At 46.3% G+C, this 72089-nt stretch overlaps 2 protein-coding genes across 2 annotated transcripts; both read right to left on the bottom strand.

Moving 5' to 3' along the window:
* Window positions 1–16907: 16907 nt before the first annotated feature.
* LOC126440165 (cylicin-2-like) lies at window positions 16908–18329 on the bottom strand. The gene has a single exon (XM_050090607.1). The coding sequence runs from the start codon at window positions 18327–18329 to the stop codon at window positions 16908–16910; it is 1422 nt and encodes a 473-aa protein (XP_049946564.1).
* Window positions 18330–18479: 150 nt separating this feature from the next.
* LOC126440163 (eukaryotic translation initiation factor 3 subunit A-like) lies at window positions 18480–62186 on the bottom strand. Its single transcript, XM_050090606.1, has 2 exons — window positions 61685–62186; window positions 18480–20038 (listed from the first exon to the last, which is right to left on the bottom strand). The coding sequence occupies exons 1-2, from the start codon at window positions 62184–62186 to the stop codon at window positions 18480–18482; spliced, it is 2061 nt and encodes a 686-aa protein (XP_049946563.1).
* Between the last annotated feature and the right edge of the window lie 9903 nt (window positions 62187–72089).

Below are 72089 nucleotides of genomic sequence, written 5' to 3'. Positions count from 1 at the left end.
AGTAAAACTCCTGTTCTGACAAAGCTCTCGGAATTAAATACTGTTGTAATATACATTTCGACGTCCGAGGCGGACGAAACTTTAAGGACAAAGTTTTTAGTGAAATTCAAAGACTGCATATGTTTTCGCGACACATCGTGCGAGGAGTATAACAATAGAGATGCAAGAAATGATGCACTTTTTTCATTTTCTAACGAATCCATAGTGGTTTCTCTATGTGCAACACGTGATTAAGCCTGTCTATCTTCTTTATTTCTGTTTTTACATTTTAATTTCCCTGAAGTCCAAAGTGTGGGATCTTTCATTTTTATTTATTTATTTATTACAATTCTAACGCCAAGCGCAGGGGTTAGCACACTGGACTCGCATTCGGGAGGACGACGGTTCAATCCCACGTCCGTCCATCCTGATTTAGGTTTTCCGTGATTTCACTAAATCGCTCCAGGCAAATTCCGGGATGGTTCCTTTGAAAGGGCACGGCCGACTTCCTTCCCCGTCCTTCGCTAATCCGATGAGACCGATGACTTCGCTGTTTGGTCTCTTCCCCCAAACAACCCAACCCAACCAAACAATTTTAACAGTCACAAAATGTTTTATTTCTTATGTATCTGTACGGATGTAGATGTAGCAGATGTATTTACTAGATGATGCGCGCCGCCCTCATGTGTAGTCCTTCTTGTTCAAATATGAAATGAGATTCTGAAATTTGCAGGTCATCTTTTGTACTACATCCGTAAGTAAATTAATAACGTTTTCGTGATCGTCTTTTGTTTTATTTATTTTAATTTATCATGATTTATTACCTCTGTCAGCTATAAATCTCGTTGTACGTTTCCCGAATAATTTTAGTTAATAATTGTAGCGGTATGAAAGTACTGAATCTTAGGTCTGCCGCCAGTGGCGAGAAATCGTAATACAGCTAACAGTCTCTCCTCGAAGTTTAGCACCTCTCTCAGGACTGCATTATTTTTCCTTTAACAAACGTTTTATGATGTCCAGCAGCTTCGAAATGCATTATTCACCCTTCTAAAATAATCAGGAAAATTATAAGCTCCCAGCCTGAACATGGGTGTATTTCTTCCCTTGCATTGGCCACTTCTTCGCCCACAGCTTTCTTTCTGCATTTTTCCCTTCTTACCTTTAAAACAGCCAATGCAAACCCCGTTATTATTTTTTATGAAAAACCAGGCCGGATCTCTTAGAACAAAAACGCAGTGAACTGAAGATAAAACAAACAACAGGGCGGCACTATAATCGCCGAGTACAGTCGGTTCGGACGTGTGTAGGCTGCGATCAATTTGGTCATTCTGTCATCCGATAAATTAGTGTGTAAGTGCAGGAGCCTTGTATACTCAAATATTGTTCATTTAGACCCTAAACCGATGACAAATCCGTATTTCCTGCTTTCCGACGCTGAGCTGTCTCTGTTTCCTTTGCCTGGTCTTTGATGATAGCCAGCGCAGCTGCATAAATCTTTTCGTTCTGGTGCTAATTTTAATTACTTCCGGTTGAAAAGTGGACAATTGTTCCCAAAGTACGGAGCACAGGTTCTTAGTGACACCAATTTCGTGGACAAATTGTGGTTCCCTATATCTGGACCAAATTAATTCCAATTTCGTAGGGGGGGGGGGGTGTAGGTTAGAGTTTAACGTGCTGTCGACAGCGAGGCCATTAGAGACCGAAAAATGGCTCTGAGCTCTATGGGACTTAATATCTATGGTCATCAGTCCCCTAGAACTTAGAACTACTTAAACCTAACTAACCTAAGGACATCACACAACACCCAGTCATCACGAGGCAGAGAAAAACCCTGACCCCGCCGGGAATCGAACCCGGGAACCCGGGCGTGAGAAGCGAGAACGCTACCGCACGACCACGAGATGCGGATATTAGAGACCGAGCACAAGCTCGGACTATGTAAGGGTGGACTAGGAAGCCGGCCGTCCCCTTTCACAGGAACCATCCCGACATTTTCAGTACGAAATTTAGGGAAATCACGGAAATCCTATACCTAAATGGCCGGACGCAGGTTTGCACTGTCAACCTGCCGAATGTGAGTCCAGTGTGCTAACCACTGCGTTACCCCACTCGATAATTTCATAGTATCCAGAATGAGATTTTCACTCTGCAGCGGAGTGTGCGCTGATATGAAACTTCCTGGCAGATTAAAACTGTGTGCCCGACCGAGACTCGAACTCGGGACCTTTGCCTTTCGCGGGCAAGTGCTCTACCAACTGAGCTACCGAAGCACGACTCACGCCCGGTACTCACAGCTTTACTTCTGCCAGTACCTCGTCTCCTACCTTCCAAACTTTACAGAAGCTCTCCTGCGAACCTTGCAGAACTAGCACTCCTGAAAGAAAGGATATTGCGGAGACATGGCTTAGCCACAGCCTTGGGGGATGTTTCCAGAATGAGATTTTCACTCTGCAGCGGAGTGTGCGCTGATATGAAACTTCCTGGCAGATTAAAACTGTGTGCCCGACCGAGACTCGAACTCGGGACCTTTGCCTTTCGCGGGCAAGTGCTCTACCAACTGAGCTACCGAAGCACGACTCACGCCCGGTACTCACAGCTTTACTTCTGCCAGTACCTCGTCTCCTACCTTCCAAACTTTACAGAAGCTCTCCTGCGAACCTTGCAGAACTAGCACTCCTGAAAGAAAGGATATTGCGGAGACATGGCTTAGCCACAGCCTTGGGGGATGTTTCCAGAATGAGATTTTCACTCTGCAGCGGAGTGTGCGCTGATATGAAACTTCCTGGCAGATTAAAACTGTGTGCCCGACCGAGACTCGAACTCGGGACCTTTGCCTTTCGCGGGCAAGTGCTCTACCAACTGAGCTACCGAAGCACGACTCACGCCCGGTACTCACAGCTTTACTTCTGCCAGTACCTCGTCTCCTACCTTCCAAACTTTACAGAAGCTCTCCTGCGAACCTTGCAGAACTAGCACTCCTGAAAGAAAGGATATTGCGGAGACATGGCTTAGCCACAGCCTTGGGGGATGTTTCCAGAATGAGATTTTCACTCTGCAGCGGAGTGTGCGCTGATATGAAACTTCCTGGCAGATTAAAACTGTGTGCCCGACCGAGACTCGAACTCGGGACCTTTGCCTTTCGCGGGCAAGTGCTCTACCAACTGAGCTACCGAAGCACGACTCACGCCCGGTACTCACAGCTTTACTTCTGCCAGTACCTCGTCTCCTACCTTCCAAACTTTACAGAAGCTCTCCTGCGAACCTTGCAGAACTAGCACTCCTGAAAGAAAGGATATTGCGGAGACATGGCTTAGCCACAGCCTTGGGGGATGTTTCCAGAATGAGATTTTCACTCTGCAGCGGAGTGTGCGCTGATATGAAACTTCCTGGCAGATTAAAACTGTGTGCCCGACCGAGACTCGAACTCGGGACCTTTGCCTTTCGCGGGCAAGTGCTCTACCAACTGAGCTACCGAAACACGACTCACGCCCGGTACTCACAGCTTTACTTCTGCCAGTACCTCGTCTCCTACCTTCCAAACTTTACAGAAGCTCTCCTGCGAACCTTGCAGAACTAGCACTCCTGAAAGAAAGGATATTGCGGAGACATGGCTTAGCCACAGCCTTGGGGGATGTTTCCAGAATGAGATTTTCACTCTGCAGCGGAGTGTGCGCTGATATGAAACTTCCTGGCAGATTAAAACTGTGTGCCCGACCGAGACTCGAACTCGGGACCTTTGCCTTTCGCGGGCAAGTGCTCTACCAACTGAGCTACCGAAGCACGACTCACGCCCGGTACTCACAGCTTTACTTCTGCCAGTACCTCGTCTCCTACCTTCCAAACTTTACAGAAGCTCTCCTGCGAACCTTGCAGAACTAGCACTCCTGAAAGAAAGGATATTGCGGAGACATGGCTTAGCCACAGCCTTGGGGGATGTTTCCAGAATGAGATTTTCACTCTGCAGCGGAGTGTGCGCTGATATGAAACTTCCTGGCAGATTAAAACTGTGTGCCCGACCGAGACTCGAACTCGGGACCTTTGCCTTTCGCGGGCAAGTGCTCTACCAACTGAGCTACCGAAGCACGACTCACGCCCGGTACTCACAGCTTTACTTCTGCCAGTACCTCGTCTCCTACCTTCCAAACTTTCTGCAAGGTTCGCAGGAGAGCTTCTGTAAAGTTTGGAAGGTAGGAGACGAGGTACTGGCAGAAGTAAAGCTGTGAGTACCGGGCGTGAGTCGTGCTTCGGTAGCTCAGTTGGTAGAGCACTTGCCCGCGAAAGGCAAAGGTCCCGAGTTCGAGTCTCGGTCGGGCACACAGTTTTAATCTGCCAGGAAGTTTCATATCAGCGCACACTCCGCTGCAGAGTGAAAATCTCATTCTGGAAACATCCCCCAAGGCTGTGGCTAAGCCATGTCTCCGCAATATCCTTTCTTTCAGGAGTGCTAGTTCTGCAAGGTTCGCAGGAGAGCTTCTGTAAAGTTTGGAAGGTAGGAGACGAGGTACTGGCAGAAGTAAAGCTGTGAGTACCGGGCGTGAGTCGTGCTTCGGTAGCTCAGTTGGTAGAGCACTTGCCCGCGAAAGGCAAAGGTCCCGAGTTCGAGTCTCGGTCGGGCACACAGTTTTAATCTGCCAGGAAGTTTCAATTTCATAGTAGTTTGAAGGAACGATTCTGAGGTTACAAGCAAACCTCCGAGAGAAACCGTGGTCAGCCACCCAACCGAACTTTCCTCAAGCATTGCCAGTAACTCCCCATAGTGTGTTGCCAGTGATCTGTCGTAATGTTGCTTCGGTATACTACATACCTGGTAAGATATAGTATTGAAACCCTTCAACACTGAAGTCAGAAGCCTGTTAGGAGACATCGGAATCTGCTACTGCGAAATCTAGATTTTCGAGCTCTTTCTCTTATTCAGTTACTATCAGTGTCCCACTGTCAGTAAAGGACCCTATCCTACACATGCCCAGTTCACCGACCGACCGACCGATAAATTGTGCGTGTGTAGCTTGTTGACCAACCGACCAACTGTACGCCTGTAGGCTTGTTGGTCTAAAGAGCGATTTTTCTTTGCGGTTGGTTTGTTAGGTAAGACTAGCAGACAGCCGCACCCGCCTCCCCGCGGCCCCATTCACCGTACAAATTGTGTAGTCTGTCCTGCAAGCCGCCCCACAACAGTTCCTTTTCAGTCACCACGCGCGGGGTTCAGCGCACTCCGAATGTGGCTAACACGGTAGTGTGCGAGGCAGACGAAATTTTTATGACAGAGTTTCTGGAAAGTTTTCGAGTCTTCAGATGTCTGTGGGACGTGCCGCGCGAGCAGTATAGCAATAGAGGGGTAAGCAATGAAGTGCTTCTTTCATTTTTAACAAATCTGTAGTAGTTTCATGTGGCAAACAGAGAAAATAAAACATACACAGTTTTGTGAATAATGGTTAGTCGTCTGTCTGTTTCTCGGTTTTATTTCCAATACTCACCGGAAATGAAGTTAGATAACGTTAAATAGAGACAGATTGGATTTTTATTTCGTTTCAGATACGTATCGATAGTAGGAACTAAAAACCGAATTATAGACAGTACACGGACTTTCATTCATGAAATCCACTTGGTTCATTATTAGAAGTGTTACAAAAATCCAACCTATCGTCGCCTGTTCTGCTATGAAGAGCAAAGTGAAGTACTTTTCTTTTCTAACAACTGTTAAGTGCTTCACTTCTTATGAATATGTTGCTGAATTTATAATATGCGCCGCCGCCATTTGCAGTCGTCCGAATCTGAAAGGAGTTTCTTGAAATTACAGGGGATATTATTACTACATACGAACATAAATTCATAAAGTTTACATGAATATAATTTTCGTTTCGCTTCTGCTTTATCACGAATATTTCCTCAAGTAACTAAGAATCACCCTGCAGATTTCAAGAATCATTTTAGATAATAATTTTGTGGATTAACTGCGCTGAATCTGAGGTCCTCGTAAATTCTGCCAGTGGCTAGAAATCGTATGTGGCTATCGTTTGACGACGTTCAGGAGCTCCGAAAAGCATTTTTCATCCATTCTTAAATAATTCCGAAAATCTTCGGGTCTCTGCTCCGTAAGTAACAAAGCGTAGGTGCATTTGGTCCATTGCAATAGCCATTTCTTTACCTACAGCTTTATCACGGCTTTTTCTGGCTTTGTTAGTTCGAACAGCCAAGCCAAATCCCAATTCTTTTCCTGTGGAATACTAACAAGGGAACCTCCCCATCGCACCCCCCTCAGATTTAGTTATAAGTTGGCTCAGTGGATAGACCTTGAAAAACTGAACACAGATCAATGGAGAAAACAGGAAGAAGTTGTGTGGAACTAGGAAAAAATAGGCATAATATACAAACTGAGTAGTCCATGTGTAACATAGGCAGCATCACGGATAGTGTGAGCTCAGGAGCGCCGTGGTCTCGTGGTTAGCGTGAGCAGCTGCGAAACGACAGGGCCTTGGTTGAAGACTTGCCTAGAGTGAATATGTTAATTTTTTTATTTTCAGTTCAGGCACTCACACAAAATCAACTTCGATCTACAAAATTCCAGGACATGTTCAGATTTGCTTGGACATATGCAGGATTTGACTGTCTACACACGGAAAAATTTGAAAACGTTAAAAACATATGTTTTGACAGAGCACAGGGAAAACTTAGCGACTGTGAAACTGTTGCATTCATTTGTTGCAGTTTGTGACAAACTCTTATGTTTTCATCACTTTTTTTGGGAGTGATTATCACATCCACAAGAAAACCTAAATCGGGCAAGGTAGAAGAATCTTTTTACCCATTCGCCAAGTGTAAAAGTTAGGTGGGTCGACAACATATTCCTGTCATGTGACGCACATGCCGTCACCAGTGTCGTATAGAATATATCAGACGTGTTTTCCTGTGGAGGAATCGGTTGACCTATGACCTTGCGATCAAATGTTTTCGGTTCCCATTGGAGGGGCACACTAAACTTATTGCAGTGAACAGAAACGTCAATGAACGAACGGACAGATCATAACTTTGTGAAAATAAAGTAAAATTTTCCTTCAACGGAAGACTTGAACCAAGAACCTTTTGTGCCGCAGCAGCACACGCTAACAACTGGAACACAACGATCCTGAGCGTACACTATCATTTATGTTGCCTATTTTGCGGATGGACTAGTCAGTTTGTATATTTTGCTTATTTTTTTTCATAGTTCCATACAACTTCTTCCTGTTTCTCGAGTGATCTGTGTTCAGTGTTTCAAGGCCTATCCACTGTGCCAACTTATAACTAGATCTGAGGGGGGTGCGATGGGGAGGTTCCCTTCTAAGCGGTATCGCGTAGAACAGAACGTCATAACCAGCTCTAGGAGCAGGGCGGCCCTGAAATGAAGTCGGTCGGGACGTGCGTTGTGTAGACTGTTACGAAATTTGTCGGTCGGTCAATAAACTGTGTAGAAGAGCAGTTGATGTTCGGGCGGGCTAGTTTTGCATGACGGAGTAATCGAGCACAGACTGCCTGGACAGCCTGCCCGAACCAGTCAACAGTGGCCGAGCGTAGAGGCCATGGCCAAGTCATACGTAATGTTAGTTCCAAAAACGTTAAACGTACCTTCATCCCTGCGCAACTACATCCAGCACAGGATTCTCATTCGTGGTGTATTTGTAATCATGCAGAGTGAGGAAGTATTTGCAGTGACAAGTAAAACTGAAACCAATGCGTAAACGTAGAGGAAACGGGAGTGTCCAAAAAGAGAAGTAAGGAATAAATATTTGTTGTAAACTAAAGAAATTCTACAGCATATGTCACGCGTAAGCTGACCAACGTTTCTGTTTTTCCAGTCGCGAGCAACTCATTTAAAGAAATACAGTTGTATGAAACTCCACACTGACATCTCCTTCAGGAATGTAGGTTGTAATAAAAAAACAACGAAGTTTGTTGCAATGTGTGCTAAAGAGGTGACACGTTTTAGAGGTGAGAGGCGTTTCTGATGACAGTTCCAAAGAAATAGGCTAAGAATTAATTCATCAAGTTGCAAATTATCGAGAACTCAGCGTTTCAGATGTTACGTCAAATATTTCTACTGTAAGTGTGCATGTCAAAGAAGAGGCTTCTTGCAGTGTGAAACCGTACAAGATCTTCTGTTATTAAGTTATTAATAAAAAATTGTCTACGACAGTTGATATGCGTGGACTGATTGGTATAAAACAGGGCCGGCCATAAATTCTGCACGCGTGCGGTGCTCCTGCACATGTGCAACTTTCGGGTCACAGCGTGCACGCCGCAGCAGTCAGCGTTCATGTAGTGCATGTTTCTACGCACAGATGTCGCTTTATCCACTTGCTGGGATACTCTGTACCGGCGCATTCTAGTGCTCTTTCCACAGCTAGCAGGCCAACCATGGGAAGGTGTTTAGCGTATTAAACATTTAAAATACTGTCACAATCTACTCATTGAGACGTCTACTTTTATGTTAACAGTTTAACTCAGTAAGACAAGTAATACAGTTAACAACCGCGGATTTTTATTAAGGCAACTTGACTGACGGCACGTAAATACGCGTAATGCTTTTGATCTAGTATTTAAGAAAGAGAGTACTTAGACTCCCAAGAACCTTATTCATGATTTAAGATAACATTAAACTAATGCAAAGTTTCCTATAACTAATTCTCGGTGCCCTCAGTTACACCCACATAATTTGTCTCACTGACCTCTGAACAGAATAACAGCAGACCTCTCGATGATCACCTGTTATTTCAATACCATTATTGGTATATCTTTCATCAGTTACGTCTGAAATCTGCATAATAACCGACAATTAGATGAATGTTATGTTTTATCGACTTCAGCTGAGCGTAGCCCTTCACGCATTAAAAAAAAAAAAAAACCTAAATGTAAGTATACATTGGAAGAATCGCTTTAATGACCAACTTTCCTGACAATAATGTAACATGGAACAGAATGAGGCAATGATGCACAGTTAGTAAACAATAATTTTTAATTATGAAAGGAATAAATCCAAACACGTTTATCACTGGTCATGAGAAATGATAACCGAGTTGATGTGTCTCATCCATTTTCTTAAGCACATTTAATTTTGCTTGCCGTTCTTCACTGTTGAGTACACTACACTCGTCTTTGTGATATGTATTGTAGTGTCTTTCAATTGAAAACTTACACTAGCCGCTTATTATTCGGCGGCACAGCATACACTGAGTTTTCACCAACGGCTACAAAAAAGAATTGCAGTTCCCAGTCATTTTTAAACGACTGAGAACATAGATCTCCCGTCATTTAATTTTTCACAGTATTTGCCATTTCTCAGTACTTCTCTGTTAAGGTTACGGTTACCAGGGGTAAACGAGACTGGGAATGTTGCGCTCTTGCTTGTACCACATAAACACGGAAGTGGAGCCCCCTCCGTTCATTTAGGACACATGTCTAATAACAGATGCCACTGTCGCACATGTGCGCACATGTGCAGCACTTCCGCACGTCTGCACATTGTGCAGCGTTTGGCCGGCCCTGGTATAAAAAGTGCATTATTTGACACAGCACATTACGTAAGCACAGATTTGTCTCTTGTGAATAACGTTCTATTAATAACCGAATTCCCGGACGTTAAGCTGACAGTAGTAAATACAGGGTGTATAAGAGGACAAGAAAAAATTCCCGGATTTCTCAGTTAAAATTACACTTTCTCCCGGGTGAAAATACACTTTTTCCCTGTTAAGTGACAGGGTACTTTTCCTCGAAACTGTAAAATTTATCAATCCCTTGAATGGTTATGGTTTTATACATCAGTGTAGTACTTCTCGGCTCTTTAGAAAACCACATTCAGTAAAAAAAAAAAAAATTGGAAACGTGTATGCTGCATATTTTCGTGTTACGGAAGTGTAAACTTAAATTCCGCATGTCACTTTCTGAAGCATTGAAATCAAGCTTGCAATGCGCTTTTGTAGCCAGTCATAGCTCATGTCACGTGATCTCGCCAGCCGATGACATCGAATATTCGAGCATAGGACACGTGATAGCAATACCACCGTTAAGTAGTGCGTGCACACAGATAGGAAACGTTAATGGTTTAAATTAATATACATATTGTTACTACAAGAAAAGCAGAGTTTTCACATATAATCTTGGTCTCTAAGATTAATAAGCTGCAAGAGAAGCTAAGCTTCCACGTATCATGTTGATCTTTTTTGCGCACGTTACACTTAGACACATCCCACAAATGTGCCAGTAAAATTTTTAACAAGGACATGACTGATCTTCTGAGCTCGAAATTTTTCTAAATGTTCGTACCAGACTTGATTTTTAAATGAGTCAAACGCTCTGTGATTTAAGGAATTCATCGTAAATTCTCGCACATAGTTCATCTTACATAAAAGAAAATTTACTTTGAAACTAACGCGTTTCAAATAACCATTCGCAATATTTTCCCGCGACCTGTTAGAAATAGGTTAGTCTCAGTAGCCAGCGCCAGATAACAGGCGCCAGATAACAGGCGTCACCGCGCTTGCGCAGCTACTAGGATTCTGGAAGCTCGTATGTTCGTAGGTGTAAGACATTAAAAGATCTTACATTGTCATAAAAGAAAGAAATCAGAGGATACGCAAAGAGCATCGGAATTTCGTGAACCACACTAAAACGCGTAATTCGGCTTGAAGTGCACATTCGTATGTCCAGATTCGAATGTAAATTTTCTTGGAGTACCAGTAATGTATTATTTCATCTTTGGTTCTTCATTATAAAATAATTTCATACGTGCTAGAAGGTGAAAACATGCACTTTTGAAATGCAGCAAACAGTTGAAACCAGCCAGTAGTGTGGAATTAAACAGTTCGTTTCAAATAAATTGACTGCCTCAGCGGAAAAGATTAATAAAAGCCAAATCTCCTTAGCAAAACGACAAAAATAACTTGATTGTTCTGTAAGGCTATTGATGCTTGACTGTCAGAAAGGTGGAAATAACATAAAATCTGAAACTAATAACATATTTTAGCCTTCCGTACTCATGTCAATGTATTTTAATTTAATTCACTTGATAGCTCCCAACCACAGAAATCCATTTTGTTTTCACTTGACGTGAGAGCAATAAACGAAGAGAAAACAGCAAAATCACTGAACGTAAACGTCGGTCACGTGAAGATTATCATCCTTCCCACTATAACTGAGACTATGTGCATCAGAAAAAAAAATCGCAATCAATATTGGATGGGATGTTTTGTAACCGGGAGAACAAGAACTCTTCAGAAGATTTGCATTCTTTATTGCCTATAGCTAATAACTCGCTTTTTTTGTGAGATAAAATTAAAAATAGGATACATGAAACCAGTAGAAGAGACAAGCAAGACAGTACACATTTCTTCAGTCTTTAAACGTAGCATTTTTTTCTCTCTAACTTTGTTTCCTTTCTGGGAAAGAATCTTACTTAAAGATCGTCAAATGTTTTGCTACATGAAAAAAGAAATTCTTTGTCTAATACTGAAAAAGCCGTTAATACAAACAGTACCAAAGACTTGTGTGATTTCTCAATCTGATTACGTGTTTTTGTCACTGTCTGCTAGATAAAACAAAATAGGCCTGTCTAATATTGTAGCTATTGTAACAAACACCAAATAAACGAGACAGTTTTGGCACAAATGGTCATTTTTATAACACGAGAAAATATAATTCACGAAGTACCAATATCAAATGCTTGTCAGGCTTACTACAAGCAAAAAGCTTTATGTTCGGAAGTAGTTTCACATTTCATTCATACGCTCCAGCTTCCCAAGCATGAGATCGATAGTAGTAGTACGAAACTTTTATATAAAATTGGAATCGTTGCTGGGGAGTAGCCGAACGGTCTGTGGGCGCTGCAGTCATGAAAAAGGTTTCTACGGCTGCCGCCCCCTCTCGTATCCCAATCTCCATCGTTCACGGTGTATCCAGTCTCCTTCATTAAGACCTCTCGCACCCATTGCTTCGTTGACGTCGTCTTTCCTACATCTCGCAGGTCTACCGCGCCGCCTTCTTTGATGTGGAGTCCATTACCATACCCGTTTTTGCCATCTTGTCTGGAATACGCTGTAAGTGACCATACCACAGTAGGCGCTTCCCTTCTATGTAGTCTAGGATTGTGCTTTTGACATTCATAACCTCTCTGATCGTATCATTTCTAATATGGTCAAGTCTGGAGTATCCACAACTTCGTCTCCAGAAATCCATCTCGACAGCCAGCAGGCGATCTTTCTGCTTCAGGGTTAGTTACCACAACTCTGCACCATGTGTTGTGATACTTTCAATAATTGTGCAAGCGTACAATGATCTCTTCTCCTCGAAAGGTAAGAAGCTGATTACTCTAGTCAACAATACGCAGTTCTAGGTAATCCAATGTTTTTAACTGTTACTCGAAGATATATAGTTTGTGGGGGCTTGAACTATTTTGTACCCAGTACCGACTGTAGGGATGAATCAACTTATCGTTGAGGTATGAGTTTGTGGCAATATTGCACTCAACGTGGATTGTGCTGACTGGTAGTACATCTACAGCTTGATCCGATGCATAAAATTTACTGGCGTCCCACAACAAAACACGATCATTTGCAAAACCTAGCAGTGGACCTATTGAATCTCGGTCTAAAGTCGATCGTAGCACTCTCTGCACGTATTTGATTTAAGGATATTAATGTTTGCCCGCAGTCAATACCTTTTCCTTACTGTTTTAAGACTTCGTTTAAATCATCAATATCGTAGGCACCAAGTTGTATTTGTAGAATCTCCTTCCAACCGTCAATTTCCAGATGCTCTTCGTGATATTTGGAATGCTGTTATACGCCTCCAGACGAATCAGGGCAATACTCCAGTCCCCTGCACTTAAATCGGCGGAAAGTAATTTGCACGTAATGCTGATACTCGCTCTTTTAAAGTCAGAGTGTATGGCATTGCATCTAAACCTCAAATGATGGGCGTGCGTTCAGTTATGGCTCTTTCATATGTGTGGATGTTCGCACACCGGCTCTGACAAGGAGAGGAGAAAGCGCGCATTCGACTTCTCACCGTTCTGTCTAAATATAGCGCGCATTCCAGAAGTTCGCTGATGCAGGCGAAGGCTAATTTGCCATGGCTGTGATGAGGAACATAATGCGGAGATGCCCGCACAGGTATGTGTTAGTCCTGACATCGCCGTAAATTGTAGGAAACACAACTTTTGCTGGTGAAGTAGCGTTGTGAATCTTCAGGCGGTTGTAAATCCCCAAATGAATCGAAATATTGTACTGTATTTATACTTTTCTTGACATACGCCTCCCAATGGATCCCTGGACCCCCAGCAACATCTAAATTTACAATTCCGCACTCATTAGTCCGCCACATACTCTTCGGTAATGTATCCCGCATAAAGACGCAACGGAATCCAGGAATGTGAAGTTTCTCTTTAACAATATTAATGATACCTTTATTCGTGAGCGTTCGATCAGGTAGGATAACTAACGAACTTTTTTTTATTTATGAAGATACCTAGTCCTTTTCTGTATGGTTTCCAGTAGAGACCCTTACCGATAGCTGCTGCTTCCGTGGCCAGATTATGTCTTCTGGCTTCCTCTAGATGCGCCTGTGCATTCTGTGTGTTTTTGACGTGTTGGCTACAGCTGCAGCTCCACCTGTAAGTGAACCTACCGCCGCCAGAGCTGCAAAGGTCTGGAACGAGGAACGGAATAATTCCACCTGATGTGTTTGGTAGTGGTAGGACTCTAGGTGGTTTAATTGCAGTCGTCGTCTTCGTCTCCTTCGCTTTCCCCTTCGCCCCCCCCCCCCCCCCCCTTCAACACACGTTTAGCTGCACACATCGAAGTGAGAATACAGTTTTTCAAAGTGCCTGGTTCGTTCTTCTTCGCCCCAACAGTTGTTCGCGCTGGATTCATATTTTGTTTGCAACTCATCATCTGCATGTCGAACTTAATTTTTCCATGCATAGTTTTATCAACTACGAATGCATCAACGCGCTGACCTATTCGGAGATCTTTTCTTCGCTTTATTTGCTTAGCTCTATCGGCTAATATTCGGTCGGCAACGTGGCGTGCTGGGAGATCTTTATTTGCAGCGAATGCGAGGTCGTGTTCAAGGTAGACTTCGTCTAGTAGGTTAATACCGCTACCACCGCGTGCCAGGCGTTTCTGAAGCTTTGTCTCAGGCCCACAGAAGTTGTACCCCGGAATGTGCAATTCAAAAGGCAATTTTTCAAAAATTCCACCTCCACCTCATATTATGGTGTGCTGCCTATCATGTATGGTACACTACCGAGGAGACAGAGGTCTACGCTCCCTGTTATACACTAACTCGTCAGCGTCAATCGAACTGTTTTCTGATGATGGAAATACTAACCATTTAACTAGCGCTCTATTCCCGCGACGTCTTATCACGCGTTCGATGAGAAATACATCTGCTTCAGAACTCTTCTGCAATTCTTCTGTGTAAAAGCATCCAGCCATTTCTTCACCCTTGCCATCCTTTAAGATATGTCCTAGGGTTCGTTCTGTGCACTTTGGATACTGTGAATATCTCCGCTCACCAGTTTGGTAAGTACGATTTCTCGAACGCTGTCTTGTATTTTGAAATATGTACTAAGTCGCCTACATTGAACTTCTTTTTGCGTGGGTCCAGCATTTAATGTGGAAATATACTTTGTCCATGAGTGAATTATAGCGAACATCGGTCGGTCTCATTTTTATTGTACTATGTTTGGTTCTATTATACCGCGCAATTATTTGTGGGATGATGTCTAGCCACTTGTAAGAACCGCGAAGATTAAAAGGTATTCACATTTGAGCTTTGACCATTCTGTTCAAACTGTCCACGAAGCTAGCTTTCAGGTGGGTAAACGTCGAGTAGTCGTGTATCCCGTACCGCTCCATCACAGTCTTGAAATATTCATTGTAAAACTCACCACCATGATCGGTTTCAAGATTGTCTGGGCATCGATTTGATCCTGTCTGCAGCAAACGGTCAAACACTACAGCAACATCTCTACCGGTTTTAGTTTTGGCAGGTAATGCCCATGCGAATTTAGAGTATGTATCAATAACCATTAAAATGTATTTGAATCCATTATTCTCAAGTGAATATTGACTTATGTCTACAAGATTGGCCTGCCACAAGTCATCCAGCCGCTTAATCATAACATGCCTCAGAGGATATGTTTCGCGTGGTGGCTTGTGCAATTCTCGAACTACCGTCTCCATACTTATTAAATAATACCTCTCTCTCAAAGCTCAGAGATTATCGAAAGAACCTCGTTCGAATCAGCTGTACTACCTGCAGCAGCCGAAGCCATCAACAGTCGAAGTCTATTAGTTCATCCGGCTCATTGTAATATATATACTGCAGGAGTTGATTGCTCACGCCTTTATGCTGAAAGTCTACACCTTCACCAATGCTTTTAGGATGCTCATTCAGTAAAGGTTGTATAATGGCTCTGTATTTAGAGTTTTGCAGGTTTCTCAGTCTTCTGTCAGGAATTTTATACAGCTCAGTCAATTGCAGTATTTCACCATATACTTTGCGATTATTGGTAGAGTATTTCAAGTTTTTGAGGGCCTTAGGAAGATAAGATTCATTAAGCCAGGTGTTCTTTTAAACTCTGTATCCCCGATGCGTTTCGTGCTATCATATAAACTTACAGTTTGAGCCTAGCATGTACGGTCTCTCCCCACTGACACCAAATGTTCTGTCTTACCCGCTCAATACTGGTTGGTGAATTCTGCGATTGAATCATTATCACGCTAAGCCATCTTACTGATAGATTCGGTAACAGGTTTAAAAGTTTCTCGTAATGTTTGCTCGCAACCCATATGCCCCATCCTCAGCTAACGTAATTTCTCTGGAGCTGCTTTGCGTGGCTGAATGACTTTATGCTTTGTCGACATCTCGGAGCATACTAATCAGAGCTGCTCATATCGCGTGGTTTTATATATGCTTTGTCATTCTTGTTCTTCCCTACACCTCCTCCTTCAATAACAACCACCTCAGCTTCTATCTTCTCTCCAATTGCGCTAAATCTATTCTCTAGCCAATTTTGGTTAAGTGCAAGAAGTTTGAGTGTCCATTAATTCCCTTGCAAGCTTACCGAGTCTTGCCTCAAGATTCTTAAATTTCATATCGGTATACACGTGAGCATTATATGCACACCTAATCTCTCAGATTGAGCATCCGCCAAGCGTGCGAATTTGTCCATGGTGTAGTATCTACTGACGCACTCAGCTATTTTGTACATTTATATATGGAGAAACTGCTGGAAGTTCCGGCTATAACTACCATCATTCAGTTTCCGCCTTTCATCAACAACGAGAAAACCGGATTGTGAGTGATTCCAACAATCAGCACATATCTTTACAAATTCATTGTATGACATGTCAGTCCCAACATGAGCCTGGTAAATGTATGTTAAATTGAGATTGTCTTGTTTGAAGGCTATAATGAGGTTGGCATTATCCCTCACCAAGTGTTCTGGGATCCTGGAATACGTCTGAGATAAAATACGTCAACACCCATATGACGACCAAAGCAGAAATATCTACGAATTTGATCCTGCTTTTCGACAGCCACATAGTCAAATATGAAGACAGTGTTAGGCTTTACCTTTTCAGGTGGGGGGAGGGGGGGATGTCGTCGCTTTCACTGAATGCTCTTACATTACACCATCTACCCACCCCCCCCACCCCCCCCCCCACATGTGGGTCCGGGATTAGAATAGGCCCGAGGTATTCCTGATGCCTGCCTGTCGAAAGAGGCGACTAAAAGCAGTCCCTCCCCTTCAAGGGGTAGTTAGCGCCTGCGTCCGGAGACGGGCGGTTCCACGACCTATATTTGCGGTCATTTTGGTTTTTCGCTTCTTCTCGTTTCCTCCTTCCTTTGGTTGGTTCCCTTCTTTGTTCTTCTCCATCTCACTGTCTCACTTACTCTTTCCCTTGCCTTCCTCTCCTTGGCTTCCTCTCCTTGGCTTCCTCTCCTTGGCTTCCTCTCCTTGGCTTCCTCTCCTTGGCTTCCTCTCCTTGGCTTCCTCTCCTTGGCTTCCTCTCCTTGGCTTCCTCTCCTTGGCTTCCTCTCCTTGGCTTCCTCTCCTTGGCTTCCTCTCCTTGGCTTCCTCTCCTTGGCTTCCTCTCCTTGGCTTCCTCTCCTTGGCTTCCTCTCCTTGGCTTCCTCTCCTTGGCTTCCTCTCCTTGGCTTCCTCTCCTTGGCTTCCTCTCCTTGGCTTCCTCTCCTTGGCTTCCTCTCCTTGGCTTCCTCTCCTTGGCTTCCTCTCCTTGGCTTCCTCTCCTTGGCTTCCTCTCCTTGGCTTCCTCTCCTTGGCTTCCTCTCCTTGGCTTCCTCTCCTTGGCTTCCTCTCCTTGGCTTCCTCTCCTTGGCTTCCTCTCCTTGGCTTCCTCTCCTTGGCTTCCTCTCCTTGGCTTCCTCTCCTTGGCTTCCTCTCCTTGGCTTCCTCTCCTTGGCTTCCTCTCCTTGGCTTCCTCTCCTTGGCTTCCTCTCCTTGGCTTCCTCTCCTTGGCTTCCTCTCCTTGGCTTCCTCTCCTTGGCTTCCTCTCCTTGGCTTCCTCTCCTTGGCTTCCTCTCCTTGGCTTCCTCTCCTTGGCTTCCTCTCCTTGGCTTCCTCTCCTTGGCTTCCTCTCCTTGGCTTCCTCTCCTTGGCTTCCTCTCCTTGGCTTCCTCTCCTTGGCTTCCTCTCCTTGGCTTCCTCTCCTTGGCTTCCTCTCCTTGGCTTCCTCTCCTTGGCTTCCTCTCCTTGGCTTCCTCTCCTTGGCTTCCTCTCCTTGGCTTCCTCTCCTTGGCTTCCTCTCCTTGGCTTCCTCTCCTTGGCTTCCTCTCCTTGGCTTCCTCTCCTTGGCTTCCTCTCCTTGGCTTCCTCTCCTTGGCTTCCTCTCCTTGGCTTCCTCTCCTTGGCTTCCTCTCCTTGGCTTCCTCTCCTTGGCTTCCTCTCCTTGGCTTCCTCTCCTTGGCTTCCTCTCCTTGGCTTCCTCTCCTTGGCTTCCTCTCCTTGGCTTCCTCTCCTTGGCTTCCTCTCCTTGGCTTCCTCTCCTTGGCTTCCTCTCCTTGGCTTCCTCTCCTTGGCTTCCTCTCCTTGGCTTCCTCTCCTTGGCTTCCTCTCCTTGGCTTCCTCTCCTTGGCTTCCTCTCCTTGGCTTCCTCTCCTTGGCTTCCTCTCCTTGGCTTCCTCTCCTTGGCTTCCTCTCCTTGGCTTCCTCTCCTTGGCTTCCTCTCCTTGGCTTCCTCTCCTTGGCTTCCTCTCCTTGGCTTCCTCTCCTTGGCTTCCTCTCCTTGGCTTCCTCTCCTTGGCTTCCTCTCCTTGGCTTCCTCTCCTTGGCTTCCTCTCCTTGGCTTCATCTCCTTGGCTTCATCTCCTTGGCTTCATCTCCTTGGCTTCATCTCCTTGGCTTCATCTCCTTGGCTTCATCTCCTTGGCTTCATCTCCTTGGCTTCATCTCCTTGGCTTCATCTCCTTGGCTTCATCTCCTTGGCTTCATCTCCTTGGCTTCATCTCCTTGGCTTCATCTCCTTGGCTTCCTCTCCTTGGCTTCCTCTCCTTGGCTTCCTCTCCTTGGCTTCCTCTCCTTGGCTTCCTCTCCTTGGCTTCCTCTCCTTGGCTTCCTCTCCTTGGCTTCCTCTCCTTGGCTTCCTCTCCTTGGCTTCCTCTCCTTGGCTTCCTCTCCTTGCCTTGGCTTCCTCTCCTTGCCTTGGCTTCCTCTCCTTGCCTTGGCTTCCTCTCCTTGCCTTGGCTTCCTCTCCTTGCCTTGGCTTCCTCTCCTTGCCTTGGCTTCCTCTCCTTGCCTTGGCTTCCTCTCCTTGCCTTGGCTTCCTCTCCTTGCCTTGGCTTCCTCTCCTTGCCTTGGCTTCCTCTCCTTGCCTTGGCTTCCTCTCCTTGCCTTGGCTTCCTCTCCTTGCCTTGGCTTCCTCTCCTTGCCTTGGCTTCCTCTCCTTGCCTTGGCTTCCTCTCCTTGCCTTGGCTTCCTCTCCTTGCCTTGGCTTCCTCTCCTTGCCTTGGCTTCCTCTCCTTGCCTTGGCTTCCTCTCCTTGCCTTGGCTTCCTCTCCTTGCCTTGGCTTCCTCTCGTTGCCTTGGCTTCCTCTCGTTGCCTTGGCTTCCTCTCGTTGCCTTGGCTTCCTCTCGTTGCCTTGGCTTCCTCTCGTTGCCTTGGCTTCCTCTCGTTGCCTTGGCTTCCTCTCGTTGCCTTGGCTTCCTCTCGTTGCCTTGGCTTCCTCTCGTTGCCTTGGCTTCCTCTCGTTGCCTTGGCTTCCTCTCGTTGCCTTGGCTTCCTCTCCTTGCCTTGGCTTCCTCTCCTTGCCTTGGCTTCCTCTCCTTGCCTTGGCTTCCTCTCCTTGCCTTGGCTTCCTCTCCTTGCCTTGGCTTCCTCTCCTTGCCTTGGCTTCCTCTCCTTGCCTTGGCTTCCTCTCCTTGCCTTGGCTTCCTCTCCTTGCCTTGGCTTCCTCTCCTTGCCTTGGCTTCCTCTCCTTGCCTTGGCTTCCTCTCCTTGCCTTGGCTTCCTCTCCTTGCCTTGGCTTCCTCTCCTTGCCTTGGCTTCCTCTCCTTGCCTTGGCTTCCTCTCCTTGCCTTGGCTTCCTCTCGTTGCCTTGGCTTCCTCTCGTTGCCTTGGCTTCCTCTCGTTGCCTTGGCTTCCTCTCGTTGCCTTGGCTTCCTCTCGTTGCCTTGGCTTCCTCTCGTTGCCTTGGCTTCCTCTCGTTGCCTTGGCTTCCTCTCCTTGCCTTGGCTTCCTCTCCTTGCCTTGGCTTCCTCTCCTTGCCTTGGCTTCCTCTCCTTGCCTTGGCTTCCTCTCCTTGCCTTGGCTTCCTCTCCTTGCCTTGGCTTCCTCTCCTTGCCTTGGCTTCCTCTCCTTGCCTTGGCTTCCTCTCCTTGCCTTGGCTTCCTCTCCTTGCCTTGGCTTCCTCTCCTTGCCTTGGCTTCCTCTCCTTGCCTTGGCTTCCTCTCCTTGCCTTGGCTTCCTCTCCTTGCCTTGGCTTCCTCTCCTTGCCTTGGCTTCCTCTCCTTGCCTTGGCTTCCTCTCCTTGCCTTGGCTTCCTCTCCTTGCCTTGGCTTCCTCTCCTTGCCTTGGCTTCCTCTCCTTGGCTTCTCTGGTCTCCGCCTCTGCGTTTGAGACAGTCTGCCCTCTCTCTCCCTCTCTCTTCTTTTTCCTCTTCTTCCTTCCTCCCTGTGCGCGCCTGAAGGCCGACCCACGTGTTCACACAAGTAGCCGGTGACGGGGTAACCCGTAATTCCCTGCCCTGGGTAGACAAGTAAGGCACGCACGTACCCCCTGGTAAAGGCCAGGCCCAGGGAGGGGTGATTGCCTGAGCTGATACCTTCTGACCACGCCGATTGGTCCCTCTGTCTGTTTCTCAGGAGGTGTGACCTGAGGTGTAAACATTCACCTAAGGCGGGCGCCATCGGAGATGCTGGCAATCATGGGGGATTCCTCCGCAATGGATTTCACTTCTTCTTCTCTCGCACCTTCTGCCCATAAACGGAAACTTGACCAGCCACCAGTAACAAAAGTACTACCGCCTGCCCCACAGTTCCTCGTAGTTTCTCGATCTGAGGATGGCAAGGATTTTTCCTCTGTCAAACCTTTCGTTATCCAGAAGGGCGTAGATGCCATAGCTTGATCTGTCAAGTCGTGTACCAGGTTGCATAATGGTGCCTTGTTACTAGAAACTGAGAGCGCCTTTCCGGCACAAAAAATTGCTTCGGGCCACACTCCTGTACATGTTCCCTGTTCGGGTGGAGGCTCACCGCACTTTGAATTCGTCTCGTGGTGTGGTATATACTCGATCACTTGACGGATTGACTGACGAGGAGACTAAGTCTTTCCTCGCTGAGCAGGGCGTGACGGCTGTCCATAGGGTCATGAAAAAGGTCAACAATGACCTTGTACCGACCCAGACACTTTCCTTGACCTTTGATAGTGTTCAGCTGCTGTCACGTATCAAAGCGGGCTACAAGGTTATTTCTGTTGGCCCCTATGTCCCGACACCTACGCGCTGCTACCAGTGTCAGCATTTTAATCACACTCGCCAGTCTTGTTCCAATGTGGCTAAATGTGTCACTCATGGCAGGGATGACGATGAGGGTGACCGTCCACCTCCGTCTCCTCATTGTGTGAACTGTCAGGGTGACCATGCAGCCTCCTCCCGTGACTGTCCCATCTACAAGGAAGAACGCTGTATCCAAGAAATTCGGGTCAAAGAGAAAGTGTCCACCTCGGCTGCTCGCAAGCTATTTGCTAGTAGGAAGCCCACGCTGCTCCCAGCGGCAAATACAGTACTGTCCTCGGCTCTCCATGGACTACCAGGAAGGTGGCGACGCAGACATGCGATCTGACCTTCAGCACCACGGTCGTCTGTTCGGCCAGTACTAAGATCGCTCGGTCGATGTCTCCTCTTCCTCCCATCACCCCTCAGACACAAGCACCTTCATCAGCTTCTGCCAAGACGAAGACCCAGAAGTCAGATGCACGGGCCTTCAAGAAGGAACCGTCCCGTGCAGACTTCCTACGTACCTTCAACTCCCAGCCATCGACCAGTATTTCCACTAAACAACCTTCCAAGAAGGCTCATAGGAAGCACAGTTCTCCTTCTCCGCCATGGCACATTTCTTCTCCTGCGCCACCCAGCGTTTGCCACCCCAGGCCGTCATCCGTTTCGCCTGGCCGCACCACTGGTAGCCGAATATCTGGCCGTTCACCTGCAGAGGAAGCTCCCCCTCCATCGGCCATCTTGTTAAGATGGCCGATGGACCTATAGAACCAATTGACGATGACTGTCCGCCTACTGATAGCGGCGGCAGTGCTCGCTCGAAGCCAGGCCCTCAGCGGCCTTCAAGGTGACCCCTTCCTTCATCTTCCTTTTCTTCTCACGATGGCACTTATTCACTGGAATATTCGCAGCATTCGCTCCACCCGAGACGACTTGAAGTTGCAGCTCCGCTTGCACCATCCGCTCGTCGTAGCCCTCCAGGAAACGAAGCTACGCCCATGCGATCAAATTGCCTTGGCACACTACACCGTTGTCCGTTTTGACCTACCCTCTGTGGTAGGTATTCTGGGTCATGGAGGGGTTATGTTGCTGGTCTGGGATGACATTTACTACGATCCCATCACATTGCACACCGGCCTGCAGGCAGTTGCCATTCGAATTACTCTCCCCACTTTTACATTTTCCATTTGTACCGTTTACACTCCATCGTCATCTGCCGTTACAAGGGCAGACATGATGCAAATTATTGCTCAGCTACCTGCACCATTTTTGTTAACTGGAGACTTCAATGCCCACCATCCCCTTTGGGGCTCCCCAGCATCCGGCCCAAGGGGCTCCCTGTTAGCAGACCTTTTCAACCAGCTCAATCTTGTCTGCCTCAATACTGGCGCCCCTACTTTTCTTTCGGACACATCTCACACATATTCCCATTTAGACCTCTCTATATGTACCACCCAACTTCCACGCCAGTTTGAGTGGTATGCACTTTCTGATACATATTCGAGCGACCACTTCCCGTGTGTTATCCATCTCCTGCATCATACCCCCTCGCCGTGCTCAACTAGTTGGAACATCTCCAAAGCAGACTGGGGGCTCTTCTCTTCCAGGGCGACCTTTCAGGATCAGACCTTCACAAGCTGCAATAGTCAGGTCGCACACCTCACGGAAGTCATTCTCTCTGCTGCTGAATATTCCATCCCTCACACTACTTCTTCTCCACTTCACGTACCGGTCCCCTGGTGGACTGCAGCATGTAGAGATGCTTTACGTGCTCGTCGACGTGCTTTATGCACCTTTAAACGCCACCCTACAGTGGCGAATTGTATCAATTATAAACGATTATATGCGCAGTGCCGTTATATTATTAAAGAAAGCAAGAAAGCCAGCTGAGCTGCTTTCACAAGCACCTTCAACAGTTCTACTCCTTCTGTTGTCTGGGGTAGCCTGCGTCGGCTATCTGGCACTAAGGTCCACTCACCAGTTTCTGGCTTGACGGTCGCGAATGACGTCCTTGCGGCCCCTGAGGATGTTTCCAATGCCTTCGGCCGCTTTTTCGCAGAGGTTTCGAGCTCCTCTCATTACCACCCTGCCTTCCTCCCCCGAAAACAGGCAGAGGAGGCTAGGCCACCTAACTTCCGCTCCTCGAATCGTGAAAGTTATAATGCCCCATTCACCATGTGGGAACTCGAAAATGCACTTGCCCGGTCACGGTCCTCCGCTCCAGGGCCTGATTCTATTCATATTCAGATGCTGAAGAACCTTTCTTCTGCGGGTAAGGGTTTCCTTCTTCGTACTTATAATCGCATCTGGATTGAGGGACATGTTCCCGCATGCTGGCGTGAGTCTATTGTTGTACCGATTCCTAAGCCGGGGAAGGACAAGCACTTGCCTTCCAGTTATCGACAGATCTCGCTTACCAGCTGTCTCTGTAAGGTGATGGAGCGAATGGTTAACTCTCGTTTGGTTTGGCTGCTTGAATCTCGACACCTACTTACCAATGTACAATGTGGAGTTCGTAGGCGCCGGTCTGCTGTTGACCATTTGGTTACCTTGTCGACCTTCACTATGAATAACTTCTTGCGGAAGCGCCCAACCGCGGCTGTGTTCTTTGATTTGGAGAAGGCTTACACCTGTTGGAGGGCGGGTATTCTCCGCACCATGCATACATGGGGCCTTTGCGGTCGCCTCCCTCTTTTTATTTGTTCCTTTTTAATGGATCGACAGTTCACGGTACGTGTGGGTTCTGTCCTGTCAGAAACCTTTCGCTAGGAGAATGGGATGCCACAGGGCTCAGTTTTGAGCGTCGCTCTGTTCGCCATAGCGATCAATCCAATAATGGATTGCCTCCCAGCTGATGTATCAGGCTCCCTTTTCGTGGACGATTTTACCATCTGTTGCAGCGCGCAGCGCACATGTTTCCTGGAGCGCTGTCTTCAGCGTCCTCTTGACCATCTTCACTCCTGGAGTGTCGCAAATGGCTTCCGTTTTTCTGCAGAGAAGACGGTCTGTATTAACTTCTGGCGCTAGTTTCTCCCACCGTCTTTACGACTCGGTCCTGTTGCTCTCCCATTCGTGGAGACAACAAAAATTTTAGGTCTTACATTTGACAGAAAACTTAGCTGGTCTCCACATGTCTTATTTGGCTGCCCATTGTACCCGTTCTCTAAATGTCAGTGTTCTCAATGGTATGTCGTGGGGAGCGGATCAGTCCTATTTCGCCTATTCGGTCGATTGTCCGCTCCAAGCTGGATTATGGGAGCTTCGTATACTCCTCTGCACAGCTGTCCATCTTACACAGCCTCAACTCCATACAACATCGGGGTTTACGTCTTGGGATCGGAGCGTTTTACACTAGTCCCATCGAGAGTCTTCATGCTGAAGCCGGTGAATTGCCACTCACCTACCGGCGCGATATACTGCTTTGAGGGTATACCTGTCGGCTACTGTCAGTGCCCGACCACCCGTCTTATCATTCCTTTTTTGACGACTCTCTCGACCGTCAATACTGGTTGTATGTCTCTGCCCTGCTACCCCCTGCAGTTCGCTTTCGTTGCCTCCTTCAACACCTTGATTTTTCACTTCCTGCAACCTTTAGAGTGGGCGAGAGCCCCACATCACCTTGGCTCCAGGCTCAGGTTCGCGTTCACCTTGACCTCAGCTCGCTCCCAGAGGAGGTTACCCCCGGTTCGGTATACCACTCCCATTTTGTCGAACTTTGTTCGAAGTTCATTAATATGACCGTCATTTATACAGAAGGCTCTAAGACCAATGACGGGGCTGGGTGTTCTTTTATTGTTGGGGCACAAAGTTTCAAATACCGGCTCCATGGCCATTGTTCGGTCTTCACAGCTGAGCTCTTTGCCCCCCTACCAGGCTGTTCTTTACATCTGCCGCCACCGACATTCTGCTTATGTCATCTGCTCTGATTCCCCTGAGCGCCATCCAGAGCCTCAGTGATCCGTATCCAGTTCACCCTTTCGTGCACCAGATCCAACGCTCTCTTCAGCAGCTGGTGGACGACGGTTCTCCGGTTAGCTTTATGTGGGTTCCTGGCCATGTCGGTATCCCTGGGAACGAAGCTGCAGATGCCGCGGCCAAGGGTGCGGTCCTCCAGCCTCGGAAAGCTTCTTGTTGCGTCCCTTCATCAGATTGTAGCAGGGTCATTAGTCAGCGCATTTTGTCGCTGTGGCATGCCGTTTGGGCTGCACTTACGTACAACAAGCTTTGGGCCTTGAAACCTCTTCCCGCGGCTTGGACGTCCTCCTCACGCCCTTCTCGGCGGGAGGAGGTAGTTTTGGCCCGGTTACGAATTGGACACTGCCGGTTCAGCCATCACCATCTGCTCACGGCTGCGCCGGCGCCGTTCTGTCCATGGCGGTCCACCACATTTTAACGTCCTGTCCAGATTTTAATACACTGCATCTTGATCTTGGCCTACCATGTACTCTAGATGCCATTTTAGCGGATGACCCAGGAGCAGCTGCTCGCGTACTTCATTTTATCAACTTGACAAACCTGTCTAAGAACATTTGATTATGCTGTTTTTAATCCTATGCCTGTCAATCTGTCTTTTATCATGTTTTCCATTTTAGTTGCTGTTTTAAACTTGTGCCTCGCGGTGCATTCCTAACATAGTCTGGGCGCTAATGACCATTGAAGTTGTGCGCCCTAAAACCACAAAAAAAACAAAAAAAGAGCCGTCTACCCCATCTAACATTTTCTGCAGTAACTGGTACTTGGGTTTAAGCAGTGTTTCAGAGTAGACGAAAAGGTGCTTGAAGCGGACTCAGTCTGTGTGTGTTAACACAGCCATCAAGACATTTGTCTAACCACAGTTGGAAGGACCTACAATTATAGCTCGTATGCTGTTGTGAAGGAGTGCTCCATTCTTCTTCTTCTTCTTCTTCTTCTTCTACTACTACTACTACTACTACTACTACTACTACTACTACTTGGTCTTCTGGTCTTGATCATCACAGGACCAGTCACCAACAATAAAGTCCTTGCAGCAAGTGTGCATCACCCAGCCTGCCATGATACCTATTGTGCTATGTACTGGCGTGCAATAGGCTTTTATATGATAAATAGTGTGTGTGTGTGTGTGTGTGTGTGTGTGTGTGTGTGTGTGTGTGTGTGTGTGTGTGTGTGTGTGTGTGTAGCCACTATAGTGCAATCACCTTACGAACTGAACTAAAACGGCTACACGACAGAATGAATTCCACATGGTGTATTTAAAGGGAAGTGTGTCACATACATTAACGTACATTAAGGTGTACTAAAGTGCATTAACAATTGTGACATTTTTGTCTAGAGAAATAAAAAAGACAAAGAGAAAGTTAATATTATAAATATATTTATTTACTCGAGACATAAAATTATGATCAGCATGGAAAACAATAAGTTCATTCTTTTTCAAATGGTGCAACAGAAGTACAGTATTTCGAAAAGAGTTGTTTCTTATATCCCTCAAATTAAGCAAATGTATCTCATAATGTTATAGACCCATTGAAATAGTTGGGTATGCCATCAGTAAATTTGAGTTCAATATTCACAACACTTATTTGAGGAATAGCACAAGACTTCGGCGCTGCCGTTATACAGGTGCTAAGACAATGGTCTATATCTTCTATGTGAATGCTACATGTCTGAAGCCAGTTAATGATGTTACTGTATACAGCTTGAACTCATGGGCGCCATCTATTTAGTACTAGTTACTGCCATGTCTAGATTGAATAAGTTATCAACAGTCGAGTGCTGCATGAAAATACTATGACCCCCAGCACATTTGATATCCTCTCTACTTCGACGATCATCAGTTATTTTGCTCCCCAAATAGCAAAACTCCTTTACTACTTTAAATGTCTCATTTCCTAATCTAATTCCCTCAGCATCACCCGACTTAATTCGACTACATTCCGTTATCCTCGTTTTGCTTTTGTTGATGTTCATCTTGTACCCTCCTTTCATGACACTGTCCATTCCGTTCAACTGACCTTACAAGTCCTTTGCTGTCTCTGACAGAATTACAATGTCATCGGCAAACCTCAAAGTTTTTTTTTCTTGTCCATGGATTTTAATACCTACTCCGAAATTTTCTTTTGTTTCCTTCACAGCTTGCTCAATATACAGATTGAATAACATAAGTGATAGGCTACAACCCTGTCTTACTCCTTTCCCAACCACTGCTTCCCTTTCATGCCCCTCGATTCTTATAACTGCCATCTGCATTATCATACTCTTCTATAAATGATGTAGTGAAATATGGCTAGTCCTCCCTCAAATGTCTACATCCTTCACATTCATCTTGATGATCAAACATGTGACGATGCTTTGACGGTGACAACACAGCAAAGACTGAATGTGCACCGCCAATCAGGTCATCTGAGTGGTGAAACAAAATAAGTCGCCGTCCTTGATGACAGTAGTTGAGTGGACGTGACGCAGTTGGCCTTCTTTCCAACAAAATTCAAACTTCCCGCCAAAATCCGACATCTTGAATGACGCCCTCTGCTGGTGGCTATGTGACTTAGCCAGTTGGACCTCGTGGCGAACACACCTGCATGATATTGTTGAAGTAATAATAAAGACAAGTCAAGTTTTACTGCCATTATTGTGCTGGAATTTGAGCTTGCCGCCATTTTCTACGGGGTTGGGGGTTAGTTTAGTGGACGTACCCCAAGTGGTCTATTTTCCTGCCATTTTCGTGGTGTGATGCATTATCCTGCTGGAATTTGAATTTCCAACCAATTTTTTTTCTGGAGGGTTAGGTTAGTGGAGGTAGCGCAATTGACCTATCTTCCAGCCAAAATTCAAACTTCTCACCAAATTCCGCCAACTTGGATGACGTCATGCGCTGTTGCTAAGTCTAGAGCCGCCATCTTGGATGACGTCATCGCCGTCATTTTGAATAAATTTGCAACAATGGCATGTCGGATATAACATACCTTGTCCCCCTACTGTTGGTATCCATGTAAATGAGGCAGCCGATATAGTAGGCAATGCTACAGTCTCCCTTCCTCAGCCCACTGTTCGCGTGGTGCCCTTCACCGATCTGCATTGTGTCTTATTTCGTCGTGTTGCTCTTTTATGGCACGCTCATTGGTCTACACTTCCCGCTAATAAATTGCGGGATGTGAAACCTCTTCTCAGTGCTCAGACATCTTTCTCCCGAACTTGTCATCTGGAGGAGGTAATTTTAACTAGACGCTGGATAGGGGACTGACTTCTTCGCCATTGACATCTTTTAAGTGGCGATGCTCCCCCACTTTATCCCCACTGCTCTCAACTGTGGATGGTGAGACACCTTTTTCTTGAGTGCCCCTATTTTACTCCACTACAAGCCCATCTACAGCTGTCGCCTGATATGCCTTCCATTTTAGATGATGACACGCGCTCAGCTGATCGTGCCTTCGAGCTTATCAGTGTCAATGAGATCACGTCGGTCATTTGAAGCTCTTTTTGGGAAAAACAACCCCCTCTCCTACAGTGGTTTCCTAAGTTTCCCTTTGGTTTTTTAGTTTCCCCTCTTTTTGAGTTTAGCTTTCATTGCTGCAGATTTCCCATTTGGTTTTTGTACCCTTCCCTAAGTCGCAGAGTGGGCGCTAATGACCGTAGCAATTTTGCGCCCTAAAACTGTAACAAGATAAACTGTAAAATGAAAAAAACTACTTCCTTAAGACATCGATTCCCTGTGATACATGCACAATATAGTTTCGCAGAGGTGTATGGCATCCTCTGTTCATATCCGATCACGGTTTAGAAATTATACTATGCCTGCATCAGTCCCATACAAAATGATCTTTAGTAACGGAGAATACCTCTCACAAGGAAACTGACCAACGCATAGCAACGATGTTCGACATGTGAAATTACAAGACATGCCGCCACTAAATCTGTAAACAGAACATCTGTCAAGCAGATGTATCCATGGGAATTCAGTATCTCACAAACTGCCACTAACATAGAATCAATGTAATTATGAAACTGAAGACTCGATTTTATGCCAAAGATGCGGCAGGTTAATGGAGTACCTTGCAAATATCTTCGTTCATCTAGAGGAAAGTGCCGAAACAAGATGGGCGTGTTTCGTCGTCGTCGTCATACCCACACACATGAGATGGAACTCCTCTGATGGCAGATCTGCTGTTAAAGATCGCGAGTAGATAGTGCTCTAAGCCTCAAACATAACATACAGTTGAATACGAGTCGAACACAGGTTATGCCACACAACTGATGCACCCTAACAGAAGGGAAAAAAATTTTTAAATGATCTGACGCAACATCTTCCTATCTCTAGAATGCATCTACCATTCAATCATCTACCATTAGATCATACTTCGTTACAAACTCATCTCAACCGGTCATTCCATCCACTTTCTGTCATCCTGCACGGTTGCAAGTAAGTTTAGGCGCAGATAGAAAGCTACAAACACAAACAAATCTTCACAAGCATCCCATACTTAGGCATAGTATCACAAAAAGTAGCTAACTTATTAAAAAAATATTAAAATATTTTTCTCCATAAACGGCAAACTTGGATACCACTTACCTCACGCAGGGAACACAAACAAGCCAATAACATAACACAGTGGAATATATAAATTACAATGTAACAGTTGCCCTGCATTTTACATAGGAAAAACTGGAAGAACCTTCCACACACGGTATAAAGAACACACCGACACCTTTCGACTACACCATTTTGAAAAATCTACAATAACTAACAACATGTATATTAATAAACAGACTTGACGACATCCACAACAGCCTAACTGTACTTCACACAGAACCCAACAGTAAAAAATTTAATCTACTAGAACAGTTAGAAATAATGCTACACAAAGAAAAATGTTCCGAAAACTTGTTGAATGAACAAACAGAGTTTAACAGCCACAATTTTTTTACACCTTCAAAAGTTTATTTTTTCCTGAGAAATCAAATCCATAATAGTACGAACAGCTGACAACCTACAACATGGTGCCAAATAATTATTTTAATAACACCTGTGTACTAATACTATCACGTTATCTTCTGTGAAACAAGAAAATCGATTATATTTATAAGTAGAACATCTGTATGAACGAGAATCTGTGGCAGGTTTACGTTCTGCTACTACAATGTGCGAGAAAGTGTGTGACTATGTATATATCCCAGTATGTACTGCAAAATTAAAGACGTATATTGTGTATACCAACTGCACAACAGAAGCAGACATCATACAATGTTAAACTGTAAGTTATTTTCATATTATTAACGCTGTTAAACTTACATCTAGAATATACCATGTTGTAACAGAAAAATGTAATATCAACAGGCAAACAACTAAAAAACCTAATGTAAATCGCTAAAAAGCACCTGCAGATGAGCCTCCAGTGCTCGAAATGCATAGTGCAGTAAATAAACGCAACTTGTGACTGAAGGCGGTTTGTTCTTCATTTTATTAAAGAATTCTTCCAATATGAGATGGCACCCTTGTCATCGATGGATTTCTTCTCCAGTGCGTTGTATGGAAGAATGGTGAAACACTTAAGTTAATGCTAACCAAATACGTTGAATACTTAAGAAGTGTGGTGGTCGATGGCTACCCAGAAGACTTGCCCACCAAGAGAATCAAATATGCTAAGCACCTCTGCCGAAACAAAAGACACACTACTCCTGAGGTCATATTTACCGAGCTAATGATGGTGACTATGACTCAGGAGCAGTTCCTTTCCAGAAATAAAGTACATCTCATTAGCTTGCTTATTTCGAGGCTCGAAGATGAAGGCTTCTCAGTAAGGCAAGCTACTGAAGACGCAGACCACCTAATTGTTGCCACAGTGCTTGAGGTTTCACAGGAGCATGAGAAGGTTGTGGTTGTTGGTGAGGATACGGACCTTCTCATCATGCTCAATGCCCTAGCCACACCATCAGCAAATATATATTTCTTGAAACCTGGAAGAGGAAAGACCTCATCAAAAGTATTTGATTCTAACAATTTCAAACTGGCAAAGATCAGGTCACTCATATTTCTTTACCCCATAAGTGGATGTGACACAACTTCAGCACCCTTCGGTCGGGGCAAGAAGGAGGTGGTCAATCTACTGGTCAAAAATGTCTTCTGGAAGATATCATACCTTTCTGAGAGCATGACACTCAAGCTGAAGCTATTGTCGAAGCTGACCTCCGATTTACGGAGGTATGGCAGGAGAGACTTAAGACAACTTGCGATTCGACCTGTTTTCCAAAGCGATTATGAAATTCAGATTCACCCTAGCATCCCTACCACCAACGTCGGAAGCAGATCGCCAGCATTGCTTGTGGACCTACTTACAAGTACAAATGTGGATAGGACACCAGATGGATCCGCTCCTCTGGGGATGGCAGGCTTCAGAGTTTGTCTTGGCCTCATTCCTACCTCCAAAGAACCAGCTCTAAAGAACCAGCTCCACAGTCTCTTCTCTCAACAAGACAGTCAAACGTTGACGTATGTGAAATTTGTGTACATACCTACTTTTACCTTCTCATCTCATACATTCACGTAAAATTCTGTAATTACGAAATATAATAATCACTACTTAATTTCAAGGAGTGTCTCTCTCTTTTTGTATCCTTCATATCAGTTGAATGGGTATCACTATATTATATTGAGGGTTACGAACGGATACCACGTACCTGACAAGACAAATTTCACAGGGGAGCTAAAAAATAACCTTTAATAAAAATTTTGATTGTTTTGATTTTTTATTTAGAGATAATCGCTTATTACTCACAGGTTGTGCATTGTATTTTTTGCATCATTTTGTTATAACATGCATTTTTCCACTTGCAATTTTTTTGAGTCAGAACTTTCTCTGACATCTGTCAGATACGAGGTCTCAGTTCTTAACCCTCGACATATGAAAAACTTTAATATTTTTCAAATTTTACAAAATTTTAGTATTTTATTCTATTACTATATTACATAAGTACAAGACAATTGGTTGCTATAGTTCTGTGTTTAAAAGACTGTACATAAGAATTACTGAAGAACTACATTTGAAATTGATGAGAAATGGTCCAAATTTAATGAGGAGCAGTACACAAATGGGTGGTTCAATAAATTCACTTTTGGTTTCATCGAATGCCAAATTTCTCTCTCCATATCTTTTTTTGTGAACGACACTATTGATAGGTGGGTTAGTTTCTACGATAATACCAAAAAACAGAGGTTAAAACGAAAAATTTTTATGAATATGTGAAATTGGTCCAATTTTGAAGAACACTAGTATGGAAACGGGTGGTCCAAGAAATATACGGATGGTCTCGTTCAATGCAGAGTTTCATGCCCTACAATTTTTAATTGCACTATGTTTTCGATTTGTGAGTCATTTACGAGATATAACCACGAAACCGAAAAATACCACTTTCTCGGGTACATTTTTGGCCCCCCGCACTTTTCCACAACTCGGCAGTGGGGGAAAACCTAGGATAGTCATACTGGGACACAAACGAAGCAATTAAAACAATAAAATTTTTGTAGCAATTATTTCCGATTGGAATGCTAATTCTACTGGACTAATTGTAAATACTGTTTGTTAGGGTGTGTGTGGCAACGGCGCAGTGCCGTATCACGCGAATGAACGCCACAATAGATAATAACATATGCACTAACCGTCGCATGCAGACGGCCGACATAGTAACCAAAATATTGGACATTGATTTACTCCAGGGTATAACTGCTCTCGGAACACAATTCATAGGTTGCAATCACATTCTAGGAAACTGTCGATGAATAACAATGACAGAAATAATGGACGCAGTATATCGGGACAAAACACGAGGCCTGCGCCTAACTGGACGCCACCCCCGCAAAATCATGCCGTGAGCACTTTAGAGGTGTCCCAGGAATGGTCCTCAAGCAACGCTGGTGGGTCATACTAAAACCGCCCCCATCGTACTCACTACGACCGTCAGAAAGGGGGGCGAGTGGAAGTGATAGACGGCATGAAGAGCAGTGGCAGCTGTTGGGTAAGAGCACAAGAGCACATGAACACCGTACCATTTGGCACCTTGCTGATTTATTGGTTATTTTTCTTTGAACGCTTTAAACATAATGTAGATGGGGTAACCCGAAATAAATGACACCTACCGCGCTACGCTACATTGTTCCCCTGACTCAGTGAAACTGAAACTTTGGATCACGATAACGGGCGCACATTCACGGGCCGAATACATACGGATTTGATAAGCAATGTGCACAGTTCACAGCACTCATCTACAAGTTTACATCAATGCCAACAGGTGACAGCGCACTGCAGCAGTCGTTTGCTTGGCATAAATCCCACTAGGCAGTTGGCACACTGCACAGATACGCCAATTCACCCGCTATATGGTAACATTAGATCGGACATTGGTGTATTTTATAGATATACTGGCAAAAAACACCTACTTTGTGAGATTCTGAATGAGATACAGTACATTAAGTTCTGGATTTTATCCTACAGTAATCCATTTGAGGCACTCAGAACCATAAAGCACATCATCGTCAATTGTGAGTGTAGAGCATTTATTCAATGCTTCTGAAATCTGTTGACCTTTCGGTGGGTCAGGTTTATCGGCACTGTAGGCCCACATTACATGTATATCTGAACATTCAAGAAAAGCTGTCTCACTGGTTTCTCTGATATTCACTTAAATTTGGGGGTCAAGGACAGTGTGCTTTTGGCCCTCGTGGCTCTCAGCGCCTTATTCGTGTTCTGGTCAAGTGACCTCATTGGTAGATGGCACTAGTTGAATTTAATAATTTCTGTGAAAGGCAGTGTGTGTTTGGAGTTGGCTGTTTACTGCGCAGGAATCGGCTTTCTTGTGCAGTGCCAACATCAGTTTTGTTGAACCTGTCGTAATGAGCGTACAGCATTGTGAGCCGGGAGTCCCCCATTTGGGGAAGTTCGGCAGCCGAGGGCAAGTGCTTACTGCATTCGACGCCCACATTGGGCTAAATGATAGTGACACAAAACCCAGTCCCCAAATGGAGAAAAATCTTCTGCTCCAGCTGGGAATCCAACCTGGGCCCCTTGAACCTGTATTAAACGCTAACAGAAAACAGAATCACCAGGAAAAGGAAGCAGGGCCTCTCAGACGACATTCGTTGTTTGAGAAAGTGAGGAAATCAAATAAGCGTGACTAGAAGCGAACATTCAACAAAGAAGTGTATAATATGCATAAGCTGTGTGCGTGCATCGTAATAATTCCCGATTATCGGCCTGGAAATCAATTCATTAACTAATACATGAATTGTACATGCATGAATTGTACATGCATGAATTGTACATGCATGAATTGTACATGCATGAATTGTACATGCATGAATTGTACATGCATGAATTGTACATGCATGAATTGTACATGCATGAATTGTACATGCATGAATTGTACATGCATGAATTGTACATGCATGAATTGTACATGCATGAATTGTACATGCATGAATTGTACATGCATGAATTGTACATGCATGAATTGTACATGCATGAATTGTACATGCATGAATTGTACATGCATGAATTGTACATGCATGAATTGTACATGCATGAATTGTACATGCATGAATTGTACATGCATGAATTGTACATGCATGAATTGTACATGCATGAATTGTACATGCATGAATTGTACATGCATGAATTGTACATGCATGAATTGTACATGCATGAATTGTACATGCATGAATTGTACATGCATGAATTGTACATGCATGAATTGTACATGCATGAATTGTACATGCATGAATTGTACATGCATGAATTGTACATGCATGAATTGTACATGCATGAATTGTACATGCATGAATTGTACATGCATGAATTGTACATGCATGAATTGCACAGGCATGAATTGCACATTTTTCAGAAAAACTAAAAAAGGCGCGAAAACTGCCACTTCCACAAATATATGAAATGGAGAGTAGTGAAAGACTAAACATTGTTTCATTCTTGCCATTAACTGCACTAAATAATATACAAAATAACAAAATTCCACATACATAAATTTTTTCAGACAAGTTGAAAATTATTATTATTATAGACAGCGGCGGAAGTTGTGCAAATATCTTGATAAGCATAACTGTTTTACAGTAGATGCTATTAATTTCACACTTGTGTATTTAACTGACTTTAAAAATTTGTGACCACCCCGAACATACACCTACGAGGAAACCTGATGAAAAGTTTCGTATGCTACAATATAAAGAGGATACAGATATTCGAGAAGAACTGTGAGGAGATTTTAAATCGTGCATGAAACTTAAAGAACTAGTTCAGGCAGCTGTGAATGCTGTAGTGGAGAGCATACCCACGACAGTTGTACTGGACAGAGGACCAGGTATTAACGTCCGTGACGTGAAATTTTCAAAAGTGTAACTAGTAAATCTAGTGTACCGATAATGCCATTCCAAAACTGTGTAGTCTCCGGTGCTACTGGTGCCAAGGGACAATTAGTTAGGTGACTGTGGAACGTGAGGTCCGAACAGTAGTATCATCTACATAATGTGTGCACATAATTTCCTTAATAGTCATAGTTGAATATTTGCATGGAAGTAAGGCGCTGCACGAATTTCAAAAAAGTTTGCATTGAAAAACAAGAGTCGCTATGATGTTAACTTTCGGTGCATACTACATTATATTATAGCGGTGTATTAAATTTAGCTAACATACTGAATTTTTGTTTAGACTTGGGACTTGGTGTCTGTCATGGATCTCGAAAAAACTGCTCTGACGTATCAATGAAGCCACAGTGTAATATCAACATCATCTCTTATATTTCCTCAACTGTTTGAGATATCGAAATGAGATTTTGGCAAATGATAAAACGCAAAGAGACTATTTTTCCTTATGTTTATTATGCAGAACTTCATTTACCGTGTTATTCCACGAACTGGACTTTCTCGAAGAAAGCACATGCTATAGGTTTCGGAACAATATTAGACAGTACACGTTTATATTTATACCGCGGGTGTGGTTTTTCATAAGCTACCGATCTTACTTTTCCTCAGTTCCTTACTTCAACTTCATGAGCCACTGTTTCGGAATTCTCTCTGCACAACATGTTTGTGAGGTGAAACTGTAAACTCTGCTGTGCTCTGGCAAAAGAAGCAGGTTTTAACAGGGCAACAAGTGAAAAGTACAGGTATTATTAAAATTCGGCACTCATGATGCTTCTCTGAAAATTACAAATGGTTAATAAACCAGGCGAAAACCAATTCAGCGGAATTCTTTTTTGATATTAACGAAAGCAGAGGTGGCAGAGCTTTTCGAATGGTCACCATACAAGTGAGGGCTCCACTTAATACTAAACGAAAATTTTGAGCGTACGCTTCAGTTTAGAACGCACTCCCCCTCCAGCGCTGTGGAGTTCCTCTACAGGGCGTGCCCGTAACCCCCACCACCACCACCACTCTCCCCAAACGTGCCCAGCCGTTCGCGCAGCATTATTCGGCGCGGGCTCAACGTTTCTCACTGTCAAGAATTTGTCTGTTTCCTGTCTGGTAGACATGGGATTTCTGCGAAGAGGGGACGCAAAGATCGACCATCTGAACGGAACAAGTTGTAAGTTTCTTAAGGAAAACATCATGTCATGGTAGGTATTGCGAAAAAGTGAAGGCCAATGTCTCAAACTGATAAAAACTAAGGCTCTGTCCACTAGTAGTGGGCAGTACTGTGTTCATAATGCACTAGAATGTCAGAATACAGGAGATGCCATGGATATTTTATCCCATATTCAAACGAAAATAGGCGAATCAGGGCATTTAACAGAACAACAAAAGGCTGAACTAGCTGATTTGCTGAATAAATATTCAAATGTCTTACCGCATAATCCTGGTATCAAGGGGTACGAATATCATGCGCACGTAGTCCCTTATGAGATGTATCATAGGCGCAAACAAAGTTGACACTGCGGGCAGAGGCAACTGTAATTGCGAAATGCCTTCAGGTCAATCACACCAGTCATGCGCAGACTACCAACTTCGTCTGCACATACAGTACTGTCATGTGACATATTGCTTTCCCTGGGCCTAAGGAAAGGTGGTGAAATTTCTATTGCATATATAGTATTAATAGTTAGGATGGCATTTTGTAGTCAGTCCGGCGAATTTCTCTTCTAAAAATGAAAAAAAACTTTTCTAATTTTAAAGCATGATCCTTCAAAGTTAAGTGAACCTCTTGTAATTATAGATAGTAAATATTTCTGTTTAATTCATGACAGTCTCGGACAGACGATCGGCTGTACTAATCTCATGGACTAATGTATATATGCAAATATATTTGTATAACAACTGATCAAGATTTGGACACAAGCTTTGAAGCAGTAGAAGTACGCTTTGTTTCATGGTTTAACCACAGTGGCGTGTAAAGCTAGGAATTTTAAATATGTTCTGAACAGTACAATAGTTAATTCAAAATAATTTGGGAAAGTACTAATTTATGACAGATACATGGTATGGGAATGAATATTAAAATGTACACCATAAAATCACACTTTTACTGTAAGCACAACCAGTATGGGTAGGATATACCAGCAAGCAAGAGAAATAAAAATCTTTAGCTATGCAAGCAAGGCACAAATCTGTAATTGTGTATGGCTTATGTTTAGCTTATTTTTACAAACGTAGTTGCTAAGTTTTGGCAGGAGCCAGTAATTATTTTCTTGTGAATTTTTCTACATAAATAAAGCAAGCACATAGTACTAATACAAAAATCTAGGAAATGAGTTGCTTATTGAGTCTTGTCAATCTCGTAGTTACACAAAATTTCTCTTTGTGTGTGTCTGGATGCCCATGTTTGATTCGCGCACGCGGCGGACGGTTTATTTACCCATTTTTTTCCTGTGGTAATTTTCGCTTATTGCGTAGACACCGTAATTTCTATGGAAGTAAAGGTCGTATAGCGATGCCATGTACGAAAAGAAAAAAGTTTTTCTTTTATGAAATATATTTCACATGTAAACATCAGGCCACTAAACCAAGTAACTAAGTACATGAGCGAGTACTATGAGAACATATAAATCTTGTTACATAGCTCCACCGCTAAAATAAAAAAAAGAGAGATATTAATATACAAATAATTCAAGTGTTGTATTAAGCTTCACCTTGCATGAGAACAAAATACTTGCACAGCAACTATTTGATTGTCAACGTACACAGAAGCTCCTGAGAAAAGAGACACAATGATTCTGTAGATAGTGCAGTTTAAAACCCACTGTGGAACTCAGCACATACTGAAAGGCTACGCAAGCATAAGCAAATACAACATGTGAAAGCCCATAGTAGTACGTGAATCTGTACTCACCTCTGCTGCGTCGGATTATGGAGGTAATCGGATGAAGTATGCACGAACGCTTTTAACCAAGTGTATCTTCATAAGTGTTCTCGCACCGAACCACAAATAAACGCGTCTGATAAACGTGGTACTAACAAAGCGAACTGCTGTCTGCCGTTGTGGTATTCAGTAACAGTGCTTAACAAGTCCACAATTGTCACGTATGGTTGTGCGCGTTTAAAGTACAAAAACTTCAAGGACTGAATAAATAACCTGTGCCCTACAAGAACGCTAAACTACCGTTTGTCGTAGACAGTTTTATAATATGATTCGCTGAGAGCTGAACTATGTGCAACAGGCTAACAGTAATTCTGTAGTGTACTGTGTAGTGGATGTCATGCAGCGCTCTGACCGCTGACAGTGTTGCCAACAAGGAAACGTGTTCTTACTTTGAAATGAACGAACAGTAGTAACTGCGTATAAACTACATTAAACAACTGACTAGACAAATATGCTAAGCAAAACTCTTTTCACTGCCGTATAGTGGATAACAAATGTTTTGTCTCTGTGATGCTGCACTTAATTTGTTTCGTATAAACGATGCAGAGGTGAAAAGCAGAAGCGCAGCCCGCGACACATCGTGCTAACCTTGGTACCAGCAGCAGGCATTTGTTCCTATGAAGCAGTTGGTGTAGCGGCAGAGCCGCAACAGAACAGATGATAGGAGCCGCCGACCGTGTGATGTGAGCTCCGTATCAATTACATAGAGAGTCGTATCAAATGAAATTTACAATTAAGGCTTCAACGCTGACTTGTATCACACTAAAGTTTAAGAACTTTACTGCAGTTTGTAAACTGTTGAGCCAAAAATAGCTCGGACTTGAAAACAATCAGTACAATAATATTGATAACATAATTAAAGCAAAACAATTTTGTGTGTAATTCTATTACGTAGCGGTTGTAAATATGAAGCAAACTTTATTTTAAACAAAACTGGATGGAAATTTTATCCCTCGCTGAGTTTTTTCCCGTTGGGAGGAATGGAAACAAAGTATAATGCCACGTAAACACAACTATTCACTTTTGCCTCAGTCAAATGTAAATATTGAAAAAAAGTTCTCATCCAATCCTGAAAACTAAGCCTTATAATAATGACAGTTTATTGATCAGTGCGCAAGTAAACTTTATTTGGTTATTATACAACTCAAGCAAATGAGAATATTTCTGAAAATAATTTGCCATCAGAAAATCATACATAACCAATACATTAAAAAAAGAGTAAAATTATTTTGAAAAATATTTAAACGAACAATGAAGTACTAGCTGGTAACTGATTGAATGCATAAAGTATGTTCTGTTCATCATATAACTTCATTCATTCATTCATTCATTGGGCTTACAACACATAATATATCCTCATCATCTGTGAAAGACGTTTATGCCTTGCCCCCAAAGTGATTTCAAAAACGTATTTATAGAAGTCTATTAATACTGTAATTTATAGTACCGAAAAATGTCTTCTGTTTTTTTTTTTATACAAAGAAATGTTTTGTAATTAAAATCGTTTGGATAGACACTTGGTAAGTGAGTGAAGCGGCAAATGCAAAATACATAGTGACGGTGAAGAAATAAGCGATCGTTACGTACTTCATCTATCCTCGCCTGATGGTGGCGTTTTCTCTGTCGGATTCTACAGAGGGTAAGCATCTGCTCCTGTGGTCCCTCGTATTTAGTTAAACATACGATATTAAGGGAAATGTATGAATCGCGTTTATTTAGAAAAAGCACACCTCTTGAGTCCTGTGATAACAACTAGGATTATGTACGAATATTTCTGTCACTATTCACAGCCAGTAAATAAAACATAACTGAAGAATTGTTCGAGGGTAGAACCACCGGATATATTACGTGTCTTTCGTTACTTACTTGAATATCTCCAGGTCGAACCACTCAGAGATCAAATTGCCGATCATTTCTTTTCATTTGTTGCGTGTATCTTTACATAAGAATAGTATTAAGCTGATCGGTCCATTAACGTGAGACAATGACACAGGTTGTCGTTTCAGTGGACTGGTGGTGTTCTGCTTCACGATGTTATTCGACGGTGATGTAAACAGATGCTCAATTTGCATCGGTTATCAGAAATACACTACTGGCCATTAAAATTGCTACACCAAGAAGAAATGCAGATGATAAACGGGTATTCATTGGACAAATATATTATACTAGATCTGACATGTGATTACATTTTCACGCAATTTGGGTGCATAGATCCTGAGAAATCAGTACCCAGAACAACCACCTCTGCCCGTAACAACGGCCTTGATACGCCTGGGCATTGACTCAAACAGAGCTTGGATGGCGTGTACAGGTACAGCTGCCCATGTAGCGTCAACACGATACCACAGTTCATCAAGAGCAGTGACTGGCGTATTGTGGGGAGCCTGTTGCTCGGCCACCATTGACCAGACGTTTTCAATCGGTGAGAGATCTGGAGAATGTTCTGGCCAGGCAGCAGTCGAACATTTTCTGTACCCAGAAACGCCCGTACAGGACCTGCAACAAGCTGTCGTGCATTATAATGCTGAAATGTAGGGTTTCGTAGGGATCGAATGAAGGGTAGAGCCACGGGTGGTAACACATCTGAAATCTAACGTCCACTGTTCAAAGTGCCATCAATGCGAACAATAGGTGACCGAGGCGTGTAACCAATGGCACCCCATACCATCATGCCGGGTGATACGCCAGTATGGCGACGACGAATACACGCTTGCAATGTGCGTTCACTGCGATGTCGCCAAACACGGATGCGGCCATCATGATGCTGTAAACAGAACCTGGATCCACCCGAAAAAATGACTTTTTGCCATTCGTGCACCCAGGTTCGTCGTTGAGCACACCATCGCAGGCGCTCCTGTCTGTGATGATGCAGCGTCAGGGATAACGGCAGCCATGGTCTCCGAGCTGATAGTCCATGCGGCTGCAAACGTCGTCGAACTGTTCGTGCAGATGGTTGTTGTCTTGCAAACGTCCCCATCTATTGACTCAGGGATCGAGACGTGGCTGCACCATCCGTTACAGTCATGCGGGTAAGCTGCCTGTCATCTCGACTGCTAGTGATACGAGGCCGTAGGGATCCAGCACGGCGTTCTATATTACCCTCCTGAACCCACCGATTCCATATTCTGCTAACAGCCATTGAATCTCGACCAACGCGAGCAGCAATGTCGCGATACGATAAACCGCAATCGCTACAGGCTACAGTCTGATCTTTATCAAAGTCGGAAATGTGATGGTACGCATTTCTCATCCTGAGACGAGGCATCACAACAACGTCTCACCAGGCAACGCTGGTTGACTGTTGTTTGTGTATGAGAAATCGGTTGGAAACTTTCCTCATGTCAGCACGTTGTAGGTGTCGCCACCGGCGCCAGCTTTGTGTGAATGCTCTGAAAAGCTAATCATTTGCATATCACAGCATCTGTCGGTTAAATTTCGCGTCTGTAGCACGTCATTTTTGTGGTGTAGCAATTTTAATGGCCAGTACTGTAATTAATTTCATTTTCTCATATTTTTTGCTTACGTTTGTCGTCTATGGTTTCCTCGCGCCCGACGCGGACGGGTACAACAGCCAATAAGTTTCTTACCGTGACATACTGGGAAAACTATGCTTACCAGTTTTCTCCCAGGATATTCTCATTCACTAAAAATTCAGAGAGAGGTGTGGGCTTCGTCACTACTCGGAGGTCGCAAAAGTCAAGGGATACCTCCTAAAATTGTCGGATCTCCTTCCGCCTGACGTAATGCAGCTATTGGATGTGACATGGACTGAACACGATGTTCGAAGTCCCCTGCAGAAATAATTAGCCATGCTGCCTCTATAGACGCCCATAATTGCGGGAGTGTTGCCATTGCAGGATTTCGTGCACGAACTGATCTGTCTGTATGTCCCCTAAATGGGATTCGTGTCAGGCGATCTGGGCAATCGAATCATTCGATCGAATTGTCCAGAATGTTCTTCAAACGAGTCACAGATAGTTGTGGCCCAATAACGTGGCGCATTGTAATCCATACAAATTTGACCGTTATTTGGGACCTCGAAGTCCGTCAGTGGCTGCTGATGATATGCAAGTAGCCAAACATGTCCATTTACAGCCACTGATAGGTTCAATTGGTCCTGAGGACCCAGTCCGTCCCATGTAAACATAGCCTGCACCGTTACACCAGCTTGCACAACGCCTTGTTGACAACTTGGGTCTGTGGAGCCCAAGTCGAATCCTACCATCGGCTCTTATCAACTGAAATTGGGACTCATCCGACCACGACACAGTTGTCCAGTCATTTAGAATCCAACTCAAATGGTCACTAGTCCAGGAGAGGCGCTGCAGGCGATGTTGTGGATACGTACGTGGCGAGCACGGGGCCCCGAGCCAGTGCAGCCTTCTTTATCTCCAGGGATGCATCTCCTCTCCCTTCTCCTCTCCCTTCTCCTCTCCCTTCTCCTCTCCCTTCTCCTCTCCCTTCTCCTCTCCCTTCTCCTCTCCCTTCTCCTCTCCCTTCTCCTCTCCCTTCTCCTCTCCCTTCTCCTCTCCCTTCTCCTCTCCCTTCTCCTCTCCCTTCTCCTCTCCCTTCTCCTCTCCCTTCTCCTCTCCCTTCTCCTCTCCCTTCTCCTCTCCCTTCTCCTCTCCCTTCTCCTCTCCCTTCTCCTCTCCCTTCTCCTCTCCCTTCTCCTCTCCCTTCTCCTCTCCCTTCTCCTCTCCCTTCTCCTCTCCCTTCTCCTCTCCCTTCTCCTCTCCCTTCTCCTCTCCCTTCTCCTCTCCCTTCTCCTCTCCCTTCTCCTCTCCCTTCTCCTCTCCCTTCTCCTCTCCCTTCTCCTCTCCCTTCTCCCTCACTTCCCCCCCCCTCTCCCTCACTTCCCCCCCCCTCTCCCTCCCTTCCACTCCCCCCTCTCCCTCCCTTCCACTCCCCCCTCTCCCTCCCTTCCACCCACCCCTCTCCCTCCCTTCCACCCACCCCTCTCCCTCCCTTCCACCCCCCCTCTCCCTCCCTTCCACCCCCCCCCTCTCCCTCCCTTCCTTCCACCCCCCCCTCTCCCTTCCTTCCACCCCCCCTCTCCCTTCCTTCCACCCCCCCCCCCTCTCCCTTCCTTCCACCCCCCCCTCTCCCTTCCTTCCACCCCCCCCCCTCTCCCTTCCTTCCACCCCCCCCCTCTCCCTCCCTTCCACCCCCCTCTCCCTCCCTTCCCTTCCCCCCATCTCTCCCTCCCTTCCCTTCCCCCCCATCTCTCCCTCCCTTCCCTTCCCCCCCATCTCTCCCTCCCTTCCCTTCCCCCCCATCTCTCCCTCCCTTCCCTTCCCCCCCATCTCTCCCTCCCTTCCCTTCCCCCCCATCTCTCCCTCCCTTCCCTTCCCCCCCATCTCTCCCTCCCTTCCCTTCCCCCCCCTCTCCCTCCCTTCCCTTCCCCCCCTCTCTCCCTTCCCCCCCTCTCTCTCCCTTCACCTCCCTGACCCTCATTTCCCCCTTCCCCTCGCCCTCTCCTCTCCCTCTATTGGTGTCCTTGCTTATGTTGGCCCCCGCTATCCTCCTGGTTCTTTTGGTTTTCCAATTCGGCTTCGTTGCATAATCGTCTCCTCCTTTTGGCATTCCTTGGTCTCCTCTGGGGTTTGACATCCACTACAAAATGCCTCCTCCATAGTGTGAGCCATTTGGGAAGAGCATCTTACCTAGTGTCTCCGACGTGCGCCCTCCTAGTACATTCCACCTTTTCTTTCACGTCGTTGTCTGATACTAGGGTGCATAGCCAGAACACAAAGGGATCACACTTCTGATACCTGAGCTGTGACCTCCTCATGCATGCCTTGGAGTGGTTGCTCGTCATCCTGGAGCATCGGAACCCCCAGCAATGGCCGGCGTGCCAGACGGCCCTTGCTGTGGCTGGTTGCTCCCCGTGAGGAGAGCCCCTGATCAGAGTGGGCGGACGCTATGCAAATGAAATGCGTACGGGTCCAGAACTCAGGCTGTTATTCTGCGGCCATCTCTCTGCATGGAACTGATTCCTCAAGTGCTGCTTCTCTTGCCCCTTTGGCCTTCCCTTCCATGGCTACCCCCTGGGAAGAGGGTCAGTCCCATCGGCTAGGGGCAAAACCTTTCCCCTGTTATCTAGTTTGCACCAGGACTGATCGAGATACTTTCACCAGTGTCAAACCTTTATTCTTTGTGGAACACATTGAAGACAAGCTTGGCGAAGTGGACTCCCTGAGCAAGATGCGGTCGGGTTCGTTGCCGAAAAAAACTGCTTCAGCTGCCGAATCTGCGGCCGTTCGTGCCTGTACCCATCTTGGCACAATTCCTGTGTCCATTACCCCCCAACAGTCTCAAAATATGGTACAAGGTGTGTTTTTTCACAGGGACCTCATCCTTCAAACTGATGAACTTCGGGACAATCTCGGACGGCGTGGTGTTCACTTTGTTTGGCGTGTTCAGAAGGGTCCTAAAGACAATCGTATTGATACTGGTGCCTTTATCCTGGCTTTTGAAGGGGAGAAAGTTAAGATTATGGTCTATCGCTGTGATGTGAAGCTGTACATCCCACCTCCTATGAGGTGTTTTAAGTGCTTGCGTTTTGGCCACATGTCTTCCCGCTGTTCACAGGCCCCTCTCTGTGGTGACTGTGGACGTCCACTCCATGAGGTGAGTCCCTGTGTTCCCCCTCCTGTGTGTGTAAATTGTCATGGTAGTCATTCTCCACGTTCACCAGATTGCCCAGTATATAAGAAGGAAAAGAAGATACAGGAGTATAAGTCCCTCGATCGTTTAACCTACACAGAGGTCTGTAAGAAATATACACGACTTCACCTTGTGTCCATGACATCTAGTTATGCCTTGGTTACACCTACAACCCTTCCTCCCCCTTCCTTACCCCCATCGCGGACCCCTCTCCTCCCCCCCTCCCCTGCGGCTCCCACACCTCCTCCTATGGGCGCTGCTCCCCCTCCCCAGCCGGAGAAGTGTCCCACTCCTTCGGCGTCTGCCGGTCAAGGGCGCCTCTCCCGGGATGCCCCTTCCCGGCACCTTCCAAGCCAAAGGTCTGCTGCCGCGCGACGACCGCGAGAGCCGCGGTCTGTCGGCCCCCAGGTCGCCCGGTCTCTTTCTGTTCCTGATCTTGCTGCAGCTGGCTCCTTTATGCCACACAGCCCTCCTCGATTTCAGCCTGAAAAGAAGAAGAAACATAAGTCCCGGGACAAAGAGCCTCTGGTGTCACCGGAGGTCCCTTCCCCGACTTCACAACCGGATTCTGACCTGTCGTTCATGGATGTCGCCCCCTCCTTGTCGGTGTGTTCAGCCCCCATTTAAACCATCGTTCTGTGGTTCTCCAATGGAATTGTAAAGGATACTATCGTCACCTTCTGGAATTGAAATCCCTTCTTTCGTCCTACTCTGCAGCTTGTGTGGTTCTCCAGGAATCTCATTTTACTGATGCTCACTCACCGACCCTCCGTGGGTTCTGTGTTTTCTGTCGAAATCGGGTTGGACCTCTGTGGGCTTCTGGTGGCGTTTGTACGTTGGTCTGTACAGACATTGCTAGCACGTGGATTCCTCTTCAAACTATATTGGAAGCAGTTGCTGTTAGGGTCCACTTAGACTCTGCGGTCACAGTTTGCAATCTTTATCTCCCTCCTGACAGCACTCTTACACCTGCTGCCTTAACTGCCCTTCTTCAGCAACTTCCTCCTCCCTTCCTCCTCCTTGGGGATTTTAATGCTCATCATCCCTTGTGGGGCAGTGCCTTTCCATCTAGACGAGGTCATCTTATAGACCAATTTATTGCAGACCACGACCTGTGCCTTCTTAATGATGGCTCCCCTACTCACTTCAGTGCCGGTCATGGTACATTTTCTGCCATTGAACTTTGTCTTTCTTCTCACTCTCTCCTCCCTTCATTACACTGGTCGCCACACGACGACCTTTGGATAGTGACCATTTCCCGTTGATTATCCCTTCCCGCTCCCCAATGGACAGGTTACCTCGTTGGTCTTTCCGACGCGCCGATTGGCCTCTATACACTGCAAAGGTCGTGTTTTCTCCCTCTCTTTCGTGTCGTATTGATGACATCCTACCTGACGTGTCTGAGGCGATTTTTGGCGTTGCTAGCCTTGCTGTCCCGCGCTCTTCTGGACCATTTCGTCGCTGGCAAGTCCCATGGTGGAGTACGGCCATTGCCATTGCCATCCATGATAGCCGTCGAGCTTTGCAACACCTTACGAGGCACCCATCCATATCCAGCCTTACTAACTTTAAACGCCTCCGCGGTAAAGCCCGTCATTTAATCAAACAGAGCAAGCGCATATGTTGGGAACGATTCGTTTCTTCCCTTGGTTCTACTGTTCCTCTGTCATGGGTATGGGCTACACTTCGCTGTCTCCAAGGTTGCCATCGGCCGTCCACCCTCCCAGGCCTTCACCTCCCAGATGGCATTTGTACGGACCCATTAGTTCTTGCAGAACATCTTGCGACCCATTTTGCTGTGGCATCAGCGTCAGCCTCCTATCCAGCTGCTTTCCTTCACCAAAAACAGCGAGCTGAAGCTTCCACCTTATGTTTCACCCCTTGTGAGTCAGAATCTTACAACGAACCTTTTGCTGAATGGGAATTTCTTTCTGCTCTATCTTCTTCTAATGATAGGGCCACTGGCCCAGATTCCATTTATAACCAACTGCTTCAACATCTCAGTGCTCCACAACGGCAACATCTTCTTCAGGTGTTTAACCATATCTGGCTCCAGGATGACTTCCTTCTCAGTGGGGGGATAGCATTGTGGTTCCTGTTCTTAAGCCTGGTAAGAACCCCCTATCTGTTGACAGCTATCGGCCAATTAGTTTGACCAATGTTGTTTGTAAGTTACTTGAACGGATGGTAGCATGTCGGCTCAATTGGGTCCTCGAATCTCGGAATCTCTTGTACAATTACCAGTGTGGCTTTCGAGAGGGATGGCCTCCAATCCATAATTTACTTCGCTTGGAATCCGTAGTTCGGCAGGCTTTTTCCAGCGCCGCCATTTGGTTGCAGTGTTTTTTGACCTTCGCAAGGCCTATGACACGGCTTGACGCCATCACATCTTACTTCCCTTCATCAGTGGGGTCTTTGGGGCCCACTCCCGATTTTTATCCGCCAGTTCCAGTTGGTACTGCTTCAGTTCTCCACGGACCCAGGAGACGGGCATCCCACAGGGTTCTGTCTTGAGTGTCCTTCTTTTCCTCATTGCTATCGATGGACTTGGGGCCTCTGTCGGTCCCTTGGTCGCCCATGCCCTGAATGTGGATGATTTCTGCGTTTGGGTTAGTTCCTCCTCGATGGCATCTGCAGAACGGCAGCTCCAGGTGGCTATACGGCGTGCCCCTGCATGGACCCTCGCACACGGGTTTCAATTCTCTCCTTTAAAATCGCGGGTGGGCCACTTCTGTCGCCGTACTACGGTCCACCATGATCCAGAGCTCTATGTCGCTGCACAGCGATTGCCTGTGGTCCCACAGTTTCGTTTCCTGGGTCTTTTTTTCGACAACAAGCTCACTTGGCTGCCCCTTATGAGACTCCTGAAGGTTGGATGTTTCCGTAAACTCACTGTCCTTCGCTCCCTTGCCCACTCCTCTTGGGGTGCAGACTGTTCCCTCCTTCTCCGTCTTTATCATGCTCTATTTCTGTCTCGCTTGGACTGTGGTTGTCAAGTTTATGGTTCAGCTGCTCCTTCCACACTGCACGTGCTGGATCCAGTCCACCATCGTGGTATCCGTTTGGCCACCGGTGCCTTCCCTACTAGCCCTGTTGATAGTCTCCTGGTTGAAGCTGGGATCCCCCCCTCCCACCTTTCTGTTCGGCGGTCCCAGCTTTTGGTGTCTTATGCACTCACTATCCGTTCCTCTCCAATCATCCTTCCTATTCTATCCTGTTCCAAGACCATGGACGTCGCACACCCGACTCCCGCCCTTGGGCGGGTTTACCGGTTGGGCTCCGCCTTGCGTCTCTTTGCCGTGATTTTCAGCTTCCTTCTTTTTCCTGTCTTCCTCGCTCCCTCCCCTCCGCCCCTCCTTGGTTAGTTCCTCGGCCTCGAATTCGGATGGATCTCCATGGAGGTGCGAAGGATTCCATCCCCCTGGTGGTGTTGCGTTCCTTTTTCCGCCAAATTTTATGGGAGTTTCGTGATCCTGTTGTTCTTTACACTGATGGCTCTAAGTCTGCTGATCATGTTGGGTATGCCTTCAAGTCCTCTGTTGGAACGGAAAATCATCTGCTGCCACCCACATGTGGGGTGTTTACTGCGGAATTGATGGCAATTTACCAGGCCCTTAGCTTTGTTTAACAGTCCCAACACAACCGCGTTTTGTTATGTATGGACTCGATGAGTGGCCTTCTTGCTATTGACCGGTGTTTTTCGCGCCATCCCTTGGTCTCTGCCATCCATGAACATCTTGCTGATATTCACCATGCTGCTTGTTCTATTGACTTCCTTTGGGTCCCTGGCCATGTGGGTATCCCGGGTAATGAGCTCGCTGATCGTTTGGCTGGGGGAGCAGTTACTTACCCCCGTTTTCTGTAGCCCCTCCTGCAGCGGATTTACGGCTTCACGTAAAATCCCACTTCGCACAGTCATGGGCCAATTCTTGGGAGGCTACTCCCCTGTCTAATAAACTTTGTGCGATTAAGGTGACACCAGGCCCGTGGCGTTCTTCCTTTCGCCTCTCCCGAAAGGACTCAACCATACTGTGTCGTCTCCGCATTGGCCATACCAGGCTGATCCATGGTTTTCTTTTGCGTGATGAGCCACCCCCACTTTGTGGTTGTGGAGCCCTCCAGTCAGTAGCCCACATTTTGGTTGAATGCCCCCTTCTTTTGGCTCTGCGTGCTAAGTACAGACTCCCCTGCACTTTACCTTTGATGTTGGCTGACGATTCCCGGATGGTCTCTCTGGTTCTCGGTTTCCTCTGGGAAAGTGGTTCTTATTCTCAGTTTTAAGGTTTTTAATCTCTCTCTGGTGTTGGGGCAGGGCGGTGAGTGTTTGGGTGTCTCCCACTGTAAGCCATGTTGGGAGATTCCCGATTCACCTCCCTGACCGAGATCCTCTTTTCTTCCCCTTTTACTCTGTTTTTACCTCTTTGTTTTTTAAGGATTGGTTAGTCTCCTTTTCCCATACGTATTTCTACATTCTAGCGGTTGCACGTTTTAAGTCACAGGTGGTCTTGCCTATGCTGCTTCAGCATAGCGTTGGGTTCGTTCTCTTGCCGACTTCCCTCATTTTGTTTTTACCAATGACAACATGTCTGCCCTTTTACGTATTTACCTTTTTCCGTTTTATTGTTCTGACTTTCCTGAGATGTCGCATTAGCGGAATGGAGCATATTTGAAACAAGGGACTGATGACCTTGCTGTTTGGTCCCTTAAACCTCAAACAACCACCCATCTTATTCGTTACTAAACCATTCCTGCATTACCCATATTTGACTTTGTATTTATAACCCTTTATTCGCCGGACCAGAAGCCCTCATCCTCCTGCCACCAAACCTCTCTAATTTCTGCTATATCTTCAACCTGTCCATTTCCTTTTTTAAATTTTCTAACCTACCTGCCAGATGAAGGGATCTGTTTCCATACTCCGATCCACAGAGAGCTATACAAACCGAAATATACATCATGGACATTTAATTGAAACTATCTGAACAGCATTACCCGCAATTACCTTAATTTTTATTGCACACCCATCACTACGACTATTATATTTACTTGATGAGTCAGCAGACGCAATAATCACAATCAAAACAATTGGACGACAATGATACTGAAGATATGAATATTCTTGTTTCTCTTGATGACGTGAAGTAACAGCTTCGCTAATGTGATGCTCGAGCAACAATAGCTGGCTGCTAAGCGGTAACTGATCAGGATCATAGCCTGGCATCTTGTAATAGCGATAGTGGCGCCTCGTTTTCTTATTGTGTTCACTGGCGCCGCTACGTTTGCTCGCGTTGTCTGCCCGTGAGTGGCAGCAGCAGCAGCGCTTATCGATAGCGCTTACTGTGGTACCGTCTTTGGAGCAGCCTGTAGTATTTCCGGGCCGTCGTGTGTTGAACAAGAGGATTTGGGAGAGAGCAGCAGTGAGGTCCGGACAGCCAGTGCTCGCCCGACCGCTGGCGACACACATCCACTGTCCGGCGGAAGGGTGTGGTCGCGAGAGTGCACGACCACGTCAAGGACCGGATTCAGCGAGTTTTAGTTGAATGGGTCGTGATATTTGAGTAGTGCAACTTTCACGTGTGTGTGTGTGTGTGTGTGTGTGTGTGTGTGTGTGTGTGTGTGTGTGTGTGTGTGTGGGGGGGGGGGGGGGGGGGTGGCCGTCGAAGTGATCTCATGGAAATAAGTTGTCAGTCGAAGATTTATACTGGAATCTTTCCTGTGCCTGACTTGAGTGGAGACGACTGTTGGTTGGTCGTTCGGTCGGTCGTCGCAGCGGACGACGTACATTTGGTCTTCCGACCGCTTCTGGCTTCTCTGTGTTCGTGCCGACTTCTAATTCGTCCATGTTGTTTCATAGTGACTCGTTTTAGTATTGTGAATTGTTGTCGTAATTGTTTTCCGGGCTCCGTGTGTATCTCGTGGTTTTGAATGAGCAGTTATTTTAATGCTGTCTGCGTACTGGATTTGGTGTGAGTGGGAGGGTGAACGGACATGAGGTCGTTTGGGGGCGCAGCAGCGAGCAGGTCCATGCAGCGCGAGGGGCAAGCCGGGGTTGCTGGGGGCGTGCTGCCACTGCCGGATCGATGAGGGGTAGCTGCGAGAGCGACGACTTCGTTGCACACCGAACCCTGGACGTTTGAGTGAAGAGTTAACTGCTAATGCAACCTTGACTATTCTGAGATCTCGACTTTTGCAGGCGGGTTGTTGCTTCCAGGGCCGCTGACCCTGGCGCCAACAAGTGAAGTGTTCAGAGGCGGTGAAACATTGCAGCCGTCTTTCTCTATTTGTTATTCATCACTGAATTTAGTATTATTCTTGTTAGTGAAGTACAACCAGTGGTATTTTCTGCCTTGTGGCCGCTAACGCCCCAGTTACCTGCCCTGGAGGTGGTGTGCCTTTCCTCGTCGTGTTGATGCTGTCCGACACGGCGTGTAGTTTGACAACTTCTTGTATTGTACTGTGCATATTTTTGTGTGTGTGTGTGTGTGTGGGGGGGAGGGGGGGGGGCAGAGATCTACTACGTCGGTCCTGGTGTTTCCTTCGGCCTTGGGTGTTTTCTGAAGACGTAGTGCTGTCTGTCTCTTCGCCCTTGCCTAAAAATATTCCATCGTTGTACCGGTGATTGGACGTTAGGCAGACTGGTTAGTCTTTCGGTCGGAGCGTTTGTGCCCCTAGTTTCAGTAGTTTTAGTTGTCATCCTGTTACGTGAATACAACTCTTGGCTGCCTGTCTCACCGTACCTTACGTTTGATTTACCTTCCAAGGCCCTTGGAACACTTGCTGAGAACCGCTTGTCTTGATTCCTTAGATTGTGATGTTTGTTTTAAAGATATTTGTAAATCTCTTATTATTGATATGACCTTCAGCCGAGCAATAATTTCACTTCTTTGGTGATAAGGCCTTCAGACATGTTACAGTAAGGTTTTTAAGCAAATCTGTTTTAAAAGCAAGCTATTTATTTTAAAAGCAAGCTATTTATTTTAAAAGCAAGCTATTTATTTTAAAAGCAAGCTATTTATTTTAAAAGCAAGCTATTTATTTTAAAAGCAAGCTATTTATTTTAAAAGCAAGCCATTTATTTTAAAAGTGCTATTTAGAATTGTTCTTCAGACTTTTATTTCAGGCCTTCAGCCGTTTGTTGTTTGAGGTTATTGTTGCTGGCCTTCGGGGCTAAAATTGTGGAATTTTTTTCTGTGCTATCATAGTCAATTGTGACTTTAAGAGATTGTTTTAAAATTATAATTTCTTTAAATAAAGTTCACGTATTTGTTGCGCAACCGAGAGTAACTGATTACGGCCCCATCCACAATCGTAACCTTATCCTGCCCCATCCAGAGAAACGAGCTCTCAAAATCCGCTGAATTTCGATTGCCCCAAAAGTCGAACAAATCTGAAGGCTGTAACTTCAACTAAATACTTAGAGATTGCAATTTCAAATAAAATACATTAGAACGATCACATAGAAAATTTGGATAGAGGCAATCAAAGACTGCGATTTATTGGCTCAAATGGTTCTGAGCACTGTGGGGCTTAAATTCTGAGGTCATCAGTCCCCTAGTACTTAGAACTAATTAAACCTAACTAACCGAAGGACATCACACACATCCATGCCCGAGGCAGGATTCGAACCAGCGACCGTAGCGGTCGCATGGTTCCAGATTCTAGCGCCAAGAACCGCTCGGCCACTCCGGCAGGCTGCGATTTATTGGCAGAACACTTAGAAGGTGTAGCAGGTCTACTTCTCCGCCCTATCCTGGAGTACTGCTATGCGGTGTGGTATCCGCATCAGGTGGAACCGACGGATGACATCGAAAAAGTTCAAAGAAGGGCAGCTCATTTTGTATTATCGCGAAATAGAGAAGATAGTACCACAGACATTGGAGTGGCAATCATTAAAACATAGGCGTTTTTCGTTGCGCGGGATCTTCTCATGAAATTTTAATCACAAGTTTTTGTTGTGGGTTGGCAGGAGAGCCAACACCGTATTATTAGTGGAAGCCGAAAGGCACGCGTTTTAGCTCACGCAGGCTGGCGTGAGGTCTGGAACAGGCCAAGGAAATTAGACTTCAGAAAAACGGACGTTGCTGGTGGAATACTTAACTTTAATCCATTAATGAGGAGCGGCGCTCTTGACTGTACATGATTCAGTATCAATAGTAACTGGTAATGGCGCTTTCCTAGGTCGTAGCAAATGACGCGGCTGAAGGCTATGCTAACTATCGTCTCGGCAAATGAGAGCGTATTTTGTCAGTGAACCATCGCTAGCAAAGTCGGTTGTACAACTGGGGCGAGTGCTAGGAAGTCTCTCTAGACCTGTCGTGTGGCGGCGCCCGGTCTGCAATCACTGATAGTGGCGACACGCGGGTCCGACGTATACTAACGGACCGCGGCCGATTTAATGGCTAACACCTAGCAAGTGTGAACAAGCTTCGGGCCTTAAAACCTCTTCCCGTGGCTTGGACGTCCTCCTCACGCCCTTCTCGGCGGGAGGAGGTCGTTTTAGCAAGGTTAAGAATTGGACACTGCCGGTTCAGCCATCGCCATCTGCTGACGGCTGCGCCGGCGCCGTTCTGCCCATGTGGGCACTTGCTGACAGTTAGACACATTTTAATGTCCTGTCCTGATCTTAACACACTGCGCCTCGATCTTAACCTGCCTAATACTTTCGATGCCATTTTAGCGGATGACCCACGAGCAGCTGCTCGTGTTCTTTGTTTTATCAATTTGACACACCTCGCTAAGGACATTTGATGATGTTTTTTAATCCTATGCCTGTCAGTCTGTCTTTTATTGTGTTTTCCCTTTTAGTTGTTGTTGTCAACTTGTGCCTCGCAGTGCATTCTTAGAGTAGTCAGGGCGCTAATGACCATTGAAGTTGTGCGCCCGAAAACCACAAAAAAAAAAAAAAAAAAAAAAAAAAAACCTAGCAAGTGTGGTGTCTGGCGGTGACACCACAGTTTTCTCCTCCAATTGCGAAAAGATTCTGTTGGCACCCACCTACATGGGGAGACATGATCATCATGATATAATAAGAGAAATCAGGGCTCGCACAGAAAAAATTGTGCTCGTTTTTCCCGCTCGCCGTTCGAGAGTGGACCGGTAAAGAGACAGCTTGAAGGAGGTTCATTGAACCCTCTGCCAGGCCCTTTATTATGAATAGCAGAGTAATCCTGTAGATGTGGATAAATATGGCAAAAAAATTTAGAAAATAATTCTGATAACGCAACGATAATTCGTGGCTGCATTACTGGTTACGATATAGACCAAATTATACCTTCCTGATAGGTTACGTTGGAATTGTTTGTCGAGGAGACTTAGGCCGTAACCTATTAAAGCTTTCATATAAAGACATGTAGCCCAAAGATCTTCTTGCACTTTGTCTACTGGGGCAGTAATACTCGATTAGATGTTGTTGACCGTGACGTCTTTTTATTGTTATGATTCATGAGACTGGAATACATCTGATACGTTGAGATGGATGTGTAGCTGTTGTAAAAGGGTGTAGTTTTAATGCATCATTAATTTCAGTGCGTTTTTATTGATAAAGAATTCTCTGTACTTTCGGCAGGTGCCACGTTGTTAGCCTTATCGAAACATCCTCCTGCGATTGGAGCGCGTCGCTAGTGTGTGGGTGTTGTTCAGATATGGCTCCTTATCGGCCGCCTTGGAGCCATAGTCTTCTGACACACAGGTGGATATGAAAGAAATTTCTTGTCCGTTACTCCTAATGACGCACACAGGTCGCTGAGTCCCCCCAATTTTCCAGTTTTGCGTAGGCCGCTTCCAACACTTTCTCTCAACCAGCTTAGAGGTAGCGGCAACACATTCGGAGATGTGACGAATGGCTGCCGCCTTCAGTATTCCCACGGCTGACCACAGGCTCGCAATGGCAACGTGAAACCTCATGGTTCACTGCTGCAGCAGTAGCACCTGCAGAGAGGAACAGCATTTCATCACAAATATGGTGCCGATTGCAGTGTTATCGGGTATGTGCAGCCTGTTTCTACAGAGCTCATTGTGCGTGTGTTGTGCGCTGTTTGAATCCACACAGTCTTTGGAGAATAGTGTTATCGACAAACGGTCCTCAATCTCTGCAACTCTCTAAGCTCGCGATTTATTGTACTGTGACTCTGTGAGTATATGACTTCGCGTACGTAAATAGTTTCTTTTTCCTACACTGTGGTCTTTACTCAGTTTCGTTTGTGTGTGGTGAGGACGCGTTTACTTCGGAGTAGTTCCGCATCTGTTCATGAGTCTTACTGTGACATAGCGATGTAATATTGTGAGAGCTACATGTTTTTACATTCTGTCTGGGAACACGGGAAGATACAGCCCACCGTCAACGTAATTCCAGGACTATGTTTTGTCGCTAAATTTTCTCCCGATATACCCGGTATGATTGACGTGTAGTGGGGTAATACGTCAGCTGCACTGGTCCTGCTCACAACTGAAGGACACTCACGTACTGTCTGCCATTGGGTTCCCCTAAATGGCAGGCAGCACCGCATAACAGCCATGCTATGAGGGAAACAAACCAACAGCTGAAGACATCAGGTAAACACGCCGAAGATTCCAGTTGATTAATAGGAACCTTTCCTTGCAGAGGTCACCGCGACATATCCGGCCACGGATACCTACGCCGCGTTTCTATTGGCTCCAGCTCTCTATATAGGCCCGACCGGTCAAAGGCAGACCAGTCTTCGTCCGCTGCTAATGGAAACCGTTGTAGCAGAGTCTCCGAGAAGATATCACTGAAGCCGCGGTACTGTACTGCCGATCGAAGTACCAGTCGACCGAGAGGAACCACAGCTCCGGCTAGATCGACGGAAGTCTACATCTATTGTACAGCCAGTTATTGTATTGTAGAAGAAGTTACGTTCAATAAACTGTTGGAGAATACAAAAGTAGCGATGAGTAAGGATTCGACAACCCAAAGAAGATGGAACCACAACAACAACAAGCACAATCACAACTGCAGCAGCAGAATCTATCAGTGCAGCAGGTACTGAATCAACTTTTTCAACATTTCGCAATACTGCAGCAGCAACTGATTGCTGAAATTCAAAGTCTTCACCACCGACACCGCCAGCGTTCCCAGCATTCGATGAAGACGCTGAAGATAGGGAAACATATGAAAAGAGGATTCGTCAACATTTCCGGATTCATCAGGTATCCCAGGAAAATGATCAGAGAGCCTATTTTCTTTCTTGGAATGTCTCCCGTATGTACGAGCTCCTGACGAAACTCAAGCCATGTGATCCTGACAGTCTTACCTTCACAGCCATATGTGAGTGTCTCACCTCCTATTATCGCCGCAGATATCACGTCATGGCAGCAAGAGTGGAATTTTACCAGAGTCGAAAGGAACGCGATCAGACGTACCGACAATGGACTGCTGAACTCAAAGGTATCTCTCGGAAGTGCAACTTTGACGCCCGCATACACCGGGAATCTTACGCAGATGACGTGGTCTGGGATCACCTGATCCAAGCTGCCCCAGACGCGGCTTTCTGCCACGACGCTTTAAAGTTGGAGGACCCTTCGCTAGATCAAATCATAGACCTTGCATTCAAGTTTGAAGTTCCCACTGCAGCTGACCACAGATTGGAAACGTGGACCGACGTCGCAGTCGTCCGAGAAGAGACTTCCGACGTCCAGGAGGACATTGCGGCCGTATACGCACCTTCACACCGCACTCCCCAGCGCACCGCACCGGCATCTTCTCGGCGTACGGAAAACAAAAAAAGACGGTCGTTCAAGGAAGACAACCAGCAGCTCTCACGGGGCCAGCAACGCCGCCGCAGAGAACCCCTGTGCCTTCCATCATGTCCAGGATGCTATTCCCAGCATGAACAGGAGGATTGTCCTGACCGCTGGGCGACCTGTCGCCGTTGCAGTCGGGACGGGCACCTTGCCTCTGTCTGTCGCTCTGCCACGGCGCCAATCTCCAGGCACTCTGACACCAAGGCGTCCGTGGACATCAACCAAGTTGTGTCTTTGGCGTCCCCAAAACTGTATATTGATGTCACCCTATTGGGTAAGCCAGTTCGACTGCAGGTGGATGCAGGGGCTGCGGTATCCCTGCTCAATTACACTACCTAGACCGTTTTAGGAGCGCCAAGCCTTCATCCGGCCCCTCGACGCCTACTTACATACAACAGACAGGAAATCGCCTTGTTGGGGCAGTTCACGACGGTGGTTTCTTGCAAATCTGTCAGTCATACGATTTCTTTTCTGGCAGTCAACAGTTCCAATGCTGCCGATCTGTTTGGGTTGGATGCTTTCCAAATGTTCGGGTTCAGGATCGATGATCATGTACATCTGGTTTCTTCAGAGCTGCCGTTTCCCAAAGTTGACTCCCTCTGCACCGAATTCCAGGATAGCTTCTCCCCCGGCATCGGGTGCGCCAAGGGGTTTGCAGCAACGCTCCACCTCTGGCAGTCAGCCTGCCCTCGATACTTCCAGGTTAGGCAGGTCCCCGTAGCTCTCCAGAAGCCACTGCACGACGAATTGGACCGTCTGCAAAAGGAAAGGGTGCTACAGCCTGTTCAGTTCAGCCCCTGGGCAACACCTCTCGTCATCGTCCAAAAGCCAGGCAGGTGTCTCCGTCTCTTTGGGGACTTTTCGGCGACCCTCAACACCCAGCTCCAGGTGGACGACTTTCCACTCCCTCGGTCTGATCATCTCTTCCATCGATTGGCTGGTGGTCGTTACTTTACCAAAATTGACTCGCTGAGGCGTACCTCCAGGTTCATTTGGATAAAGCTTCTCAAGCCCTCACTGTTCTGAATATGCCCGCTGGCCTCACGTTCGGCCTGGCTAGCGCCCCGGCCATTTTCCAATGCTTCTTGGAACGACTTCAGCAGGACATTCCCAGTTGCCTTAATTACCTCGACAACATTGTCGTTACGGGCCCTACTGCTGCAGCCCATTTTACCAATTTGCTTCAGCTGTTTCTTTGCCTCTGCCAGGCTGGGCTAAAATGCAATAAGGTGAAGTGTTCCTTCTTTCAACCTTCTATTTCCTATTTAGGACAGGTTATTTCACATAAAGGCATCTCTCCGTCATTTTCCTATGTGGACGCCATACGCCGCCTGCCTCCCCCACGGGACATCCATCAGCTGAAATCCTTCCTTGGAAAAATATCGTATTACCGGAAGTTCCTTCCATCGGCCGCTCAGGTGGCGGCCCCCTTATATCACTTATGCCGCAAAAATGTCTCCTTGAGTTGGACCCCTGCTTGTGAGACGGCCTATTCCACCCTCAAACGCCAGTTGCAATCAGCCTCCCACCTGATGCTAAACGCCACCCTACAGTGGCGAATTGTATCAATTATAAACGATTACGTGCTCAGTGTCGTTGTATTATCAAAGAAAGCAAGAAAGCCAGCTGGGCTGCTTTCACAAGCACCTTCAACAGTTTTACTCCTTCTTCTGTTGTCTGGGGTAGCCTGCGCCGGCTATCTGGCACTAAGGTCCACTCACCAGTTTCTGGCATGAAGGTCGCGAATGACGTCCTTGTGGCCCCTGAGGCTGTCTCCAATGCCTTCGGCCGCTTTTTCGCAGAGGTTTCGAGCTCCGCTCATTACCACCCTGCCTTCCTCCCCCGCAAACAGGCAGAGGAGGCTAGGCCACCTAACTTCCGCTCCTCGAATTGTGAAAGTTATAATGCCCCATTCACCATGCGGGAACTCGAAAACGCACTTGGCCGATCACGGTCCTCCGCTCCAGGGCCAGATTCTATTCATATTCAGATGCTGAAGAACCTTTCTCCTGCGGGTAAAGGTTTTCTTCTTCGTACATACAATCGCATCTGGATTGAGGGACATGTTCCCGCATGGTGGCGCGAGTCTATTGTTGTCCCGATTCCTAAGCCGGGGAAGGACAAGCACTTGCCTTCCAGTTATCGACCTATCTCGCTTACCAGCTGTGTCTGTAAAGTGATGGAGCGAATGGTTAACTCTCGATTGGTTTGGCTGCTCGAGTCTCGACGCCTACTTACCAATGTACAATGTGGATTTCGTAGGCGCCGCTCTGCTGTTGACCATCTGGTTACCTTGTCGACCTTCATTATGAATAACTTCTTGCGGAAGCGCCCGACCGCGGCTGTGTTCTTTGATTTGGAGAAGGCTTACGACACCTGTTGGAGGGCGGGCATTCTCCGCACCATGCATACATGGGGCTTTCGCGGTCGCCTCCCTCTTTTTATTCGTTCCTTTTTAATGGATCGACAGTTCAGGGTACGTGTGGGTTCTGTCCTGTCCGACACTTTTCGCCAGGAGAATGGGGTGCACAGGGCTCAGTTTTGAGCGACGCTCTCTTCGCCATCGCGATCAATCCAATAATGGATTGCCTCCCAGCTGATGTATCAGGCTCCCTTTTCGTGGATGATTTTACCATCTATTGCAGCGCGCAGTGTACACGTGTCCTGGAGCGCTGTCTTCAGCGTTCTCTTGACCGTCTTTACTCCTGGAGTGTCGCCAGTGGCTTCCGTTTTTCTGCCGAAAAGACTGTCTGTATTAACTACTGGCGCTACAAAGAGTTTCTCCCACCGTCCTTACGACTCGGTCCCGTTGCTCTCCCAATCGTGGAGACAACCAAATTTTTAGGCCTTACATTTGACAGGAAACTTAGCTGGTCTCCACATGTGTCATATTTGGCTGCCCGTTGTACCCGTTCTTTAAATGTCCTCCGTGTTCTCAGTGGTATGTCGTGGGGAGCGGATCGAACCGTCCTACTTCGTCTATATCGGTCGATCGTCCGCTCCAAGCTGGATTATGGGAGCTTCGTATACTCCTCTGCACGGCCATCCATCTTACGCCGCCTCAACTCCATACAACATCGGGGTTTACGACTTGCGATCGGAGCATTTTATACCAGTCCCATAGAGAGTCTTCATGCTGACGCTGACGAATTGCCACTCACCTACCGGCGCGATATACTGCTTTGTCGGTATGCCTGTCGGCTACTGTCAATGCCCGACCATCCGTCTTATCGTTCCTTTTTTGACGACTCTCTTGACCGTCAATACGGGTTGTATGTCACTGCCCTGCTACCCCCTGGAGTTCGCTTTCGTCGCCTCCTTCAACGCCTTAATTTTTCACTCCCTGCAACCTTTCGAGTGGGTGAGAGCCGCACGCCACCTTGGCTCCAGGCTCAGGTCCGCGTTCACCTTGACCTCAGCTCGCTCCCAAAAGAGGTCACCCCCGGTTCGGTCTACCACTCCCGTTTTTTGGAACTTCGTTCGAAGTTCATCAACATGACTTTCATTTATACAGATGGCTCTAAGACCAATGACGTGGTCGGGTGTTCCTTTATTGTCGAGGCACAAAGTTTCAAATACCGGCTCCATGGCCGTTGTTCGGTCTTCACAGCTGAGCTCTTTGCCCTCTACCAGGCTGTTCTTTACATCTGCCGCCACCGACATTCTGCTTATGTCATCTGCTCAGATTCCCTGAGCGCCATCCAGAGCCTCAGTGATCCGTACCCAGTTCACCCTTTCGTACAACGGATCCAACGCTCTCTTCAGCAGCTTGTGGACGTCGGTTCTCCAGTTAGCTTTATGTGGGTTCCTGGCCATGTCGGTATCCCTGGGAACGAAGCTGCAGATGCCGCGGCCAAGGCTGCGGTCCTCCAGCCTCGGACAGCTTCTTGTTGTGTCCCTTCGTCCGATTTTAGCAGGGTCATTTGTCGGCGCATCTTATCGCTGTGGCATGCCGATTGGGCTGCACTTACTGACAACAAGCTTCGGGCCTTGAAACCTCTTCCTGTGGCTTGGACGTCCTCCTCACGCCCTTCTCGGCGGGAGGAGGTCGTTTTAGCCCGGTTAAGAATTGGACACTGCCGGTTCAGCCATCGCCATCTGCTGACGGCTGCGCCGGCGCCGTTCTGCCCATGTGGGCACTTGCTGACGGTTAGACACATTTTAATGTCCTGTCCAGATCTTAACACACTGCGCCTCGATCTTAACCTGCCAAATACTTTCGATGTCATTTTAGCGGATGACCCACGAGCAGCTGCTCGTGTTCTTCGTTTTATCAATTTGACAAACCTCGCTAAGGACATTTGATGATGCTGTTTTTTAATCCTATGCCTGTCAGTCTGTCTTTTATCGTTTTATCGTGTTTTCCCTTTTAGTTGTTGTGGTCAACTTGTGCCTCGCGGTGCATTCTTAGAGTAGTCAGGGCGCTAATGACCATTGAAGTTGTGCGCCCTAAAACCACAAAAAAAAAAAAAAAAAAAAAAAAAATCCCACCTGATGCCATATGATCCGTCTCTGCCATTACTCCTGGCCACGGACACGTCTGATTACGGGCTCAGGGCTGTCATCTCCCACAAGCTTCTGAATGGGACAGAACGTCCAGTGGCTTTTCTATCCAATTCCCACTTCGGAAGCGACCCTCGCTGCTCTCCAGAAAGTTTTTCCTCGGATGAGTTGCCGCTAACTAATGTTACCGATAACGGCCCTAAATTCCGGAGCCAGGAATTCGCGACATTTTGTTCTGCCAATGGCATCCAAAAGGTCCTCACTGCGCCCTTTCACCCGCAATCGAACGGCGAGGCCGAACGCCTCGTCCGGACATTTAAGACCCAAGTGACAAATTATGCCTCCGGCCACACTTTGGACGAGTCGCGCACGTTGTTCCTCAGTTCCTATCGGTCGACGCCCATCGGCCTCCGTAGTCCAGCGGAACTTTTGCACGGCCGGCAACCTCATACCCTTTGGCACCTCCTCCGGCCTGGACCCAAACGACAGGTTCCGACTGCACAGGCTCCCTTTGTTCCTGGATCCCTTATCTGGGCGCGAGGTTTCGGCCTGAGCGCTGGATGGATTCAGGGGGTGATCGTCTGGCCGCAAGGCCATCAGCTCTTTGATGTCTGCATCGCTGACAAAGTGGTCCGCCGCCACCGCAACCAACTCAGGCGCTGGTATCAGGGTTTCCCGACCGCCTCTTCTTTCCAGCAAACAGCTCCGCCGCCTTTTTCCAGCCGCCCGGATGCGCTCCCTTCCACCCGTGGTCGGCGTGCAGGGCCGCCAGACCCCGTCCAGCAGCAACAGCCGTCGTCTCCACAGCGGCTGCTGGCTCCACCGGCTCCTCCACCGGCCCGACCGGCTGCGCCATCCACCATCGTTGACGATGCCCCCGTGCCCTTGGCACCGCCGCCGCCGGTGTCGCAGCCTAGCCAGCGACGCCCGCGCAGTCCACTTTCCGGGAAGCATCCCGCGGACGTCGACGAACCTATGCCCGTGGCACCGTCGCGGCCGGCATCCCCGTATCTTCCGCAACGCAGCTCCGCACGTCTGGCCCACCGCCCCGCGCCCTACTCTGCTGGGGCGAGTTTTCACCGCCTCCTCCACGAAGCCGCCATGGCCGAGCAGGACGATGTCGCCCTCCTCTCCCCCCCCCCCCCCCCCCCCAACCCCAGGAAGAGTGGTGTGTACTGTCTGCCATCGGGTTCCTCTAAATGGCAGGCAGCACTGCATAACAGCCACGCTATGAGGGAAACAAACCAACAGCCGAAGACATCAGGTAAACACGCCAAAGATTACAGTCGATTAATAGGAACCTTTCCTTGCAGAGGTCACCGCGAGATAGCCAGCCACGGATTCCTGCACAGGGTTTCTATTGGCTCCAGCTCACTATATAGGCCCGGCCAGTCGAAGGAAGACAAGTCTTCGTCCACTGATAATGGCAACCGCTGTAGCAGTCTCCGAGAAGGTATCACCGAAGTCGCTGTACTGCACCGCCGATCGAAGTACCAGTCGACTGAGAGGAACCACATCTGACTCGATCGATGTACATCTATTGTACAGCCAGCTATTGTATTGTAGAAGAAGTTACGTTCAATAAACTGTTGGAGAATACAACTCATTATATTGATGCACAGATAAATTTTTGTAGAAATGTTTAAATACCACAATGTACTAGCTGTCCAGCGTGTGTCTTTGTATTTCTATGGATCAGTCAAATAATGTTAGTAGCAATGATCAAACTCTGGTTTTCCGCCGCATATACAAACAATATTGCAGGGTTTACTTTGTTTAGACACCGTAATCAAATATCTTCACTCAACATGGGGGTCCACCTGGCTGAAAATGGAGTCACCCATGCAATTTCAGCATAACAACAAACTGGAATGCGAAATTATTTAACATCGACGATGCATTTCACCCTTTTGTAGCATCACCAGATTGTGTAAAAGAACCTGTATATGTAATCCATCTGTCATAAAGCCATATAAAATGGAAAATGGACACAACAATGGCAGTAGCCCACAGAGGTTTTAAAAGAATGATGGTAGGCGGTAGCAGAGCAAGCCTGTTTCTGATTGGTCTAGAGAAAAGGGGTTTGGAAAGGGAGTACTCGGCGCTAAATTTGTTAGCAACATTTATCTGCAAGGGCGTCGGTACATTACGACAGGTTTGCTGTGGCAGACTGTCCTCTCCCCCAGTGACTGAGTGCTATTTGTGGCAGCCACTAGGTCTCTTGCGTGTGCACAGATACGTATTGTTTAAATAACGAAAATTTCTCCACCGTACTGTTAGGCAGACATGCATACACCGTCTGGTGTACTGTTAGGCAGACATGCAGTGCTCTCCCATTCGCGACTCTGTGGCCGTGACCGCACATGGAGTTCGGTACCCTGCTGGCATTATCCAGTGAACACAGGGGAGGAGATCCTCGTCATCCAGGTGTGTATTTGTAGCGTTCTTTGAATTTACACCGACATGTTGGGATCTGTTTGCTTTTATATTACAGCGGGCAGGAGACTTTTCGACCAAAACTGATACCGCAGCAGTGTGAGCCACCAGGCTGGGGATGACTACACCCCAACGTTCTCAGCAGTTGCTCCGCATGTCCGCGGTCATATTCCAAGCAGCAGTTTCCGCGGCTATCCATCCACAGTTTGCAGTCAAAGGAGTGGGTTACCGTCAGCGAACTGATGTTCGCTGAGGTGTTTTCAGTTATTGGACGGTTGTATCTCTAGGTGCGTATTTGATAGCGCTGTACAGCGTCTGAAACAGTATCTTCCGTTGGTGGCGTCGGTATTTTATTATGTCGTCACACAATATAGTAATGTAGTGGTGGTTTGGAAGGGGTTTGTTTATTGGAGTGTGGTATTTCTTATGTTACATATTTGGTTAGACATCTGTATCACTTATAGAAATTGCTATGACATAATTTCTACCAATACATTAGTTTCTAACACATACACCATGACATCCCAAAAACGCGCACGCGCGCACACACACGCTAGTGATGGAGTGGTGACTTAGCAATGATAAATAAATAAGACCTATGCTTCGTTGTGATCGCCTGAGGGCATGAAGACATTGACCCGACGTCGGAACAGTGGGGTGGATCTTGTGTGATTCGACACAATAATTATAATTTTGGGAAGCCCGAAAAAAATTTCGAAAATTGGCGAAAAATGCGTAAAATTGGGGAAGATACCAAAATATGGGAAATTAAGAAAAATTGCGGAAGAATGTTATTAATTAGAAACCCTTTCACTACAGAGTACAACTGACTGGGCTCATCCACTTCAGCTGTACCTATGGAGAAAGAATTACTATTGATAATCTGATATTGCTTATAACAAATCTGCACCTCTATCACGTTATGCTCAGACCTCGAATGAAAAGGGCTATGGGCAGTTGAGCTAGTTATGACAGATGATAATGGGGAAAGGTGCTTGATCCGCATTGGTCGATTGGGGCTCCCATTGGCTGAGAGAGGGTCCCTGCCATTTTTTTCACGTGATGACTATAGAGTTACGTCGTCTACAGACAAGCTAATAATTACAAATCCAGAAAAATTCCGTAATTTATTGGAGAGAAAGGGTTTCGCAAACTGAGCAAGTCAGTAACGCGTTAGTACACCTCTGGCCGTTATGCGAAGTTATTCAGCGTGGCATGGAACGATAGTCCTCCTGAGGAATATCGAGCCAAATTCTTTCCAATTATGCGTTAGATCGTCAAAATACCGAGCTGCTAGGAAGGCGCTGCCCATAACTCTCCAAACTTTCTCCACTGGGGAGAGATGTGGTGACATTGCTGACCCAGGTAGGGTTTGGAAAACACGATACAGGTAACACTCTACCTGCATGCAGGTCATTTTGCTGAAATGCAAGTACAGAATAGCTTGCCACGAAGGTCAGAAGAAAGGGGAATAGAATACAGGGTTATTACAAATGATTGAAGCGATTTCACAGCTCTACAATAACTTTATTATTTGAGATTTTCACAATACTTTGCACACACATACAAAAACTCAATTTTTTTAGGCATTCACAAAGGTTCGATATGTGCCCCTTTAGTGATTCGGCAGACATCAAGCCGATAATCAAGTTCCTCCCACACTCGGCGCAGCATGTCCCCATCAATGAGTTCGAAAGCATCGTTGATGCGAGCTCGCAGTTCTGGCACGTTTCTTGGTAGAGGAGGTTTAAACACTGAATCTTTCACATAACCCCACAGAAAGAAATCGCATGGGGTTAAGTCGGGAGAGCGTGGAGGCCATGACATGAATTGCTGATCATGATCTCCACCACGACCGATCCATCGGTTTTCCAATCTCCTGTTTAAGAAATGCCGAACATCATGATGGAAGTGCGGTGGAGCACCATCCTGTTGAAAGATGAAGTCGGCGCTGTCGGTCTCCAGTTGTGGCATCAGCCAATTTTCCAGCATGTCCAGATACACGTCTCCTGTAACGTTTTTTTCGCAGAAGAAAAAGGGGCCGCAAACTTTAAACCGTGAGATTGCACAAAACACGTTAACTTTTGGTGAATTGCGAATTTGCTGCACGAATGCGTGAGCATTCTCTACCGCCCAGATTCGCACATTGTCTGTTCACTTCACCATTAAGAAAAAATGTTGCTTCATCACTGAAAACAAGTTTTGCACTGAACGCATCCTCTTCCATGAGCTGTTGCATCCGCGCCGAAAATTCAAAGCGTTTGACTTTGTCATCGGGTGTCAGGGCTTGTAGCAATTGTAAACGGTAAGGCTTCTGCTTTAGCCTTGTCCGTAAGATTTTCCGAACCGTCGGCTGTGGTACGTTTAGCTCCCTGCTTGCTTTATTCGTCGACTTCCGCGGGCTACGCGTTCAACCGTTTCTTCGCTCACTGCAGGCCGACCCGTTGATTTCCCCTTACAGAGGCATCCAGAAGCTTTAAACTGCGCATACCATCGCCGAATGGAGTTAGCAGTTGGTGGATCTTTGTTGAACTTCGTCCTGAAGTGTCGTTGCACTGTTATGACTGACTGATGTGAGTGCATTTCAAGCACGACATACGCTTTCTCGGCTCCTGTCGCCATTTTGTCTCAATGCGCTCTCGAGCGCTCTGGCGGCAGAAACCTGAAGTGCGGTTTCAGCCGAACAAAACTTTGAGTTTTTCTACGTATCTGTAGTGTGTCGTGACCATATGTCAATGAATGGAGCTACTGTGAATTTATCAAATCGCTTCAATCATTTGTAATAGCCCTGTATAGTCGACGTGCCATTGTGCTGTAAGAGTGTCACAGGTGACAACGAAAGGGCTCCTGCTACGAAAGTAAATGTCATCCCAGGCTATCACTGTGTCAGACTGTACGGAGTGTGGAAGACAGGTCGATATACCACTACACTCCAGGGTGTCTCAAGATGTGTACTCGCTGGCCATCGGGACTTAGTTCGAATTGGGACTCCTCACTGAAGACAATTCTACTCCGGTCAATGAGATTCCAGGCCCGAATGAACAGCGAAGACGTGTCTGGCGACGCCCTGGACAGTGATGGGATACCAACTTGACTGCCGCCAGCCACACAGCCTACCTACCAGAAGTGGTGGTCTGGGTGGCATTTCATTTCACTTCATAGCAGAACCCCTTCGGTTGTCAACCGTGACACCCTTACGGCACAGCGGTGCGCCGACCACACTGTGTGCTCTGTTTTGTTCCCCTTCCTGGCATGCCACTCTGGGTTTACATTTCAGCAAGATAATGCCCGCCCTCATAGGGCGAGAGTTTCTACGGCCTGTCTTCGCGCCTTCCGAACCGTACATTGGCCAGCAAGGTCGTCAGATGTCTCGTCAGCTGAGAACGTTCACAGCATCACACGCAGGGCCCTCCTACCAGCTCGGGATTTTGACGATCTAACGTGCCAGTGTGACAGAATTTGACACGATGTCCTTCAGGATGACATCTAGAAAGTCTGTCAATCAGTGGCAAGCCGAATAACTGCTTGCATAAGGGCCAGACGTAGACAACCGCATTACTGACTTCCTCAGTTCGTGAAACTCTTTCTCTGGATTATATTATCCAAGTTTTCTGAAACAGTACTCATTTGTTTGTCTGTACTTGTACGACACATCTGCCGATTTCTGTCCTATTCCGATGACCACTTCGTGATGCGTCTTTTTCTGTCTTATAGTATATATTTTGAATCATAATTAGCACTATTTTGGCTGGTAAGGAAGTACTTTTCCCGTCGATGCCATAAAGGAAAGTTTTCGCCAGTGAAAACCACTCGTCTCCAAAAGTGGAGGGTTGTGTCGCTATTAACAGGAGCAAAGGCTGGGCAGGCTTCTCTGTAGCAAGTAGACAATGTCTCTTTGAGAACAGTGTTTCTTGCTCTCAGTTCTGCTTTCCTTAGAAGACGAATGACTGTCCTGCTGATAACAGTGAAGCTTAAAACTTGCTGAATATGTCGTGCGTTGAAGAATGGAGGGCTAATCACTGAAAGAAAATATCCACCGGTCGTGAGCTGCTGCTCCAGAATGATGTCGCATTTTCAGGTTACCACTCTCTTTCTTCTAATGCACCTGGCAACCGTCAACCTGCGAATGCACATGGTCACGGTCGTGTTTAGGGGATGAGGTGGGTGGTGCAAACTAGGCAACTGCCCAGGGTGGCAGGGTTACTGGGTGCTGCTTTACAATATTTTGGTAATCACTGAAGAAACGATTAAATGGGGCTCAGTATTGATCTCCAGCAAAAGGAAAAGAAAGTAAGCATTGAAGATATTTTCTCGACGTTTTTATAAAATCCTCAAAGAATTCAGGTAGACAATAAACGCACTCTCCAAGTGAAATTGTAGAAGACCAAGAGGAAACACACTAAAGATGAACACACTACATTTTCACCATACGTAATTGGAAAATGGACCGCCCAGCATTGTCGAGGAACGTTTCACGGTGTTGATACTTTTCGTTCTTTCTTTTCTGTTTTTTTTGTTTTTTTAAATCTGAAAAATATGGAACTACATTGCTATGAACGGGATAAAACAAAATAAAGAGACTGATTCGTTAAAATAAAAACGTATGTTACAAGGAGTTACTACTGTTGTTAACAAACTTTGTACTCGAATTCTGCCTTTCCGTCGTGATGATGATGATGATGATGATGATGATGAACGTGAAAGTGTTCAGAAGGGAAGCTTCTTAATGGGCGTGGAACGTATTGCTGAATTTGGATTATTTCTTGCCAGGCATCTGTCACAAAAGAAAGATTCTGGGAAGGAAAAAACGCCATACTTGACTTTCACTACATAAGAGGATTTAATAAGGATCATGGGGAAGAGTAGTTGAACAAATAGTGACAGTAATTTTTGCAGCTAAATATTACATTGTTATTGTTGACCCCAGTCTTCATATTGCGCACAATGATTAGTTAAGCTGTGGTGCTATATCAAATAACTATGGTTAGCAGTAGAACGTATAGCTGAATTGATAGCCGATTCACGACATGGTGGCGAGGATCTGGCTGACGCGGTACTCCACTTTCTTGACAGATAAGGATTGGACATAAGGAACTGTTGAGATCAATGCACCAAACTTGTCAAGTACTGTTTGGGTATAATTAAAGTGCAGCTGCTCACAGACGTCCAGTGTGGGCTGTAATTGTCATATGGCGGTGGAATTTGATAGATATTCCAATGCGTTAATGCGGAGCCGGTTTACAACGGAAAGGCATTAATTCCAGTTTTACCCATAGGTGCAAATCTGCGAGAAATACGAATAGAAGTGTAGTGGATTAGGAACGGAATGTGGGCAGACGAGGTCAAACAAGTGAGGAAGCCATAATGTGGATCTTATTATTAACTGCTGCTTACACAATTTGTTCAATATGAGCACTGGAGAGGACGAAGAGAGGCTACATCCATAATATAACTTGAACATCAGGTGCTCGCAGCAGTCCTGGTGGAATCTAAGCCATGTGTTCCTGTGTAATGGCCTCCTTATTATGTAGAAACCCTATTTTCAACTCGTAAGGGCGTTCTTTTGGATAAGCCCCAGAGCAGAAAGTCATACAGATTCAGATCAGGTGATCTTGCAGGCCATGTATCTGGAAAACCTGTGAAAATAACACGTTATTGCAATGTTGCATTAAGCAGATCTTTCACTGGGCGAGCGACATGAGGTTATTCCATCTTGCATGAAAACAGTGGTTTCCACATGGGTGCGCTCTTCCACAGTAGGAATGACATGCTCTGTCTACCAGCAGGTTTCGATAACGTGCAGACGCCATAGTACACCGGACAGGCCCTCTTGGTGTACTATCTTGAAAAGAAGAACTTGTCAAGAAACGACACCATCCAGTCACATACGACGAGTGCAGCGGCTCTACGTACACAACACACGTTTTAACATTGCCCCAAATTCAGCAGTTCTGTTTATTCATTACTCCCTGTAAAGTAAAATGTGCTTCGTCATTCCACTGAATATTGTCTGGCCACATGTCATTTCAACTTCGATCTGTGCCAGAAACCCAAGAAAAAATTCAGAACGTTGGTGTGGATCGTGAGGTTTCAGATGATGCAACTTCTGAATCCTGTATGAGTGTTACTGTGGTTGCTGTCGTTGTGGTCTTCAGTTCAGAGACTGTTTTGATGCAGCTCTCCATGCTACTCTATCCTGTGCAAGCCTCATCAACTCCGAATAACTTCAACCTCTATCCTTCTGAGTCCGTTAAGCGTATTCATCTCTTGGTCTCCCTCTACGATTTTTTGCTCTACGCTTCCCTCCATTACTAAACTGGTGATACCTTGATGCCTCAGAACATGTCCTACCAACCAATCCCTTATTCTAGTCAAGGTGTGCCACAAATTTCTATTCTCCCTAATTCTATTTAATACCTCCTCATTAGTTATGTGATCTACCCATCTAATCTTCAGCATTCTTCTGTAGCATCACATTTCGAAAGGTTCTATTCTCTTCTTGTCTAAACTGTTTATCGTCCATGTTTCACTTGCATACATGGCTACACTCTATACAGATACTTTCAGAAACGACTTCCTGACACTTAAATCTATACCCGATGTTAACAAATGTCCCTTCTTCAGAAACGCTTTCCTTGCCAAAGCCAGTCTAAATTTTCATCCTCTCTACCTCGACCATCATCAGTTATTTTGCCCCCCAAATAGCAAAACTCATCTACTGCTTTGTCTCATTTCCTAATCTAATTCTCTCAGCATCACGTGATTTAATTATACTACATTCCAGTATCCTCTTTTTACTTCTGTTGAAGTTCATCTTATAACCTCTTTCTCAAGGCACTGTCCATTCCGTTCAGCTGCTCTTCCAAGTCCTTTGCTGTCCCTGACAGAATTGCAATGTCGTTGGAAAATCTCAGAGTTTGTTTCTTCTCTATGGGTTTTAATTCTTACTTCAAATTTATCTTGTGTTTCCTTTACGCTTGCTGAATATACAGATTCAATAACATCGGTGATAGGTATAACCCTGTGTTGCTTCAGACTTTTCCGACGGATATGTTGTATATATGGTTCTCAGCCGAGACATCGGATGTCATAGTGAAAACTCCACAATATTTCGTCAGCGCAACTGACCGACATCTTCAGGTGCGACGAGCACGCTTCTAAGGCAGGACCAGAGCTCCCTATTTATGCCAGTATTGGGCAGGAAGTGCGCAGGCGTGGAGGCGCCAAATTCGATGGCCAATAGCGACGATATCAACCGATAGCTGGAAGGACAGCAACGCCACCTACAGGATGAAGAACCAAAGACTTCGACGCACGCGCGGAGGCTGCCGCCGCTGCTCTGCGCTGCCATCGGCCGCCCCAGCGACCTCTGTCGGAAGCCGCAAGCAAAAATGCGCGTCCACGTAGGCGCCTTGATTATCCTCCTGTTGTCAACAGAAAAATTTATGTTGGTTGCGAATCGTCATTCGTCTTATGACCAATAGTACTCCTCTCTGCTCGAAGCGACTTCAATATGGCCAGTGCTGGATCCCAAGCTGTACTAAGCTGAAAGCCTGTGTTTCTGTTTACAAGATTCGTCGAGCTACGTATTTCCACTGCTTCCTTAATAACACTGTCCCAGTACGAACTCGTCGATGCGAGAATTTTGGTATGTTGATAATTCATAGAATGGCCTGTACTGAGACAATGCTCGGCCACTGCAGACTTTCCTGGTTGCTCCAGACGAATGTAGCGTCGGTGTTTACATCTATCTTCTACAGTGCGACAAGTTTGTCCGATGTACGGCATGCCACATCTACAAGGAATCTCGTAAACACCGGGTCTTCTTAGGCCAAGGCTGTCCTTATATGAGCGCAAGAGAGCTCTGAGTTTTGCCGGCGGACGAAAGACACATTTAACGTTATGCCTCTTCAATAATCTTCCTATTTTTGAAGAGAGACCGCCGATGTATGGCAAGATGACCATTCCTCTTTGTTCTTCGCCTTGTTCCACTTCCTCACGTTGGGTAACCCGCTTCGGTTGTAAGGCACGGCGAATTTCCCGTTCGGAGTATCAATTTTGTTGGAAAGCGGTACGCAGATGAGGTAGCTCATTAGATAAGCTGTCCAAGTCTAATAAGGCTCGTGCTCTGTGGACCAACGTCCTCAGTACGCCACTTGGTTGCGAAGGATGGTGACAGCTGGTGGCCTGTAAGTATAAGTCCGTGTGCGTTGGTTTACGGTACACTGCGTGACCTAATGTGCCATCTTCTTTTCTCCGTACCAACACGTCCAGGAATGGAAGTTCGCCGTTTTTTTTCATCTCCATCGTGAACTTGATGCGGTATGAAGCGAGTTACGATGCTCAAGAAAAAAGTTAAACGATACAAAGCCGTGAGGCCAGATAACAAAGGTGTCGTCCACATATCGCCAAAAACACGCA

Source organism: Schistocerca serialis, unplaced genomic scaffold, assembly GCF_023864345.2.
Source record: "Schistocerca serialis cubense isolate TAMUIC-IGC-003099 unplaced genomic scaffold, iqSchSeri2.2 HiC_scaffold_1353, whole genome shotgun sequence".
Lineage (NCBI taxonomy): Eukaryota > Metazoa > Arthropoda > Insecta > Orthoptera > Acrididae > Schistocerca > Schistocerca serialis.
This window is presented reverse-complemented; position numbering and strand designations above follow the sequence as displayed.

Bases quoted from the DNA above. Each gene is read 5' to 3' on its own strand.
- LOC126440165 (XM_050090607.1), bottom strand. From the start codon at position 18,329: ATGAAGCCAAGGAGAGGAAGCCAAGGAGAGGAAGCCAAGGAGAGGAAG.
- LOC126440163 (XM_050090606.1), bottom strand. From the start codon at position 62,186: ATGCTTCCCGGAAAGTGGACTGCGCGGGCGTCGCTGGCTAGGCTGCGA. The intron at 20,039-61,684 runs GTATGAGGTTGC...CAAGGCAAGGAG, and splicing joins GCCGGAGGAGGTGCCAAAGG to AGGAAGCCAAGGCAAGGAGA.